The sequence below is a fragment of the Carex rostrata genome, chromosome 5 (assembly GCF_964058835.1).
Source record: "Carex rostrata chromosome 5, lpCarRost1.2, whole genome shotgun sequence".
In the NCBI taxonomy this organism is placed as follows: domain Eukaryota; kingdom Viridiplantae; phylum Streptophyta; class Magnoliopsida; order Poales; family Cyperaceae; genus Carex; species Carex rostrata.
The window spans coordinates 14595811-14667899 of NC_135922.1; the positions used below are offsets into that span (position 1 = coordinate 14595811).

Genomic DNA, 72089 nt, shown 5'->3' on the forward strand with positions numbered 1-72089 from the left:
CAAGTGATGAATAACAAATTAAAATAATAGTATTATAATTGGGTCGTCAGATATCGATGATATATAAAAACCCAGAAACACCCATGCATGCATGTTAATGTATATATGGAATTCTACGTAAAATAACAGACTAAATTTTGATATCGGGAAAGCACACTAGATCAAAATTTTGATGAGGAGCGCATTCGATGAGCATCAGACACATTGAAGCAGTTGATCTCTATGGATATTAAAGCAGCGCACACGAATATTAAAGTGGAACTCATAGATCATGAAGCTAATTAGACAGTTCTGAACAGGTATCGAACTGTCCAATGCCGATCTGATGACGCGGCCTGCTCCCACCACAGAGATATGCATGGAGCCATGGAATGCCAAGCCCCGTTCCCATTATGTATATGAAGAGTACGGCGCGAAGGTGAGATCGACTGTTCTCTGGGCACAAACTTAGCAATATCTCTTGTCTAGATTTTTTTCCTTTTCCTGCTAGTGATGTAATTAAGGATTTGATAAGTTCCTCCTTCGTATATATTAAAAGTAGTCTAGTTATTTCTCAAAAAATAATTATGCATTAAATACTTCTTATAATTAAAAATTTAGGGTATATATATATGGAGGATAACTTACTAAAATTATAGATCATTTATTTATCACTTGTCCCGTTATCAATTCAATTTGGACCTAGATAGCTTCACACAACAATTTTACTTTTAATTGTGAATGTCTCAATGACCTTTGGCTGCTAGATGCCTGAATACCTTTAAAAGACAAATTCTTAATTGAACTACTTAGGGCTGCAACTATATGGATAATCTGGTTAGCTAGGAATAGAATTTGTTTTAATAATACTGCCATACCAATTGTTTCTTCCCTAGGTTCTCAAATTATTTCATTAACATCCTTTTGGTGTAAAATTAATTTTGATGATTCTTATTTTAAATTAACCTTGATCCTTCCAATAGATACCTCTTCTCTGTCTCAGTTAGGCCTTATAATCCTCTCGGAGACCGATACATCCGAGGAGGAAGAGTACAGCTGGAATTCCGAGGAAGAACCATTTCTTGGATTAGAGGGACCATGCCTGGATGAATATCTCAGAGACATGGCAGCCATTGAAGCACTGGATGCAGCACATTCCTCAGACCCTACTGCATCCAGCTCTTCTAATGCAAGCTCCTCCACAACCTATTGAAAACTTGACTTGCTGTTTGTAATATTTTGGTTGTTCTAGATTGTTGATTCTAGCATAATCTAGTTAGTGCTTACCATATTGTATATGTAGATATTCCTCATATTGCTTCACAATTGAGGGATCCTTTAATCATCATTTAGTATATTTTGTACTGTGATGTATCACCACTGTTGTAAAACAACTAGTTTCTAATGAAACAGGTGACATTAGTCACTATTATCGAAAAAAAACTTACTAAAATTATTGAAAGTACGTATTTCTTCAAAACAAAATTAGCATCCGAGTTCTTATGTTCAAAATTCAGTTAATTCTTTTTTTTTCTTATAAATATTAAGTTAAAAATTTAACTTTCATCTTCACTTTAAAAAAAATGCCAATGCATTACAAGCGGATAGCATTTTAAATAATCTTTTGCGATCTTTTGATATGGCGCATCTCTCAGATCAAGTATATACTAATTAGTTTCAAATTAACCTACCTTCTCAATTATCAATACAAGATTTTGTAGCCAAATGAAATGGCCGGCATAAATGAGAATAAAAAAAATTATACATAAAGAAAGAGAAAAATTAAGAGATTATGATTATAATTGCTTAAAGAATACAAATAAATCTCTCCTACTTCCTGAAAACAATAAATTAACATATAATAAAATTTAGGAATTTTCTTTTTTGTAAAAAATTACATTGAAAGTGAAGGTAAATTTTTTTTACAATAATCAATATAGTAAAATAAAATGTCAACATATAATTTTCAATGAAAAAATAATTTAAATTCTGATCTGTCTTTAAAATTTTGTTTTTTAAATACTACAAATAAAGAAATGGTAAAGGAAATATCAGGATTGGGATTTTGGGCTCAACCTGGAAGAAGAAAAAAAATGATTGCTTTTGTAAATATACTAGGGCTGAGATTTGGTGTGGGCCGAGAAACACATTTCATTACACTTTAAAAGGTTTGGGCTTTACATTAGATTTCTAAAACAAAATATATGGACTTAGCTTGGACTGAAATAAAACCTTACGCAGAAAAATGAAAAGGTTGATAAAAGTTCAGGCAGCAAACAATTCTACTCTATAAAATCCATCAGCTTATAGCTAGTTCTTCCTTTATCGCCTAGGCCTGAGATAAGCACACTTCTGAGTTCTGACCAATAGGTGGCATTGTTTTTTTGCTACTGAACAATTATAAAGAAAACATTGTTTCAAGATACTGAACAATATATTAAAATTATGGAATCTTTCACGAAAAAATATTTTGGAAAGGTACATACTCCAAGCATACAATTATATATGGAATCTTTCAAGTTTTGTAATTGCTGAAATTATGGCCGTTAATGATGCTAATTATCTCCTAGCAGCATCTGCCAAGATCACTAAAAAATGATTCGGAAATAATATCTTTAATTAGATACAGTTAATTACAATTTACAAAGATATTCTTTGCACATAAATTTTGAGATATCTCTTAGTGGATGCGAATGAGCAAAACCACCACCAAATACTGTCCCCGGTACCACAGTCAGGATAGCAGAGAAGAAGAAGAAGAAGAAAACAGAGGAGTAAAGGAGAAAATTGTTCAGGCGTAAATTGCTCCAGTCCTACTGATACTGTGTCTCCTCCTATAGACAGCCCTCTCGAGCGGTTGCAAATACTCGGAAGAATATTCTGACAGAGATAAGACGGAGGTGCACACACTGAACATCACAACCATCTTGCCATTTTAGCGGCAGGTGCAATTGGCAGCTCCATCCTTGCAATCGGCTGATGAATTCCTGCCATCAGTTCCGAGAAAGACTATTTCTTCTTAATTAATACTTCATTCACATTCTCCCTGTCGGAAAGCTGATGTCGCGTTGCCTTCCTGATATACTGAATTTTCCGTTTGCTGGCTTCGGAGCCATAGTTGCTGCTATATATTACATTTTAGGAATGATTTCAAGTTTGTGATTAATTTCATTTCTCGCGTGCTATCTTACTTAACATACTCATTTTACTGAGAAGAAGAATGAAATAACATGACATTTTTTTTGAATTTTTAACATGAATAATTTAAGCGGACTGGAAGGTCAACAAAATAAAACTTGAATTTTTTTCTCTGATAAGTATATTGTAGTACATATCCTATTTATATGATTACAGAACTTACAATGAGGAAATGATTCAATAAATTAGATCAAAATAAGACGAGGTTTTAAAAAAATAGAGTACCATACAGCCATTTGATTTTTATCTGACAATTAGAAGTATAGAAAATATAAGTTACATTCAATTTGTTTTGAAAATGCAAGTTCTAACAAGAATGTTGATGTCTTTAGTAACACTGATCCAAATTTTGGAAAACAAAAATTATACAATTTAAATAAATGGAAAATGATTATACAATATTTGAGTCTCCAACTATATAATATACAATCATTCACAAAAAAATATAAAATATACAATCATTCACAAAAAAATATAAAATATACAATCATTCACAAAAAAATATAAAATATACAATCATTCACAAAATAAATATAAAATATACAATCACAAAATTATGATTCAATGAAAAATAAGCAACGTGATGCCTTGGACTTGATCTTTCAAAAAAAAAAAAATAATGAAAACCCAACAATTGAAAAATGCTGAAAATCAATCAATAAAAGAATAAAATTGTAAAGAATCATTGGAAAAATCTCACCAAATGAAGCTTTAAGCCCATTTGGCAAGCAGAGACATTAGACCTGCACCCAGAAGCAAGAAAATGTTTATAAGTAACTGTAACTTCCCGCGGTTCTGCACACACGGATTCATAAAGTCCTGAGCAAGAAGATCAACAAGTGACATGTATATCAAAATTCCTGCAGATAGAGAGTCCAAGAGCCCTTCAACAATCAATGCAGTGTGATTGTTCTCATTGTAGTTGGATGCTATGCCAATACCTATGACAATTCCCACTGGAGTTGTCAGTGAAAAAAATATCGACATTATCACGACCGACTTCAAACGAAATTTTCCCTGCAGTTGTAGAAATAAAGATTTAAGTTATTCAGCTTTATGCTTATAAGATACATAATATGTACATGCATAATGCTTTCATGAAAATTATATTTGATTACATTAGAAATACTAAGAATTATGTGATGCATTTTACACAAAGAAAACTATTATGTTATAAATGGTTTTATTTTATTATCTCAAAACTATATATGAGACTTAGGGACTACAGCTGGCATATCATCATATATAATTTGCATTGGAAAAAAAAAAAAAAAAAAAGGACCAGCAATTAGAACCTAATATGTAGTACTAGTCAATGTTTACATACCTGAGCAATGCAGGATCCAAGACCAAGACCCTCAAAAAACTGGTGAAATGTTAAAGCAGCAATAAGGGACCTTATGGTAGATGGTGTATCTGATGCACCCACAGACATTCCAATAATCACAGAATGAACTATAATTCCCAGTTCCAATACCTTCATCAAGGAAACAAGAAAAATAAACTTTAGTTGCATAATTCAAAATTGGTCTATTATTCAAGGTTCAAGTTATATTAATGATAATAATCATCTTGTTTCTAACCTTTGATATGACACGGTTACGAATGAGTTGACTATCTCCATCACCGTTGGTTGCAGCGTCAACCACCATGGCAGCACCATGAGTATGCACATGCACATGATCTGCATGCCTCCGCTCTGCATCAACGGTTGCCTCCAAATCGTTGACTGCAGATGCCGCCTTCTTAAAGTGTCGCCTGCTGAAATATCCAGTTGCGATTGTGTCCATCATTAGTGTACCTATTAATTGTGTGTTAGATTATTAATCATCACAATTTTGGGTTATAACAATTTGCTCAAATGTCACCATGTACACCAAAGGAGAAGGAAAGAGAGTAATAGTATGATAAATTATCTCTATGTACAACACAAGTTAATTAACAAGCAATTAACATTAAGATTTCATTTAATGATTATTTGTAGATATTTTTTTTATGAATTTCTTTGATTGCTCTCATTTCAAGATTTGAAAAAAACATACATGGAATTTGTGGAATATCAATAAATGTGCACAACTGAAAAGGCTACAATTTGATATGTATTATAAAGTTGCAGCATGATATAGCTGAATTCATGATTCCCATCGGACCAACTGTAATATCTATTCTGGCTTGGATTTTTAAGTTTTGATATAGATCCATTTTCAAAAAAAAAAAAAAATTGATATAGATAAAAAGGGCTGGTGCTAGTATAGTGTTTCTATTTAGCAAATAGTAGATACTAATGACCATTAAATGTAATATTAACTACATAATACTCAATTTTCCATATGACATGGATTTGTTTCTTAATGGGACCTTAAGCCATCCATTTCAGGTCTCCTTTTTTTTTTTCTTTCCGAAAGTTTCTTTCCTGAAGTATTAATTTAACACCTTGACTTTAAGAATATTTATTGTTTAGATTTATTATAAGATATAAGAATGGCATTTCAGAAAAGAAAAAAAAAATCAAACTAGTCCTGAGTTTCGTCCAAGTAATTAACCATAAAACCCCAGTTTAAATTTTTTAAGTTTTGTACTCTATACATTTACCAACAATAGCATATAGTATATAATACCTAAGGGTTATAAACCCCCCCTCCTCCTCTCTCCCCATAAATAAAAAAATAAAAAAAGACAGTAGCACATTTGAATAACAGTAAAGTCACTTTGTATGAAAAGTATCTTCATATATGCTTAAAGTTTTAATCAACAGAATCAATGAAGGACATGAATGATAGGCCCCACGTTAATTATAAGTAAATTTTTTTCATTAAATAAAAAAAAATATATGGAAAAGGAGAGACTACAAACTAAATTAATCAGAATTTGAAATCAATCAGTTTCCTATTTCATTATCATTTGAAGCACATCATGTATGTATATATATTATAATGTTACGTACCTATGGCAGCAATCATGGCTCCGAAGCCAGCAAACGGAAAATCCTTCCACGGTGATTCTGGAAGGCAAGGCGACGTCAACTTTTCGATAGCATCAGGAAGGATATGAATAAAGCCGGTGGCAAGAATGACGCCAGCAGCGAAAGCCTTGATTAAGAAAAAATAGTCTTTCTCAGGACTGATAGCAGGAAACCACCGACCAAGTGCAGGGATGGAGCAGCCGATTGTACTGGCTGCTAAAATGGCGAAGATAGCCACTATGTGCAGCTTGCGCGCCTCCATCTTGTCTATGTCGGAATCCTCTTCCGAGCATTCGCATTCGCTCGAGTGCGCAGTCAATGGGAGAAGACATAGTATCACTAGAAGTAGGAGCAATGTTACACTTGAACAACATAGTTTTGCCATTCTCTCTCTCTCTTCTTCTTCTTCTTATGTGTTTCTTAGGATTTAATATGAATTTTGCTATTGGATGTGTAATGTTGTGTTAAATGACAAAATGCTCTCAACCAACCAATTTAAATTAGGGTGGATGTTAAAGGGGCGTCTCTTGTCTAACAAGTTAGAAAGACGGACATTTGTTTGATATTAAAAACGGGGGAATTTTTCACGTGTGCCGCTCAAAAACTTCAAAAATACGTATTTTCTCGTGTAAATTTAATTATGCATTTTCCCTTTAAACTTTTAAAATTCACAGATTTATCTATTTTATTATCTTTTGTATTAAAACTCATTTTAAATTTATAAAATATCCATTTTATGCTTTATTGAAAATAAAAAAAAATTTGTAGCTTGTTTAAGAAAAATGCCGGTCATATATTTGATCGGTTTTCAAGGACAAAATAGGTATTTTAAAGAATGAAGGGTATCATGGGTGTAAAGGATATAATTGATATCTTATAAGATTAACATTTTTCTTGAAACAACTAAAATTTTATATGCTTTTAATAAATAGTGAAATAGGTATTTCAAAATTTAAATGACTTTATATATATATAAAAGACAATAAAAATGGATAAATTTGTGAGTTTTGAAAGATAAAATATGTAATTTTGAAGTTTAAAGAGAGAAATACATAATTTTTAGAATTTTGAGATTCTTGAGAGGTATACGTGAAATTAATTTCCACATTAAAAATGGATTTCGATTTCTGTTCTTTTATTAAGTCAGAATTGCAATTTAGACAAGTCAAATTGTCGACCGAAATTCTTATATCCTCAATTAAAAAATTTATAAATTATATATACAAACGTCATCGATTATTATCTTTTTTTTAATGTCCAAACTGCTGAGATTTTTAGCAGTTCTACAGTAGCAAGAGAACCGTCGAGAATCTCGACAATTCTACTGTTGCTTTTTTTTTCTTCTAAATTTAAGAAGATATATAACATATTATTAGTTACTATAATAATCAGAGTATAAAACATCAAATAAATTCTTATTTTCCAGTACTTATTTGCACTGCATAAATAAAATCATTTGTGTTGTTGTAAGCAATACTCTAATACTCTATTTGACTATTTGCAAAATATATAATTATTGAATTTAACAATTTTTTTGAGTTAAGATATATACAAGTTCATAAGATTTATAATTGCAACATGATTGTATGATTGTTCCGATGAATGCTAAGGGTTCAAAATCAATACATTCTCCTCACAAGTTTGCCAAAAGTGGTCATATGCTGAAATCAGATACTCGAACGCTGAGATATGACAGTTTGAAGATTGTTATTTGTTACGTTGTCATGGTTGTCATAAAGTTTGACCCCGAATACCTAGATTTTTTTTCAAGCTGAAAAGTTAGAAACAACCGTTAGATTCAACCGCCACAACGATTGTCACAACCATTGATGAGTCCAAAATGAACTACTTCTTTGATAAACCCTAATTTCAACTTATATTCAGACCACAAGCGTACGATCCTATCGTGTAGTATAAATTGGGGTGTCGATCCACAAGAATATTGTATTAAGTTTTAAACAATTTTTACTAGTCTATGTTATTGGATTTTTAAAAGATTTTGTAGTGATCAATGCAATCAAAGTATTATAGTTAAAATAAAGTTAAACAATAGATAAAGATCCTCTACGGTTCACATTTTCTATCTTTCTTAATCATGCAAAGTATAAGTTTTGAGATGCTCCATGTGATGTCCATTTCAGTGGCTATTTGATAATCGTCAAAATATGATATTTTTACTCTGTTTTTAGTCTAAATACACAACTTTCTCCAAAACCTGCTAAAATGACTCAAAAACACGTTTGTTGTAAATAAATCATAAAAATAACAACTTCACATTAAGTTTTCGTCATCTTCCGGATAAAAAAAATAGGGATTTACCCTATATGATTTGGCGTCATCAACCATCACAACGTTGGTCACCAAAAACATAGATTTGTTTTCCTCCCTAAAATAGAAACAAATATTAGGTTTTCTTAGAGGTATACCCAGCCGCCATACACTTTGAAAAATTGTCTTTCTCTACTGAAAAAGAGCTACCATGGTTGTTTGTTCTTAAAACTTCAATACTTTTTCAACAAGCTTAAATCTACTTCACCCTACTCTATTTTTATTAGAATTAGAGTGATTTGTGAGAGATCTTTTATTTATTCAAACACTAGAGCTTTTAGTTCTCGCTTCTTTGAGCCGTGTGACTTCTCGGAGTTTGTAAGAGCTCACTGGTTCCGTCTTGTACTCCTTTCTCATTGGATAAAGAACGACTCGTCATCTCGAAGGTCACGGAGTCCCAGAGATGTAGACATATAAAGCCAAACTCCATAACCATAACACAAATCTTGTGTTAAGTGTCTCTTAACTCTTTTATTTACTTTTACGTACACTTGATATTTTTAAGTTTTTTTATTCCACCAAAAACTACTTACGAATACACAAGATTTATTTTTATATTTGAATATCCAACCAAATAGGGTGAAAATTTTAAAAGATCTCATATACACTCCCCCCATGTTACGTTACGGAACTTTAACAATTAAATTCCGAATGATTTGAAAGCAAGAATCGAAAATCGTGCTACCAAAATAGAAGTTTAAACCTTAATTAATGCCTCTCTAAATAAGTAAGTCAAGTGTGAATCGAAACCGCGTTGAAATTTCGAGAATTTGAGACTTTATAGGCTCAGTGCGTTCGCACTGGTGGTGAGTGCGGGTGGCTGACCCGCACTGGCCTCTGTCTGCCTTAGATTGTTTTCTAAATTTCTCCTCAGTGCGTCAGCACTGGTGTGAGTGTGGATGGGTGATCCGCACTGACTCTAATTTTTCTTTTTCTCCAATTCTGACCAAGTCCTGAGTGCGGGTGACCGACCCACACTGAAATTGAGTGCGTCCGCATTAGGCTCAAACTTTTCCCTTGTTCAGTGCCGTTTTCATGAAAATTTGACTAAGTACTGAGTGCATCCGCACTGAATTGAGTGCGTCCGCACTGAACTGAGTGCGTCCGCACTGGGGTATTCTTTTATGTGTTTTCCAAGCTGCCAAAATTCTGCCAAGTGTTGAGTGCGGGTGATCGACCCGCACTGAAAATGAGTGCGTCCGCACTCGTGTATATTTCTGTGTATTTTCAACGACTGAAAATCTGTCCAAGTGTTGAGTGCGGGTGGCCGACCCGCACTGAATTGAGTGCGTCCGCACTGAAGGTGTCTTTTTAACCAACATCAGATTTCTTTCCTTTCTCTCTCTTCCCCTCCGCCCCTTTCCCCATTTTTGGTGATTTTCACCCAAGAGAGAAGAAAAAGAGTGAAAGAGTTTCCTTTCCCTCTCAAACCCCCGATTGTTGCGAGAAATCGAAGTTGGAACTGAGCAAGCGGCCGTAGATCTCTCCTAGCTCTCCTATTCGGTATTCCTTTCTCTTTCCGTTTCTCTCTAAAATCTCAGATTTCTCTATTTCTTGAGTTTTCATTTTAAACCCGAGATTTGTGTTTGAATTGCTTGTAGACTAGCTCCTTGAGCTTCTTTGATTGTTTATTTGCCGATTCTTACCCAATTTCATCTCGATTTTAGATTTCAATTTTTAGGATTTTTCGTGCCAAAACTGAAATTGGGTATAATCGTTAATTGATTAGTTTAATCCAATCAATTAGACTTGTAATCTGTAGGGTTACCTCTTGATCTTGAATTTCTAAAACATTTAACGGCTAATTTGAGGTTTTGACCAAATTAGGGTTAACCCATGGATAAATTGAAGTGTTACGGTTACCGAATTTGTGAACCAAGGTTAAACCAAGTTTATGTGTAATATAGGCGTAGGCTCGGTCGAGCAAGACTTTGCGGGACACTTCGAGACGTCTGATCCATAAGTACGCGATACGCTCGTCGTAAACAGGTACGGTATTCTTGGACTTGTTTGATATTTTATTTTCATGAATTAAATTGTTTATTCGTTTGTCATGTTGAATACCTGATTGTTACATCAGTGAATTGCATAAATCATTTGCATAGCCCAATCAAATTAAACTCGAATTATGGTGAATAAAATGATTTGCATGCTTGTATGGTTGCCATTTGTGTTGATCTATTATGATCAGATTTTGATTGAAAGTCATCACGGACTGTGTGTGTGAGCAGATTTACGAAGTTGAGCTGTATAGCTGACTTAGATCCGACGAATTTGCAAAGTTGAGCTGTATAGCTGACCTTGAGCCCTGGATCCTTATAGCGCTTTAGGTGAACGACCCTCAGTTTTCCCAGTACCAGTTGGGAGGAGGGGTGAGTGATTGTATGGATGTGTGATTTGGAGTCGTGGGTGACATGTGTAACGTCTGTGGCTCGGGGACATTTTCCTACGTTTTAATGCATTTGGACGGTCAATTGAATGTTGCAAACATTGGAATGATTCCAAAGAAGATTTTCTTTATATGACTTGAACCAGGCCTTAGTGAACGGTTAAGCCAAGCGATTACAGATGAGTATCAGATAAAGGGTCCAGCTCGGTGGAACGTCTGTAGGTGTCAGTAACCCTACAGACGAGGGTTTGATAAAGGGTCCAGCTCGAAAGAACATCTGTAGTTGTTACCAGCCCTAATGAGTCGAGTTAAGCCAAATATGTGTTGTGTTTGAAATTCATCTTGGAAATTTCGTTAATTGTGATTCATCTGGTTGAATTGTTATTGGGCATATGCATTCTTTTATTTATGAATATATATCTGTTTGAATTGCTGTTGTATGGATTTTATTTCTGAATATGGAGCTTGATTGCAAGTCCAATAATCTAACTGTGGCAAATTTCGCACTGTGAATTTATTCTTACCCCCATCCTTCGGGTTATTTTACAGGTACTGGTGCGACTGATTCCGGAGAGGCACGCAAGTAGTAGGCCTTAATAGTTTACCATCATATGACCCTAGATATGTTTTGTTGTATAGCTTTAGGGTAGACCTCATGGTTGGTATCCGAATGAGATACTTTTGGATGTATTATATTCTAACCAGACTGTGTACTCTGATTTATATTTAGAAACTTGTTTTATATTATTATTGTCTGACTGGATTGTGAATTGCCTTGTAAGCATACACGGTGGTGTATGCTTACGGCGGGGTACTGTTGCAACCCGTGACCGCGGGGTGTGACACCCCCCCTAGATGTCGTTAGTGACAACAATTTGCGGTCCAAAACATCAAATAAATTCAGAAAAATGAAAGAAAGTACAAGATGTTCAAGACAAAATGGAAGAGTTTTTCATACCTTTTGGTAGAAAGTCTTTAAATTTTTACTATGCATCAACGATGCATGTACATGAAATTTTTTTTGAATATATTTTGTATAAAGTCAAGCGGTCGAAAATATGACTGTGTACATGCAAAAAAAAATGAAGTTTTACAAATTATTTTAATGCATTCATTTCCATCAATTTTTTACCACTCGACTTTGTACTAATAAAGTCAAAAATTCAAAATTTTGCATGTATATGCATCACTCGTGAAGTAGATCAGTTTCAACAGTTTTGATTTGTCTCGTTTGAAGTCAATCAGATAAATTTTGAGAGTTATGCTCACCAAATTCTTTGGTGAGCACAACACAACCTAGTTTTGCGTGCACTATGCTCACCAAGAAGTTTTGTGAGTATAACCCCAAAATCAATTAGATTTGCTTTAAATGACAAATCAAAATCATCGAAACTGATATACTTCACGAGTGATGTGTGTACATGCAAAATTTTCGAACTCATTTAGTACATAGTCAAATGACCAAAAAATGATGAAAATGAATGTGTTAAAATGACTCATAAACGTTCATTATTTTTACCGCTTGACTTTGTACTAAATGAATTTAAAATAGTGCTTGCTAGCTTTATTCGTATAATAGTACTTATTACAATATATATTAATAGCATTAAACTATATTGTTGTTGATAGAATGGTACTAGTAGTGGGGTGTTGTTGTTGTATAATGTTATTTGTTATAGTTCCTACTATTTATCATCATTCATTAGTGATCATTTCTTAAATATAATCTCAAGAATATAGAAATAATAATTATTATTATAGTAACTAATAATTTAGAAAAACAACTAGTATAATAATAATTATGATTTTTATAGTAATTACTAATAATTATTTACATGGACGTCACATTTAAAAAAAAATGTAGCTACAACAATAGAACTGTTTAAATTCTCAGCAGTTCTCTTGCTACAGTACAATCATCCAGAATTTTAAAAAAAAATTGAAGGTTTTTGTGGAACTTTTTAATTAATGGATGATGTGAATAAAACTTTCGAAAATGTCGACATGTCTCCGGAAACTAACATGACAGCAAATTAATTAGGTTGACTAGTACTCTTAATATTTTTCTCGAGCATCTTAAATATTTATTTAACTTTGTGTGTAATAGATAGTTTATTGTGTGAAATATTTATTTTGCCAACCCAATAAATATTTGATCGGATCCTATCTGGATTCCATCACCCGAATAGAAAAATTCATCGGATCCTATCTGGATTCCAACCCAATAAGTTCATTGATTTTAAAATAAAAATTAAATGGTCATAATTTGATCCAATTAATATGAAACAATATGAAAGATCTAATTTCACTGTTCTCAAGTAATTGACCCAAGTCATGGCTCTATCACGTAAATCTATTTTAATTGACACATAACATAACAGATGCATTTGCGTAAAATGCAATTATTATTCATCACAAAATATTTATCACCAAAAAATATATTTATATACAGATAATGTTAAAAAATACATATATACTTCCATCCTGACTATATCATACATCTCGACATATCTCCAATCTCAAAGTCGTCGTACAACAAATAGATTAAGATAGAATTTTTTTCAACCCAAAAAAATATATTAAGGTGTCACAAGGATGTCGACACACTAACCAATTGTTATTATTATTTTTTTTTTTTGTAAGTACAAATTCGGAGGCGTAGACAAATTAATTAATTAATCACACTTACGTTTCATAACGGTTGGAATTGCCAGCTTTAAATTATTTTAATTAACAATTTATAAACTAAACCAATTGTTAACTCTTATTATTATTTACTGTATATCTCTCAAACACTTTGAAACTTCGTATTTTCACATCTAAAATTCATAATATCATATTTACTCTTCAGAATTTCAAAAATTCACATATTTACTCTTCTGGAGACAAATGTATGATTCATTTATGTACTTCTAACGTATATTACAATGTCACAAGTGGATAAATGAGTAGATAAATGAATCATTTGTTCTTGAAAATTGATCAATTAAAAGAACAAAATGAGTACTTTATAAATTTAAAATAAATTTTAATACAACAGACAATAAAAGGGTAAATTTGTAAGTTTTCCAAGATTAGAAGAATAAATATGATATTATGAACTTTAGAGGAAAAAATGCGTAATTTTAATGTTTTTGAAGGGTTTATATGAAATTTCCCAAAAATAAAGAGCATATCTGCATTAGCATCCCAAAAAGAATAAAGATATGAACTTAAAAGTGTATATTTCTTACCAGACAATAATTCAACGGCTGAGATTCTGCAGCATATTAGATGTCTATCCTAAAAAAAGTTATTAAAAAGATACTTTCCAAGTTGAAATCTAAGAACCATATAGTTGTTTGTACATCGTACATTTCAATGACATCGCAGTATGATATGATCTTTCTTTTGACCTTTAATGTACCCTTTTAGAGGTCAGGAGCTCACGACCAAGAGTGTTCAACCTTTTTACTTTTTTTCTTTTTTTCTTTTCCCTTTTTCTACTAAACTTCAAGCACTTCAATAAACTCTATTTTTATTTTGGAAAATAAATAAATTCATTTTACATAATCAGAAAAGATGATGAATTATTTAAACAACACTAAATGTGCGGCTCCTTTGAAAATTCTCCATGGAACTGGATATTGTTTGCGATCTTAGCAGTATTTTTAAATGCGGCCCCATAAACTCCATATGTATATGCAGTTTATTGTAGTACTTATAATATCATGCAGTCACATATATGCAGTTTTGAATATGAGATCACATATGCAGTTATGTAGAACATATACGGACATTTTAATTTCTACACAGTACACTTCATTAGTACGTATTGTTTCTGAATTAGATATTGTCATAACTTATTACTCTAAGCATAACTTTGTTGGCTTGTTAGGGAAAATGACTGTAGGTATTATTGGTAGCTCACTTTTTTTTTTATTTGAATAAATAAATTAAAAAATCAACATCCACAATTTATCTATATCAATGTATTTTTGCAAACACATGATACCGAAAAACAAAGTCAAAATGTCGTAATATTTTATATGTGCATATAGAAAATGATATAGATATAGATCAAATCCAAATTTTGTATTTTGATATTTAATTTTTAAATATTATGCTATTAACGTTTAAAAAATAAAAGCATGATATAGGGACAAAAAATAAATACATTTGAACCCTCCTCATTTCCAACGGGTATATATATTAAAAATATTTTCATTCAAACATTATTATTATATCCGTAAACATCTTTAGTTTCATAGTCGTCGTCTCGTCGGACAACAAATTAATTAAGATGATTTAAAAAAAATAATTAATAGAATATTATTACTTGTGTAACTTAAATAAATAAGAATACAAGAGTACGGAAAAAATACTTTTTATCAAATAAAAAAATACAGATAAAATATATTCTTAACTAATATAGATATAAAAATAATTCCATTCGAACTGTATTATGTCCGTAAATATCTATAGTTTCAAAGACGTCGTCTCGTTCTGTAACAAATGAATTAAGATGATTTTTTTCAAAAATAATAATAGAATATTATTACTTGTGTAACTTCAATTAATTATAAGACTACGAGAGTACTGAAAAAAATATTTTTATCAATTAAAAACAAATACAGAAAATATTTATTCTCAACATATTTAAATATAAAAATACTTTCATCCAAACTGTATTATATCTGTAAACATTTCTAGTTTCAAAGTTGTTGTCTCGTTGTACAACAAATGATTTTTCAAAAATAATAATATATTATTATTATTTGTGTAACTTCAATAAATAAGAATACGAGTTTTTTTTTAAATAATAAGAGAATATTATTACTTATGCAACTTTAATAAATAAGAATACGAGAGTATGGAAAAACTTATATTTTATCAAATAGAAAACATTACAAATAATATGTATTCTCAATGGTAGATATTAAAATACTTCCATCCAAACTGTACTATACCAGTAAACATTTTTAGTTTTAAAGTCGTCCTCTCGTCGTACAACTGATGAATTATGATGATCTTTCAAAAAAATAATAATATAATATTATTACTTGTGTAATGTCAATAAATAAGAATACGAGAGTACAGAAAAACTATTTTTTTATCAAATAAAAAATACAGATAATATCTATTTTCAACGGATATAAATAAATATACTTTTATCCGAACTGTAGTATATCTGTAAATATCTCTAGTTTCAAAGTCGCCATCTCGTCGTGCAACAAATGAATTAAGATGATTTTTCAATAAAAAAAAAAGTAGATTAAGGTGTTGAAAGATGTCGACACACTATTAGTAGAACAAATAATCATGATTATTTTTTTATAGTTACATGTAGGCGTAGAGTAAATTTATTAACCAAAAGGATTCATGACATTAGATGCAAATGCAGCTAGCTAGCATTGGGATTGCCAGCTTAATTTTGATTAACAAATAATGTTGTCTCTGGAGAAATAAATATATCAATAATATAAAAAAAATACAGATAGTGTCTATTCTCATTAGATACAAATATAGAGTTAATTTCATCCAATTTTCATGTGTATCATGTCTGTAAAATATCTCGTCTCATTGTCATCGACTTGTCATGCAACAAATAAATTTAGATAATTTTTTTAAATAGAAAAAATAACAAAAGTACAAAACTAATTACTATCAAATATTGTTACTTGCAAACTTTAACAAAAAGACTCTAAAACTGCATAAAATTATTTTTCATCAACTAAAAATACGGATAACTATTCTCAACTAATACATATATAAAAATACTTTCATCCAAACTGTAACTATCATGAACTCGTCGTGCAATAAATGTGCAATAAATGAATTAGGATGTTTTTTTAAACAAAACAAAATTGATTAAGTTGTCAAAAGAATGTCGACACCCTAATGATAAAATAAATTATCATGATTATTTTTTTTTTATAATTACACGTAGCACATAAGATACATGATATATCAATATAAGTATCTAATAACATGAAGATGCTTGCATTTGACAGATTAAAAAAAAAATGTGCTTCCCAAGACTATAAAGTATATATTTCTAACCAGTAAAAAGTTATTGGAAACATAGTTTGTAAATTATTTCATGATTTCATTCCACTGACATAGTTATTGGATGGTTTTTTATTTGGTTTAATTTGACCATTACTGGAACCTTTCGGTCCTTTACTTATCTCTTTTTGTACTGAACGTTTTGGCACCTAGATCTCAATAAAAAGTACTTTTTTGGTCAAGGAAAAAAATACAAATACTTCCCAGCCTTTTCGTTTGAGGCTGAAAAGAAAACAGAGTCGTTTTTTTATCTGTAGTATAAATAAATTAATTAAATTTATAGAATAAAAATTGGAAAAAAATCTCAAAAGTTAACAATTTTTTTAATATATAGTATAAAAATTAAATTTTCATGAGCTTGAGTTACAACTGCACCAAATACGTAATTTTTAAGAATAAAAAATTTGTTGTTTTTTTTCATGTTATAAACAAAACGCCGTGATCTTCTTAAAGATTTTATTTATTTCTGTAAAAATATTTATTTTTCTAAAAACAAAAAATGTACGTAATAAAAACACCTTTTACTTTTGTTTTTTTTGGCTCTTCTTTTATATATGGTGTGTTGTTAAAAAAATACGGATAATGCCGATTTTTTTATATATATCCAAAACTTCAATCAAATTACAAAAAATAACCGAAGTACCGTTGAAATTCGATTTTTACCCAATCCGGTTATCCAATAACCGGAATTTATAGAAATGTCCGGTTAACCACTCCCCGGACTCAAAATGCACAAATCCGGTTAATGGTTAACCGGATTTGTGCATTTTGCCTTTTTTTTTTTTTTTTTTTTTGAAAACAGAAATTTTTTATTTTTTGTATTAAAATATTAGAAATATTGAATATATTTCTTTGAAAACAGATATAATACAATATAATTTGATTTATTAGAAAGACTGCAACAAATAACCCGGATCAATATTTTTCAGATCCGATTTTTCGCGGCTGTAAGAAAAATTAATATATTTCTTTATGTGTTATTGGAAAAAAATAAAAATAATTAGATTCCGAGTTATTGATCCCGGTTCAAAAGTCACTTCTAGGTAATCCAGAAAATATTGTGACATTTCTAGTACATTTAATTAATAAAAAGTTGTATCTATTTTTGAAAAAAATCAAAAACTTTAATTTATTTAATTATTGTTTTTCAAAAAGAATTCTCAAAATAGATACAACTTTTTATTAATTAAATGTACTAGAAAGGTCACAATATTTTCTGGATTACCTAGAAGTGACTTTTGAACCGGGATCAATAACTCGGAATCTAATTATTTTTATTTTTTTCCAATAACACATAAAGAAATATATTAATTTTTCTTACAGCCGCGAAAAATCGGATCTGAAAAATATTGATCCGGGTTATTTGTTGCAGTCTTTCTAATAAATCAAATTATATTGTATTATATCTGTTTTCAAAGAAATATATTCAATATTTCTAATATTTTAATACAAAAAAAAAAAAATTTCTGTTTTCAAAAAAAAAAAAAAAAAAAAAAAAAAAAAAAGGCAAAATGCACAAATCCGGTTAACCATTAACCGGATTTGTGCATTTTGAGTCCGGGGAGTGGTTAACCGGACATTTCTATAAAATCCGGTTATTGGATAACTGGATTGGGTAAAAATCGAATTTCAACGGTGCTTCGGTTATTTTTTGTAATTTGATTGAAGTTTTGGATATATATAAAAAAATCGGCGGATAATGTCTATTTTTAACGGATATAGATATAAAAATACTTTTAACTTTATTGTATCGATCGGTAAACACCATTAGTTTCAAAGTCATCGACTCGTCGTTCAATAAATGAATTAAGATATTTTTCAATAAAAAAATAGATTAACATGTCAAAAGATGTCGACATTCTATTGGTAGAGTAAATTTATTAAACACAAATATTCTTGACATTACATAGAATTGTCAGCTTAATATTGATTAACAAATTTAAAACTAAGAGTAACATTGTATTTGAAGAAATAAATATATCAATGATAAAAAAAATTAGGATAATGTCTATTCTCATTGGATACATATATAAAGTTACTTTCATCCAAACTGCATCTCATATCCGTAAACATTAATTCCTAATCTCGTTGTCATCAACATATATACTTGCACAACAAATGAATTAAGATGATTTCTTAAACAAAAAAAAATGATAAAACTAATTACTATTTTAATATTATTACCGGAGAAATTAACTTTAAAGAATAAAAACCTGAGAGTACAAATAAAGTTAATTTTTATCAAATAAAAAATAAATACGGATAATGTTTATTCTCAACAGAGATATATATATAGAGTTGGGCTATAAATCACCGGATTTAAAGTTCAAATAACTGATCCAAACTGTTTATCTTGTTCTCCATATTAATATGTGTTTAGAGACCAAATTTTTATTTTTTGGAAATTTTTACCATTGTTTTAGATTTATTAAAAATCGCTGTTTTCAGACAAATATGGACCATAAAAAAACAACAATTTTCAATAAATCTAAAAAAATAGTAAACATTTTCCAAAAAATGTAAAATTTGACTTTGAATCCAGTGATTTATAGTCCAATGTACAAATGATGCTATACATTGCAATGCACCATAGCCCAATATATATATATAAATACTTCCATCCGAGCTGTTACTATCATCGACTCGTCGTGCAATTAATAAATGAATTAGAATGATTTTCAAACAAAACGTAATTGATTAAGGGTGTCAAAAGAATGTCGACACTCTTTTGATAAGAAAAATTATCATGATTAATTATTTTTTTTTATAATTACAGGTAAACGATAGAGCAAATTTCTTAAATACAGGATACATGACATTATATATCAATAGAAGATCTAATAAATAACATGAAGATGCATGCTTCCATTTGATAATAAACAAAAGAGCATTGTCATCCTAACCAGTAAATTGTTCTTTAGTATATTGGATGGCTATGCTAAAAGTTATTGAAGAGGACGGTTTGTCTAACTATTGAATATTTCATTCCACTTGCATCAATTTGGAATACGATACGATTTCAACCTCTCTTTTTTTGTACTGAATGTTTTAGCACCTCTCAATAAAAGTACCTTGAAAGTTTATGCTAATATGTTTTAAACTAGAGGAGGGTTCAAATGCACCCAAATTTTTGTGCATCCAAATGCACCCTATCCTTTTTCTCCGTTTTCAAAGTCCGAATAGTCAATCCAAACCGTTAGATGCGATCTATATATTAAGATGTGCTTGGAGACCAAATTTTATATTTTTTGGAATTTGTTTACTATTTATTAAGCCACTTTGAAAAATCGCTGATCCAATGGTCCAGAAAATATAAAATCAGCAATTTTCAAAGTGGCTTAATAAATAGTAAAAAAATTTCAAAAAATATTAAATTTGGTCTCCAAGCACATCTTAATATATATATCGCATCTAACGGTTCGGATTGACTATTCGGACTTTGAAAATAGAGAAAAATGATTTGAAAGATATAGTGTATTTGAATGCACAAAAATTTGGGTGCATTTGAACTCTCCTCTTTAAACTAATAGGATCTAAATAATTCAAACGATGCTTTAATGCAGAGGACATAAATTGCTGTTGCGGTAACCAAAGAAAGCAAATGGATGGATGTCGACATGTATGTCCCTCAACTTACATGTCACCTGCCTATATTTTTTTGATAAGCACGACACACTCTAGCTTTGCGTGCACTATTGCTCATCAAGAAATTTTGGTGAACATAATCTCAAAATTTATCAGATTGATTTCAAATGACAAATTAAAACCATTTAAACCGATTTACTTCAGAAGTATTGTGTGTAGATGTAAAATTTTTAAACTTTCGAATTCATTTAGTACATAGTCAAATGGCCAAAAAATGATGAAAATGAATGCATTAAAATAACTCATAAACCTTTATTATTTTAATAAAGGTTTATGAGTTATTAAAATAAAGGTTTAATTCAAACAAAAAATACCGTTTGACTTTGTATTAAATGAATTTGAAAATTTGATTTTTGCATACACACACATCACTTATGAAGTAGATCAGCTTCAACGATTTGAATTTGTTGTTTGAAAGCAATTCGATAAATTTTAGAATTATGTTCACCGGACCTTCTTGGTGAGTGTAGTGTACGCTAGCTTTACTCATATAATAATACTTATTGCAATATATACTATATATCACAGTAGTTGTTATTTGTACTGGTAGAATGGTACTTGATGGTGGTGTGTTGTTGTTATTTTGTTATTTGATAGTTCCAACTACTATTTATCATGATCTTTCATTAGTGATAATTTCTTAAGAACAATTCCCAGAATATAGAAATAATGGTAATTATTAGTAACTAATAATTTAGACAAACAACTAATATAATAATAATAATAATAATAAAATAATTATTATTATTATAGTAACTAATAATAATTGTTTGCATCTTTAAAAGAAAAATAAATTGTAGCTACAATAGAACTACTGAGATTCTCGACAATTCTCTTGCTACAGTAGAATTGTCCAAAATCTAGATGGTTGGAGCATTTAAAAGAAATTGAAGATATTTGTTGAACTTTTCAATTAAAGGATGATATGAATTGATAAATGAACTATTTGTCTTTGAAAATTGATCAATTAGAAAACTAACGTTTTACTTAAACTTGTTAGATTTTTTTAATAAAAGGCAAAATGAGTAATTTATAAATTTAAAATAAATTTTAATACAAAAGACAATAAAAGGGTAAATTTGTAAGTTTTTCACAATTAGAAAGATAAATATGATATGATGAACTTTAGAGGACAAAATACGTAATTTCAAAGTTTTGAGGGGTTTACGTGAAATTTCCCAAAAATAAAGAGCATGACTGCATGAGCATCCCAAAAAGAATAAAGAAATGAACTTAAAAGTGTATATTTCTTACCCGTAAATAAATCAACGGCTGAGATTCTGCAGCATATTGGATGTCTATCCTAACAAAAGTTATTGAAAAGATAGTTTCCAAGTTCAAATCTAAGAACCATAATTATTTGTATACCGTTTCAATGACATCGCAGTATGAAATGATCTTTCTTTTGACCTTTAATGTATCCTTTTTACTTCTTTTTTTCCCCTTTTTTATTTGTATACCCTTTTTTTCTACTAAACGTCAGCGCACCTCTCAATAAACTCTATTTTTTATTTTAGAAAATAAATAAATTCTTTTTTACATAATCAGAAAAGATGATGAATTTTTTTTTATTAACAACACTATGTGGCTCCTTTGTAAATTCTCCATGGAGCTGCATAGTTTGCGGGAAATAAATCTGCTGTAAGCCTACAAGATCACAGGATCCTTGCGATTCTAATCTCAATATATTTTGAGATTTGTGTACAAAAATTATCTCTTTTTAAGATTCCTACATTTTAATAAATAAATAGTTGGAGATGGAATCGTAGGATCCTGCGATGATCCTGTAGAATCGCAGCAGATTTTCTTCCTATTTTGCATGGTTTCCTAGCCGACATTTTTATTTTTACCCCGTTAAAAAAATATTTTAATAATAATAACCAAAGTTTAGTAACAATTTTAAAAATACCCCACCCGTGAAATTTTTCCACAGGCTGAGATTTTAATTCCAATTTTTTTTTTTATTATAAAACAGAAATTTATTTTTATTTTTTATTTTTTGTATTGAAATATTAGAAATGTTGGATATATTTCTTTGAAAATAGATGGAATACAATATAATTTGATTTATTCGAAAGATTGTAACAAATAACCCGGATCAATATTTTTCAGGCCAGATTTTTCGCGGCTGTAAGGAAAATTAATATATTTCTTTATGTGTTATTGAAAAAAAAATAAAAATGCTTAGATTCTGAGTTATTGATCCCGGTTCAAAAGTCACTTCTATGTAATCTAGAAAATATTGTGATCCTTCTAGGACATTTAATTTATAAAAAGTTGTATCTATTTTGAGAATTCTTTTTGAATAATAATTATTAAATAACTTAAAGTTTTTATTTTTTTTTTAAAATAGATACAACTTTTCATAAATTAAATGTCCTAGAAGGATCACAATATTTTCTAGATTACATAGAAGTGACTTTTGAACCAGATCAATAACTCAGAATCTAAGCATTTTTATTTTTTTCCAATAACACATAAAGAAATATATTAATTTTTCTTACAGCCGCGAAAAATCCGGCCTGAAAAATATTGATCCGGGTTATTTGTTACAGTCTTTCTAATAAATCAAATTATATTGTATTCCATCTATTTTCAAAGAAATATATCCAACATTTCTAATATTTCAATACAAAAAATAAAAACAAATTTCTGTTTTATAAAAAAAATAAAAAATTGGAATTAAAATTCCAGCCCGTGGAAAAATTCCACGGGTGGGGTATTTTTAAAATTGTTACTAAATTTTGGTTATTATTATTAAAATATTTTTTTAATTGGGTAAAAATAAAAATGTTGGGTTCCCTAGTATTCTATAATGCTACACAACTAGTCGAGTAGAACTAGGGTGCTCTTAAGCTTACCAAAGTTTTGGTGAGCTTAACTCTAAAACTCATCAAATCGATTTCAAATAACGAATCCGAACCGTTGAAACCCGCCTACCTTACGTGTGATGCATCTACATGTGAAATTTTTAAACATTCGAATTAATTTAGTATAAAGTCAAGCGGTCAAAAACGTCCAAAAAATGAATGCACTAAAATTAATTTATTAACCTTCTAATTTTGACCGCTTGACTTTATACTAAATTAATTCGAATGTTTAAAAATTTCACATGTAGATGCATCACACGTAAGGTAGGCGGGTTTCAACGGTTCAGATTCGTCGTTTGAAATCGATTTGATGAGTTTTAGAGTTAAGCTCACCAAAACTTTGATGAGCTTAAGAGCACCCTAGTTCTACTCCAACTAGTCACTTAATTTACAGTCTTTTTCAAGAATCGCTTATTAGACATGGTCACTCATAGTTATTTTCTGCGAATAAAAAATAAGTCTTGCGACGCAAAAGACATGACATAAAAAGAACCACATTAAACATGTATTTTGTTTCTATGAATCAGATTGTTTGCGATCTTAGTAGTATTTTTTTTAAATGTAGCCTCATAAATTGCATTTGTATATGTAGTTTGCTGTAGTGCTTATAATATCATGCAGTTACATATATTTAGATTTGAATATGAGATCGCATATGTAGTAATGTAGAGTATATGCGGACTTTTTAATTTCTATACAGTACACCTCATTAGTATTGTTCCTGAATTAGATATTGTCATAACTTATTACTCTAAGCATAACTTTGTTGGCTTGTTATGATCGGGAAAATGACTCTAGGTATCGATAGATCACTTTTTATTTTTATTTTTATTTTATATGAATAAATAAATTGAAAAATCAACACTCGTAATTTATCATATCCATGTACTTTTGCAAACACATGATACCGATAAAAAAAAGTCAAAATGTCGTAATATTTTATATGTGCATATAGAAAATGATATCGATATAGATCAAATCTAAATTTTTTATTTTGATATTTAATTTTTAAATATTATGCTATTGACGTTTAAAAAATGAAAGCATGATGTAGACACAAAAAATAGAGTCATTTGAACCCTCAATCCCAATGGATATAGATATTAAAAATATTTCCATTCAAACATTATTATATCAGTAAACATCTTTAGTTTCACAGTCGTCGTCTCATCGGATAACAAATGAATTAAGATGATTTTCCAAAAATAATTAATAGAATATTATTACTTGTGTAACTTTAATAAATAAGAATATGAGAGTACGGAAAAAAAATTATCAAATAAAAAATACGGATAAAATCTATTCTTAATAGATATAGATATAAAAATACTTCCATCCAAACTGTATCATGTCGTAAACATCTCTAGTTTCAAAGACGTCGTCTTGTTGTGCAACAAATGAATTAAGGTGATTTTTTCAAAAATAATAATAAAATATTATTACTTTTGTAACTTCAATTAATAAAAATATGAGTACTGAAAAAATATTTTATCAATTAAAAACAAATATGGAAAATATTTATTATCAACGGCTATAAATATAAAAATACTTTCATCCGAACTGTATTACAACTAGAAACATCTCTAGTTTCAAAGTCGTCGTCTCGTTATACAACAAATGATTTTTCAACACCTTAAAAAAATATGGATAATATCTATTTTCAACGGATATATATAAATATAATTCTATCCGAACTGTATTATATCTGTAAATATCTCTAGTTTCAAAGTTGCCGTCTCGTCGTGCAACAAATGAATTAAGATGATCTTCCAATAAAAAAAGTAAATTAAGGTGTTGAAAGATGTCGACACACTATTAGTATCATGATTATTTTTTTATAGTTACATTGAGGGGTAGAGTAAATTTATTAACCACAACGATTCATGACATTAGACGCAAATGCAGCTTGTTAGCATTGGGATTTCCAGATTAATTTTGATTAACAAATAAAAACCTAAGAATAACGTTGTCCCTGGAGAAATAAATATATCAATAATAAAAAAATACGGATAATATCTATTCTCATTAAATACAAAGATAAAATTAATTTCATTCAAACTGCATGTGTATCTTGTCCGTAAAATATCTATTGTTTCATTGTCATCGACTTGTTATGCAACAAATAAATTCAGATAATTTTTTTAAACAGAAAAAATAACAAAACTAGTTACTATCGAATATTATTACTTGCAAACTTTAACAAAAAGACTCTGAAAGTACATAAATTTATTTTTTATCAAATAAAAAATAAATACGGATAACGTCTATTCTCAACAGATACATATATAAAAATACTTCCATTCAAACTGTAACTATCATGAACTCGTCGTGCAATAAATGAATTAGAATGATTTTTCAAACAAAATAAAATTGATTAAGGTGTCTAAAGAATGTCGACCCCTAATGATAAAACAAATTATCATGATTAATTTTTTTATAATTACATGTAGGACATAAGATACATGATATATCAAATAGTATGGCTAATATAACATCAATGTCATTTCAATCTATATAACACTAACTCCAAAACTTATCAAATCAAGTTCAAATAGTGAATCCAAACCGTTCAAACTAATTTACTTTATGAGTGATGCGTTTAGATGCAGACTTTTTATATTCTCGAGTTATTTTAGTATCAAATCAAGCGGCAAAAAAATTGAAAAATGAATGTATTAAAATTAACTTGAAAACTCACACATTTGACCGCTTGACTTGATACCAAATAAACTCAAAAACTTATAAATTTTACATGTAAACGCACAACTAATGAAGTAAATCGGTTTGAATGGTTTGGATTCACCATTTGAACTCGATTTGATAAGTTTTGAAATTAGTGTTATATAGACTGAAATGACACTGATGTTATATTAGCCATAACATGAAGATGCTTGCATTTGACAGCTTGAAAAAAAATAAAACATGTGCATCCCAAGACTATAAAGTATAAAGTAAATATTCTAACCAGTAAAAAGTTATTGGAAACATAGTTTGTAAACTATTCATGATTTCATTCCACTGACATAGTTATTGGATGGTTTTTTTTATTTGGTTTTGTTTTGATCATTACTGGAACCTTTCGGTCCTTTCCTTATCGAGGTTGGGAGCCAGCCTTCTCTCTTTTTGTACTGAACATCTTGGCACCTCTCATTAAAAGTACTTTTCTGGTACTATTTTTGAAAATAAATAAATAAAATTTATAGTATAAAAATTGGAAAAACATCAAAACATAGCAAAAATTTTAATTAAATTTACAACTGCATCAAATACATAATTTTCTAAGAATAAAAGTTTTGTTGTTATTTTCATGCATGTTATAAAAAAAATGCCATCGTCTATAAATATAAAAGTACATTTATCTGAAATTTATTATATCATATCTATAAACATCATTAGTTTCAAGGTCGACTCGTTATGCAACAAATGAATTAAGATGATTTTTTAATAAAAAAAATATAGATTAACATGTCAAAGATGTCGACATTCTATTGGTAGAACAAACTATCATGATTTGTTTTTCCATATATATAGTTACACGTAGGCGTAGAGTAAATTTATTAAACACAAGTATTTCTTGACATTACATGCAAGTGCAGCTAGCTAGCATTGGGATTCTTAGCTAATTAATTTTGATTAACAAATTTAAAACTAAGAGTAACGTTGTATTTGAAGTAATAAATATATATATCAATGATAAAAAAAAATTAGGATAATGTCTATTCTCATTGGATATAGATATATATAAAGTTACTTTCATTCAAACTGTGTGTCATATCCGTAAACATTCCTAATCTCGTTGTCATCCACGCACGTACTTGTGCAACAAATGAAATGAATTAAGATGATTTCTTACACAAAAAAAATGATAAAACTAATTATTATTTGAATATTACTACTGGAAAAACTTTAAATAGTAAGAACATTAGAGTACGAATTAAGTTATTTTTCAAACAAACGGAGACATATATATAAAAATACTTTCATCCGGTTTGTAATTATCATCGACTCGTGGTGCAATAAATGAATTAGGATAATTTTCAAACAAAACAGAATTTATTAAGATGTCAAAAGAATGTCGACAACCTTTTGATAGAACAAATTATCATGATTTTTTTTTTTTTAATAATTACAGATAGCCGATAGAGGAAATTTCTTAAATACAGGATACATAACATTATATATCAATAGAATTCTAACTAATAACATGAAGATGCTTCTCCTTGACAATAAACAAATTAAAGAGCATGTGCACCTGTCACACCCCGGGACAGGGGGTCGCGCAGTTTCGTTTTAAAATGCGGTTTTGTTCATGCAGATATATATATATATATATATATATATATTGATATATGTTTATGTGGGTGGGCCTGATTCTATTAGTATGCGGGGGGTGGCAGGGGGGCGGCAGCCCCCTGCGAGCGTTGTCTGAGGTTACGAAGCACCGCTCAATAGAGCCCGGAAAATTTGATTTCAAAGAAGTCAAATGGCATAAAAATCCTTTAACCGACGGCCCAGATTAGTCAAATTATCATATGATTTGATTTAAAACAAGTTTGGTTCAAAACCGATTTAATTTGGCTAAGTTATACCCAAAACAGTATTTTTGGGAACCCATTGCGGCCCGCAATAGGGCTGTTGCGGCCCGCAACCCTTCCCAAAATTTCCAGCCTCTGCAAACTGCCTCTGACTCCATTCATTGCGGCCCGCAATGAATTTATTGCGGCCCGCAACAATTTCCAAATTTCCCAGCCTCTGAAGGGAGCCTCTGCCTCCATTCATTGCGGCCCGCAATAAAGTTATTGCGGCCCGCAATGACCTGGTTGGAAGTCAGCCTGCGAACTTCCCTCTGTCTGCTCTCATTGCGGCCTGCAATAGGGCTATTGCGGCCCGCAATAAGAGTACTGTTTTTCATTCATTTGCCCATTTTCGTGGAATTTCACCCCGTTTTCAAACCCGATCAAATCCCCGTATACTTAAACAATTACTCCCCATTCACTGGACCTTTTAATGACATTAAAAATGCAATTTCAACATTTAAATCATAACAACTATTTAAAACATACCGTTAGGGTTTTATAACATAATACGGTTCGATAATGACCTATACATCAAAATAACCGACTACGGGTTCAACTACACATTCAAAATGGACATAAAAGGGTTTGGCATAACCTATTAGCCCGGCCTAAACTCACGTGTCGAGCCCGAGTCCCACTTCACTCGCGTTTACCTGCACATATCAATTCAAAGGGAAAAATTCCCCGAGGGGAGGGGGTGAGAAAACCTGTCATCCGTTTTCTCAGTGCGGAATTTAAAGGGCTACTGGATTTGTGCGAAATCCATCACCAGAACTAAATACACTAGCAATAGGGCATCTATTTATTCATTTACCAGTAATAATAAATGCACATGTACCGGGAATAGATTCAAACGGATTTCAATTCACATCTCATCAACATCAATCAACGAATTTTCCAGAAATATTTGGTTTCACAGATATAATATATATAAGTCTGGTTATGAGGTACAGATATCAACTATCGATCACCTCCGGCTTAACAGTTCTATTTTCTGGTTTCAAGTCATACAATCTCATCAATTCATCACTTAAAATAAACACGGGCATATTCCGCGAATATGCAACAGAATATCACTTTTCTCAAAAAGAAATCACTGACACTTTCCCTGAATCACTGAACCACTGAACCACAGTTCTACCTAAAATTACATTGCACTTCCCTTACCCAACCGGTACTGGGTTCACTAGGGCCATTCTCCAGATGCGCATAAGGGTCCTGGATGAAAGTCTAGTAGCGAGCTAGACTTTCCACTATGATACACTGTTCACTTCACACAATCAATCCAAGTCATACTGTGGTTCACTCACTTATTCAAAACGACAGATCAACAATCGATAAACCGTACCAACATGAGAATCATAACAGTTATACAAATCAATTATACTAATATCACAATTAATGCAATGCGGCAACAAATGCTTTCAATCAGAGATTCAACATGCTATGCACAGTTTATTTAAATCAAGCAATCAACTTAAATATAATAATATGCACCGTTATTTAGTTCTACGAATAAACCCCAAAACAGATCCCGTGAACCCCCGCACCTGGTTACGTAGGGCACGTAGAGGGTCCGCGATCTTGCGACTCGGTAAGCTCGTCAATCCCGCTAGCCGTGCTCGTTAGGATCTATACATAGGTCAATTTATTAAATTCCGGCATTTTTACAATTTAAACCCTCAAATCAATTTTTTTGGGAAAAATCCGTAAATTGGAATTTGGTTGCACTTTGGAACACGGAATCAGTCAATTTACACTATATAAACAACAAAGGCACGGAATAATCAATTTGGTACGATTCTACGGGTTTTCACCGAAACCCTAAAAACAAGGAATCACGAAATGAGAGAGAAATAGGAAGGGGAATTACCAATGGAACGGATGGATGTGTGAGATTTGAGCTCCTCTTCCTAAATCTCCGTTTTCGCGCAATACGGTCACCGGGGTGTCTCTCTCTCACTCTCTCTCTCTCTCTCGTTCTTTCTCTCTTGGCGGAAACAAAGGAAAAGAGGAAAAGAAAAGGAAGGGGTGGGGACGCAGGAAGGGAAAGGAAGGAGGGGGAAGGAAAGAATGACAAAGGGGCCCCACTTGTAAGTGGTATTTTTGCAAAATAAACCCTCCACTTATTCGATATTGATTAAATGATTTATATAACACCTATTGCTCATCTTTCTTAACACAATTAATCGTATAATTATTGTTCACCATCCACATCACTAATTTCGTATATACGTATATATATTATTCGATTTAACCACATATTATTTTCATTAATCTGAATTTTAAAAGTTCACAGTGTTACAGCACCCTAACCACTAAATTGTTCTGTAGTATATTGGATGAATTGAAATCTGTTGCAATTTCTGGCTTGTGAATAGTATTTTTGAAATTTTTGAAATTCTGAATCCAATATATCGTTCAATTTTTCCTTTGCACACATTTCAAAACAGCTAAATTTTCTGTGCACGCATCTCGAAAAAATCTAACGACTGGATTCGAAAAAGCAGGAATTTCAGAAACACTGTTCACAGGCGAAAATTTCAGCAGATTCATTTCCATATTGGATGGCTATCCTAAAAGCAATTGAAGAAGACAGTTTGTAAACTACTGAAGATTTCATTCCACTGGCATCAATTTGGAATGTGATTATTTTTTATGAGCAGATGGAGAAAATAACATAGAACATATCTAACGGTTTTATTTTGACTTTTTGAGTTTAAAATTTTGAGTTATTAAAGTTTTAAAAAATGGAGGCATTTGAACCCTCTCATATACATATATATATATATATATATAGAGTACGGCTAACGCGCTTCCTCTAGCATATGGGCCGAAATGCTTCCGATGAAAATTTGAAATTTCAAAATCAAAAAAATCGATCTGAACCGTTCATCTTCTTCTCCATATTAATATCTGCTTGGAGACCAAATTTTACATTTTTCTGAATTTTTTTACTATTTATTAAGCTATTTTGAAAATCGCTGATCCAACGGTAGCTTCTGATTTTTACTGTTTGGTAAGCCACCGTTGGATCAGCAATTTTCAAAGTGGCTTAATAAATAGTAAAAAATTTCAGAAAAATGTAAAATTTGGTCTCCAAGCAGATATTAATATGGAGAAGAAGATGAACGGTTCAGATCGACTTTTTGGATTTTGAAATTTCAAATTTCCACCGGAAACATTTCGGCCCATATGCTAGAGGAAGCGCGTTAGCCGTACTCTATATATATATATATATATATATATATATATATATATATTTTGTACTGAATGTCTTAGCACCTCTCAATAAAAGTACCTTTAAAGTTTATGCTAATATGTTTTAAACTGATAGGATCTAAATTCAAACGATGCTTTAATGCAGAGGATATAAATTGCTGTTGTGGTAACCGAATTCGTATCCCCTCAGGTTACCCGACTGAGTAGAATTGAATCGAACGGTCCAAAAATGAATTGGCACGCATCTTAAAGCACAAATAATCCTGCCCTCCCTGTCATCCCGAATCCCAAACTGAATTGGCACGCATCTCAATTGTGTCGAGTCAGGTACCTGGGAGGATACGGATCCTAACCAAGGAGAGCAAATGGATGGATGTCGACATGTATGTCTCCACAAACTGAACTTACATATCACCTGCCTAAGAGGCTAAGACCAAGTGGAGGTATGGAAAAAAAAAATGTTTAAAATTTAAAATAGCATGTGAGCATATTTATTAAAGATAGATCTATAACATTTTGAAATTTTCAAAAAAAAAAAAAAAAAAAAAAGGATAACATGTAAAATATGTGGGATACTATTTACAATGTTAATAACAATAACTTTTTGGTCTTTTTCGTCTGAGGCTGCAAATAAAATAGAGGTAATTTAATAATAAAAAACCAATAAAAAGAAGAAGCAAAAGATGCTTGGAATGATTACTTTAGATTTAGTAGTACTAGTCAAATGAGATGCCATGTGTTAATTAATAATTTATCGCCTGAAATGGATGGATGTCGTCATGCATGTTTCCACAAAATCAATTGACACGTGTCACATGACAAAGTCTAATCTAAACTTGGACTTGTATTTTTTGATAGATAATGATGTGCAAGAGGTGAGATATAATTTAGATTTTCAATATTGATTTAAACACAAGTACGGAACTCATTACTTTCCATAGCTTTCTTTCATTTTCTAACACATCAAATATATGTAGCCTCAATTTTCTTCGCCATCTTTTTCAAGATGTTTCAATTTTTTTTTTTTAAATTATTTCTAGTTTGTTTATTGCAAAGGATTACAATTCTTAGGTGGAATTTCTCAAGTGGACCCCTCAAAAATCACAAAAATTTCGCATTTCTCTCTCTATAATTCTTAATATCATATTTATTCTTCTAAATTTCAAAAAATCACAAACGTACTCAACTTTTTTATTAAAACTCATCTTATAATACAGTACTATTTGAAAACGATTCAAATAAATAGCATCCGTAGTTTTCATTTTCATAAAAGGAGGAACAAAAAAATTATTTTCTATAGCATCTCGAAAAAAAAATAAAACAACGGGGAGATAATTTGTGTATGTAATCCCGGAGAGCCGAATGATTGCTTTCTTTAGGTCAAAATCTGGTAGGACCTACATGGAGTTTCCTACTTCCAAGGTTGTTTTGCAATAAATATATTAAATTGATTAGAAAAAAACAAATAGATCAAGGTGTTGAAAGAATGTCGACACTTTATCTTTTTGTTGGCATAGAAGTGCGTAGCCAAGCCAAAGTTTACTCTTTTCAAGTTTTTAAATTTCCTTTTTATGAATCAACCCTTCAGAAAAGTGAAAATATTAAAGACTTTCGGAACTATTTGTTTGTCAATTTGGAACACTATATCTTAAGCTTGAGCAGTGTTTTAAATAATAATAATGGTATGTGATTGTTGAACGGATAGGATACCGTCAAACGATTAATCAGAAACTATCTGTCATAATCGGAAATAATTAGTTGTTTAGTCAGAAAAATTCATCACAGTTTGATCACCGCTAACAATTAATCAGCTTAAACAGACGTTTAATTTTTACAATGCTGATCTTGAGATATATCAACAAAGAGCTAATAACATTAATAACTAATTATCTTTTTGAGAGAAAATAAAAGAATATGTATATCCGAATGTATAATTAGCCAAAATAAATCAACATAGTTTATAATCCAAAATTCACAGCTTAAGTTTCTCAGATTAGCATTGCATGTTGTCACTCAAAATTGAGCAGGTATGTAATTTGAACTTTTTTTTTTTTCTGAAAAGTATATTAGAATACTATCTTACATATATGATTATAAATTTGCAATGAGGAAATCATTCAATATAATATAAGGTCAATAATCTAGTCGTCTAGCTAGAAAGAACAAGCTGCATTCAATTTGTTTTAATTTTTTTTTTAAAATTGCAAATTCTAAAATGAATGTTGATGTTTTTGTAATAATATACTGATCCAAATTATGAAAAACAAGTTTATACAAATTATATATATCAACAAATATGACAATACATATTTTGGGCTCACTATGAATTATACAATCTTTCATCAAAAACTATAAAATATACAATCAGAAAATGATTCAATAAGAGATGCCGAAGCAGTAGAGATTCATTGTTAGAAAATAAAATAGAAGGAATTCAACAATTGAAAATGCTGAAACAATTTTCCATTGAAAAAAAATTGTGAGATTCATTGTTAAACTCTCATCTAATGAAGCTTTAAGCCCATTTGGCGAGTAGAGACATTAAACCTGCACCCAGAAGCAAAAAAATGTTTATAAGTAACTGTAACATCCCGCGGTTTTGCACGCGCGGATTCATGAAGTCCGCGGCAAGAAGATCAACAAGTGACATGTATATCAAAATTCCTGCTGATACAGAATCCAAAAGCCCTTCAACAATCAATGCAGTGTGACTGTTCTCATTGTAGCTCGATGCTATGCCGATACCTATGACAATTCCCGCTGGAGTTGTCAGTGAAAAAAAGATCGACATTATCACCACCGACTTCAAATTAAATTTTGCCTGCAATTGTAGAAATAAAGGTTTATGTTATATAGCTATATGCTTAGAAGTACATAATATGTACATGCTTTCATGAAAATTTAAAATAGAAACACTAACAATTATATCATGTTTGTTTTATGGTCTCAAAAACTATGGGACTAGGGGACAATACATGGCATGCCATCATATACTAGTTTTGCATAACTTGGGGTAAAAAAGATCAACTATCTACTATATATTAGAAAATAATATGTAGTACTAGCTAGTCAATGTTTACATACCTGAGCAATGCAGGATCCAAGACCAAGACCCTCAAAGAACTGGTGAAATGTTAAAGCACCAATAAGGGGCCTTATGGTAGATGGTGTATCTGATGCACCCACAGACATTCCAATAATCACTGAATGAACTATAATTCCCAGTTCCAATACCTTCATTAAAGAAAGAACAGAAGTAAACTTCAGTTGCATAATTCAACATTGGTACATTATTAAAAGTGCAAGTAATATTGATGATAATGATCATCTTGTTTCTAACCTTTGATATGACACGGTTACGAATGAGTTGCGCATCACCATTGGTCTCAGCATCAACCATCATGGCTGCACCATGAGCATGTCCGTGCGAAGCATGAGTATGCATATGCACATGATCTACATGCCCCTGCTCTGCCTCAACTGTTGCCTCCAAATCGTTTACTGCAGATGCCGCCTTCTTAAAGTGTTGCCTGCTGAAATATCCAGTTGCCATTGTGTCCATCATTAGTGTACCTATCAATCGTGTGTTAGATTAGTAATCATGAAAATTTCGGATTATAACAGTTTGCTCAAATGTCACCATGTACAAAGGATAAGAAAATGAGTAACTGTATGATAAATTATCTCTATACATCCATGATCTCCGGAAACAGAGATAAAAACACAACACAAGTTAACAAACAATCAATATTAAAATTGCATTAAATGTTTTTTTGTACATAATTTTGATGAGTGTCTTTGATTGCTCTCATTTTTAGATAAGAATCATATATGTAATTTGTTGAATATCAATAAATTTGCACAAATTTAACTAAAAAGTTTATAATTTGAACTTCATGCATGAAAAAGTTGCAGCATGATATAAAGGTGATTTCAATCTCAGTGGACCAACAGTACGTAATACATATTCTGGCTTAGATTTTATAAGTATTTATATTGATCAAACGGGTTTTAGTGTGGTCTTTTTACCAAATATTAGATAATAATGAGCATTAAATGCAATATTAACTACAGAACTCAATTTTCCATATGACATGCATGGACTTCTTGTTTCTTAATGGGACCTTAATTAAGCCATCCATTTCAGGTCCCTTTTTCTAAAATCATGCATATTTCAATTCCATTAAATATTGATAAAGATTTTTTCCTGAAATATTACTGTAACACCTTGACTTTAAGAATATTGATTGCTTAAATTTATCATAAATTTTAAGAATGGCATTTCAGAAATAAAAAAATTAATTTTATCCTGAGTTTTGTTGGCAATAAAACCTCAGTTTAAATTTTTAAGTTGTCCCTTTTAGATTTAGCAGCAGTAGCATATAGTATCTCTTTTTGTAAATCCATTTTTTTATGGCCATGTTCCAATACACTAAAAAAAGATTTAGATGGTTCATATTTATTCCATGGGACTGTTAAAATTTAGTTAGAAATTTTACGGTCAGAGATATTTAAGTCACTTTATATGAAAATATCTGCAATATATTTGCTTAAAGTTATAATCAACAGAATCAACGAATGAAATATAAGATTGGCCCCACGTTAATTATAAGTGGATTTTTTTTCATTTAATAAGAAAGATTAAATGGAAAAGGAGAAATTCTAAATACCAAATAATCAATATTTCAAATCAATCAGTTTCCTATGTCATTATCATTTGAGCACATCATATATGTATGCAATATCTAATTAATGTAACGTGTACCTATGGCAGCAATCATGGCTCCGAAGCCAGCAAACGGAAAATCCTGCCACGGTGATTCGGGAAGACAAGGCGACGTCAGCTTTTCGATAGCATCAGGGAGGATGTGAATAAAGCCGGTGGCGAGAATGACGCCAGCAGCGAAAGCCTTGATTAGGAAGAAGTAGTCTTTCTCGGGACTGATAGCAGGAAACCACCGGCCAAGTGCAGGGATGGAGCAGCCGATTGTACTGGCCGCTAAAATGGCGAAGATGGCCACTATGTGCAGCTTGCGCGACTCCGTCTTGTCTATGCCGGATTCCTCTTCGGAGCATTCGCATCCGCTCGAGTGAGCCGTCAATGGGAGAAGACACAGTGTCACTAGAACTAGGAGCAATGTTACACTTGACCAACACAGTCTTGCCATTGTCTCTCTTTTTCTTTTGTTGTTCTTCTTCTTCTTCTCTATTGTGCTATTGGGCAATATAATGTTGTGTTAATTAAATGAAAGATGCCAGTGCTCCCAGCCAACCAAATTGAATTTGGGTTATGTTAAAGGAGCGTCTCTAGTCTGACAACCTAGGCATCTTGTTATATATTAAAAAAAAAAGAAAAAACAAAGATTTTTGTTTTATATTTACAAAGTCAGAATTGCAATTAGCCAAGTCAAAATTAAATGTCGACATGCATGTCGCCAGACACTGACTAGAACTATTAATATTTAACTTATCTGAAATAGATTTTTTATTGAGTTTGTAAAATATATATATATGACCCCTCACCCGATCTAACTCAAAAATCGATTCAATCTGAAGTGAATTAAATTCAATAATATTCGGAAATAAAAAATTTGTCTTGTCAAATTGTCACCGCAACAGTGAAGTTGCAATTTTATTTTATTCATCTGATACGTACAGATTACAACTTCATTTTATCTTAGAATTAATATTAATTAATGATATGCTTCTGAAAAATCAAAGAGAAATAATATAGTACAGTTAAAGTCAAATTTTATCAAATAAATTAAAAAATATCGATAATGTTTATTCTCAACGATAGGAACATATATAAAAATACTTTCATCTGAGCTATATCATACATGTCAACATCTCTAATCTCAAAGTCGTTGAGATAGATTAATTTTTTCAAATAAAACAATAGATAAGGTGTCACAAGCATGTCGACACTGTTGGTAGAACAAATTAATATGATTAATTATTTTGTTAGCACAAGATCCGTAGGCGACGAGCATGCAAGTTAATTAAAAACACGTTTGATAACATTATATGCAGGTACAGGCGTACAGCATTGGGATTGACAGCTTCATTTTAATTAACAAATTCAAAAAGTAAGAACAACTCTGCATCTGGAGAAATAAATATATCAACATATCCGGCTTATAAAAGTGCATAGACATCCTGGGAGCCCATGGAAATAAATCTGCTGTGATTCTAAAGGGATCGTAGGATTCTGTTATTCTAAATCTATCTATTTATCTGTCTGGAGATTTGTACATAAAAAATAAGTGTTCTTGAAATTTATGCATTCCAAAAAGTGAAAGGCTGGATTTGGAATAACAGGGTCCTGCGATCCTTTTAGAATCATAGCAGATTTATTTCCGGAAGCCCATACCATACTCTTTGAAGTTTGGATCTCCTAAGGTAACTCAATTTTTGAATTTAGATCTAGACCGTCAGATTCGAATTGGACTATCATATTCAAGGGGCCCTATGCACTCTACTTCTGATCAGATTGGCCTGGATTCAAATTGGACATGCAGTTTGGATCTAATAAACTCAAAAATGGAGTTACTTTAGGTTTAGGGGATCCAGACTCTAACCACAGAGGCTATGTTACCCGATGCTTCATATATGGTTCTGTATCTGTATCTGATATGTATTGTATTACCGTATTAATACTTATATCATATCGTTCGATACTCATATCATGTTGAAAATTTTCGTATCGTTATATTTCGATACGGCATCCGTATCCATATCCATGCAACATAGCTATGAGGTAATAGAATAATTTTGGTTAGATCATATCAGTACCATCCAATCAGAATTCAGACCGATTTAATTCGAGACTGAATGTATGAGGTCTTTTTAATATTTGTGCGGATTCTGATCCAATGGTCTGGATTTAAAGAAATATTATGTTATCTTTAGTTGATATGGATTCCATCCTAAGAAGAAAAAAGAAGAAGATATGAACAGCATTATTTACCCGGTAAATAAATCAATGGTTGAAATTCTTTAGCAGTTTCTTTGTAAACTATTCTTTTCAATGACATCGCATTATCGCAATATGATATATATGATATTTTTTATTCCTTTTGACCGTTAATGGAACCTGATGTCACTGTGATATATATAATATTTTTTGTTTCTTTTGACCGTTAATGGAACCATTTCCTGAGATCAGGACCCGAAGAGGGGTCAACCTTCTTTCTTTTTAACTGAACGTCTAGCCTCCTCTCAGTAAACTCTTTTTTTTTTTTGGAAAAGAAATAAATATTTTTTTAAAGGATAGAAAATAGTGAAATTATTTTATGACTTGAAAAGAACCACACTTAGCCACTTAGGACCTATTTGATAACCAATACTACCCATGGTGGTTAAAATTCAGATCGAGTGAAGTAACTCAATTTTTGAGTTTTAATTAGATATGGACCGTTTGATTTAAATCTGTGATAATCCATTCGAAGTGAAGCGTACACATTCTGAGCAACGAATCCGAATTCCGAGACAATCTCAAGTGACAGATTTGAATCGGACGGTTCCAATCCAAAATTCAAAAGTTTGATTACTTTAAGGAATCGCGATCTGGACCCCTCAAAAACTTCAATATTACGTATTTTTTCCTCTAAATTTCATAATATTGTATTTACCCTTCTAAACATTTATCCATTTTATTATCTTTTCTATTAAAACTGATTTTAAATTTATATAATGTCAATGCTGCCCTTCTCTTTCTCCTTCCCATATTTTTCCCTACAACGTCTTAGTTATGTACAAATTTGAAATGGACAGAAATAGTACATAATTTGAACACGTGATGATCAATTTCTATTTTAGCCTATATCTTCTTTGCACAACACTATACCATCGCCTTTTACAATCTTACCACATGCATGCTTAGCCATCTTTGAATTCTATTATATTTTAATGGTACTGAACAAATTAAACTCAAGAGGGATTGAGATGACAATTTCTGAGTCTGAATTCATATTACCGTTAACATATATAGCTTTTCAAAGCATCAATATATTTTGCTTCCTGTCAGGACCTCTTGTATAATCTTCCATTATTTTGGAATTTTAATGTACCGGGTTATTAAGTTTGAGGTATGTGAACTAATTACATTTATAAATTTCATTATTTCTAATGAAGGTGAGAGCTGTAATGAAAGAGAAGAAGGAAAAGGAGAAGGGCATAACTGACATTTTATAAATTTCCAATGAGTTCTAATAGAAATGGATAAATTGGTGAGTTACTGAAATTTAGAGGGATAAATATATAATTTTAAAGTTTTTTGTGGGGTATACACATGAAATTCCCCCGTTTCTATTACCATTTTCATTCTCTATAATATAACTTGTAAGGAAAAAGTTTTCCTCTTGGACCTCCGTTTATTTTCCCCAAATGCTGAGCTTACTTAGCTTGCTCTTTTTTTTTCTTTTTTTTTTTTGAACAACTTGCAAACACAAACTGGTACTATGAATATTTGAGTCTAATACAAAACGGCCATTTTTATTAATATCCCTAAAAATAATTGAAATTTTAAAAATAACCCTGTTCCCCATGTTTTTTAAAAAATGTCCTGACCGCCTGGGCCCAGGGCGGCCCAAAAACCCAGTGAGGCGCCACGGGCTGTGGCGGCCCATACCACAAGTGAGGCGCCACAGGGACTGGCGCCCCATATCCCATGTGAAGCGCCCCAGGGACGGGCACCCCACTGCCCAAGTTTTTTTACCCGTGAGCTCCCTTCTTCCCCCTCCTCTCTGCCTTCATTTCACGCGAAAAAACCCGAAAAAAAAAGAGAAAAAGAGAAGAAGGAAGCCCTGCCGGCCGACCCCTCGCTGCCTCGTGCCTCGATTCGCTTCTCTCTCGATCGAACAAGTGAGTTCTCTTTTTTTGATTCGATTAGGATTTAGGGTTTGAGTTAATGTGATTAAATGGTGTAATGTGATTCGGTTTGGTTCGATTCGATGTTTAGGATTAAACGTGAGTAATTAGTTGAATTGATTGAATTGGTCGAATTGGTTCGATTGGATGCTTGAATTGTGGCAATGACATGAATTGGTTCGGTTGGTCGAATTGGTTCGGTTGGTCGAATTGGTTCGATTGGATGCTCAAATTGGTTCTATTGGATGCTTGAATTGGTCGAATTGGTTCGATTGGATGCTTGAATTAGATGGTTGAATTGCTTGATTGCTTTAATTGGATGCTTGAATTGCTTGAATTGGTTCAATTGCTTGAATTTAAGATTATGATTTATGATAAAATTGCTTGAATGTCATATGGTTCAATTTAGGGTTTATAGTTGTGAATTGTGAATTTTTTTAAAATTTAGGGTTTATAATTAAATTTAGGGTTTATGTTTGTGAATTGTGAATTACTTAAAAATTTAGGGTTTACGGTTCAATTTAGGGTTATAATTTATGGTTCAAATGGTTGAACTGTTTAAGAATTTAGTTGTTGGGTTTATGATTTAAAAATATGCATATTTATTTTTTGAAAATTATTTTTGTGATAGTTCATGAAAAACATGTATATATGAATACAAAAGATTTGAAGTAAAACTAATTATTTTGAAGTATATCAATATTTGTTTAAAAATGATATATATATATATTTTTTATTGTAAGTAAATTGCATGTATATCTCATTTTTTTTAATTTTAAAATTTAGGTCTGCAAATATTTTAAAATTAATTTTGTTTTTTGTAAAGTTCATTTGTTTACAAAAAAAAATGCATGTACATGCAAAATTAATTTTGTAAACAAATTGCATATACACCCAAAAAATAAACCCAGAATTGTACATGCATTTTTTTTTTGTAAAGTTTATTTATTTTCAACAAAATTAATTTTTGTAAAAAAAAAAAATGCATATGCATGCAATTTACTTACATGCAAAGTGTAAATTAATTGTATATACATGCAAATGCATATGCATGCAACAAAATTAATTGTATATGCATGAACATCATATACATGCAATTTATTTACATACAATTATTTTGGGATTATATACATGCAATTCTTATTAAAAATATATATATATATATATAAATTGTATGTTTGCATGTATATGATTTTCAATAAATCTAAAAAAAGTAAACCCAGAATTGTATGTAAATTGCATGTATATGCATTTTTTTTGTTTAAAAATTAATTTTGTTTTTTTGTAAAGTTTATTTGTTTACAAAAAAATGCATGTACATGCAAAATTAATTTTGTAAACAAATTGCATATACACCCAAAAAGTAAACCCAGAATTGTATATGCTTTTTTTTGTAAAGTTTATTTATTTTCAACAAAATTAATTTTTGTAAACAAAAAAAATGCATATACATGCAATTTACTTACAATTATGGGTTTACTTTTTTTAGATTTATTGAAAATGATATACATGCAATTTATTTACATGCAATTATTTTGGGATTATATACATTCAATTCTTATTAAAAAAATTTTATATAAATTGTATGTTTTGATTAATATTTTTTGGCAAATGTAGTATGCCTAGAGTTAGACGGTGGGGAGTACGAGCTGAGCCTGCAGAGGGTGCAGATGCTGTGGATCCGAGTGGAGCTGGCACGTCCTCGGTGGATCCGAGTGGAGCTGGCACGTCCTCGGTGGATCCGACTGGAAAGGGCCCGTCGTCGTATGATGATACGACTGGCAGGGTTTTGAGGATCCGACTGGAGCGAATCCGTCGTCTCAAGCCGATTTTTCAGATGGTGTGCATGATCCTGACACATTTAGTCCTCTTCTATGGACCCATCATGTTAAGCACCGCGTCTCATTGGCACCTCTTGAGGTACGTGATTTTTATACTTAAAAAAATGACATTTTGTTGAGTTACTAAAAAAATGGCACGATTTGAGTATGACAAATTGATAATAAATACAGGATGATGTCATGCTTACGGTGAGGCACCGCAGGTCTGAGATTCCGTTCGTTCCCCATAAAGAAATGCAGCGATACATCTTGAACCTCGGGTTGTACCAGCTTGCCACCATGCCGCAGAGTAAGATCGATGTGTCTCTGATGCATGGTCTAGCGGAGAGATGGCGACCTGAGACTTATACATTTCATCTCCCGGTCGGGGAGATGACAGTCACCCTTGGTGATGTGAGCGCCTTATGGGGTTTACGTATCGATGGCGACCCCATAGGTGGCATTTCAGACCATCCAGAGCTGCAGAGGATGATACCGGAGTTGTTAGGGTGTGATCCGAAGACTCTACAGAAGAAATATAAGAAGAAGAAAGGGGAGGAGGAGGAGTTTCGTTATTCCGGGTACTGCATTTCTCTAAAGGCACTCTGGTCTCACTTCTTCCAGAATCAGATAGATCTTGATACTGATGACATTGACGCGGTCAGGAGGTACTATTACACTCTTTAAATTAACTTAGTAGTTGCTCAACAGTCTCAATTATTTACATTGATTATTTTATATTGCAGGTATACTAGAGCATATGTACTGGATTTGTGCGGTGCTGTCATGTTCGAGGATTCCAGCGGTGACGCGGTTCCGATGATGTATCTCTCCCTGCTGAGGGACCTGGAGAAAGAATCGAGATGGAACTGGGGTGGAGCTGTCCTCGCCCACTTATACAGAGGCCTCTGTCATGCTTGTCTGGTAAGTCTGTATTAATATACGTTGTTATTGAAGGTTGGATAAGAAGCACCCAGTTTTTATTTGAAGTTAAATTTTCAGGTCAAGAATAAACAGCTTTTTGGACCACTTCTTCTGCTTCAGCATTGGTCGTGGTCACATCTGCCCATAAATCGGCCAGTCATACCATTGCCGCATCCCGATTGGGGAGGCCCTGACCCAGCAAGATGCCCCGCATACGCCACCATATGGGGCAGTCATCACGATCATGAAGAGAGGGGCAGGGGGATTTCTTATGTCCGGGGTCAGCTCCAGATGCTCCGAGATGGGAATATCGATTGGTTTCCGTATCGTGCATGGTATCAGCGTAGATGGTTGAGCCCGCTAACATTAGAGCAGACACATCTATGGTATTATCGAGGACCGGTCGTCTGTTTCTGGATAGTGGAGTACCATTACCCCGATCGGATATCCCGACAGTTTGGCTTGGATGCTTTCATCCCGGAGCACCCGTTGATGGGCAAGGATGCTACCGACAAGTTCCACAAGTATCATCTACTTAATTTCATTATCACTTTAATATATTCACTGTTTCTCTCCTTTCTAATTAATTGCACTTGCAGAACGGCGGACACTAAGTCTAAAGTCGACTGGAGCCAGCATTTCGTCATGCAGTACAACTGGGCTCGACAGCCTGAGCAACACTTATGGAGCCCGCCATCTACTGATTCATTGGGTGCTGGTCCCGGGGATCTGAGATATGCCGTATGTTGGGGTTCACGCGGTGCTAACCGGAAACCCGTTTAGACTTAAGTTGCGGAATGACCGTAGAACAAAAAATTTCTACGGCCAACTTAAGCTCAGGATTAAACGGGGTATGTCAGGAAACTTTCCAAGGCGGTCCACCTTTAGTATTCCTTTGGCATCAAAACCCAATTTAATCCTTTTACAGATCTACTCCATGATTGATTTCTAAAACTTTAATCTACTTACCAATTAAATAGATTAATATAACACATTTATACCTTGTTTCCAAATCACAGTTGGAATGCAGACCGAGCGAGTAGAGCCTCACCAGGGAAGGAATCGACTCGGAACGGAGCATCAGACGTCTGATGCCTCTATCGGTTATCCACCAGGACTAACCGGAGAGCGGTTTGTTTCTTCTGCCAAAAATACCGTAAACCGCGGAATTATGCAAAAACACTATTCACGGGGAAAAGACGAAAACCCGTAAACACGAATTCTCGGTTGCTCAGTTTCATCAATATGCAAAACTGACATACCGCTAAATTCGATAAAACACTATTCATCAATCCCGTAAATATACTCCACAACAACCCGCAAGATTATACGTCAAGTACGTATAACTTTCTTTTCTCAACCGAAACACTATTTGGGAGAGAAACCGAGAAAGAGAGAAAATACTGATCCGTTTCGACACGAAACCGGTACGAATGAATTAGTTAATTTCTCTCTACCCCTCCACCCCTATTTATAGTGTTTAGGGTCGGTTGCAAAAGACCAAAATGCCCTCCAAGTTCGGCCTATTTACAAGGTATGCCATTGACACCTCATCCTTTTATATGTGAAATGACCAAAATACCCCTTCCACACCCTTCCACACTCTTCTCCATGTTTCTACACATGCAAGGTGGCATAGGTGTGAAATGACCATTTTGCCCTTGTGGATAGGATTGATGACATGTCATCTGGATAGGATCAATGACATGTCATGCGGATAAGGACGAATCTGAAAAGACCCGAATGCCCTCGGCCCGAACACAAATAATATTCGTATAATTATTCTGAACAATTATATATATATTTTTCTTGCGGTTTGTTGTTTCGGTAATTTATACAACGTGTCCTGCACATTTATAAATTAACCGGTAAACTTTTATACAACGTGTCACAGACGTTTATAAATTAACCAATGTTTTTGCTTGTTATTTTTACATAACATTTATAATTTAATTATAACACGTATAATTAATTATAACCATCTTACTATTGATCATAACCAATTTATAATCAATCACAATAAGATTCTCCGATTAACTCCTATATGGTGTGACCCAATAGGATCTGTGTTATGTTGGTAAATAGAGTTAAAACTATTTTAACTTCTATAATCATGGGTGGCATATGGCAACACATCATGACCATCCAATTACACAGATGATGCTGTACTGTACAATATCACGATCCAGTAAACAATTTATTTGTGTCTGTTCTTCTGTCTCATAGCTATCAGATCAGTTTCAAGGTAGATGTGTGTCATCCTTGCTAACTGAATCTTTTCTTGATCTTGAGCAGATTATCAAATATAATTACTCTTGTAATTATACCGCTAGCAGATAATCTAACTCTATCAAGGGGCCCAGTGATGCTATAGCTCGTATAGAGATACGAGGGACAAATAGTATTCTTGGTAAACTATCACTTCCTCAGCTAAGCTATACATATGGAAAAGCTACCGTTATGACTGCTTTTTACGGACAGTGGTGGATAACAATCACACATACATATTTCTCAGTGGGAACGATAAATACCTCATACTGTAGAACGTGACACTGAATGAAAACATAAATGACACGAACACAATTATATTTAATGTTTCATTCGGGGTCTGTCAAATACCATGTTCCTAGAACATGTATCTATGTGATTAAAATGACATCTCGTGTCAGGTGGTTTGTAAAACTTAACCATCTTTTAATCCACATACTAACCTTATCGCGGTAATTAGTGTTCCTGCTAATTACCTTGGTCAGTGACTTTTTAAGAGTATATATCATCTATATTATGGAGTTTGATAAGCCACAATGATATATGTTGAAACATAGGGTTTGTTGTGTAAATTAAACCGAGTTTTGTTGAAATTAGAATTTAATTAGGTTATAAATGTTTAAAAGTTCAAGTTACTGCCCTAGTTGTGTTTATTTTGTAGGCAATCAAGTGCTTGGAGCTTAACGAAGGAAGACGAGCTATCTGGAGCAAGAAAGCACAAATCTGGCGAATTTTCACTTTTATTGCGGGCCGCAAGTCAGAGCCGATTTGCAGAACAGAAAAATTTGTATTATTATTGCGGCCCGCAATGGAAGTTATTGCGGCCCGCAATAAACAGTTCCAGAAGCGATTTTTGCTATAATTAGTTGTTTTTAATTCTGGATGGAAGATAACTGTTTTAGGGACGAATTTTAGACATTAGAAAGAGAGAAAAGCACAGGAGAATAAGGAGAAAGAGGAGAGACAAAAGAAGGGAGAAGAAGATAGCGAATTCTTCGAGCGGTTACATTGATTTCTTTCTCTTAGAACTCTTTTACTTGTTTATTTTCTTGTGTGCTGCAGCCATGGTTGGCTAAGGTTATTTCTAGGGTTGATTAGGGTTAGAACTTGAAACTTATGTCATGGATTAGTTGATTTTATATTATATTTACTTGTTCCTTGGTATGATCTTTTCTTTATATTACTTGTTTGTGATGACTTAAGCGAAATTGCATGAAACCCTAGGATTCGGTATTTACAATTGAGAAATTGAATATTTAGTCCTGACCATAAAGAAAAGAGTATTTGATAGGCTAAATACCGAGAGGCGACGCTCATCTTATACGGGCTTAACCCGATAGGTTAGAAAATTGTACCAAGTACCGAGAGGTGACGAATAACTTTCTATACCAATTGGGACAGTTAAAGACTTAATAACTTTGGGTTAGTGTAACCAAGTACCGAGAGGTGACATTTATACTAATTTAAAGACGGTATTAACATAGAAATATCACTTTATACCGATAACATTAAACTGTGCCTTCATATTTATAAGAACAACCTTAATAAATCAATTAATCGTGACATTAGTGGATAGGAACCCTAATAGACCCTAATTTCTCATTCTTGCTTTAAAACCACATTTAGACCTAGAATTTAGTTAATTCAATTTGATCAGCAACAAACCGAACCATCATAGAAAACAAACAAATTCCTTTATTTCCTTTTACTAAATTAAATTAGTTAGGTTAGGTTTAATATTCCGAATTGTCCCTGTGGAGACGATCCCTAAATACTACTTGACAAGGTTGTACACTTGCAACCGAATTGAGGGTAAATTAGGATTTATTACTTGTGTGGTAGTAAAAATCACATCAAGTTTTTGGCGCCGTTGCCGGGGACAACGGTGAATATTATTTCGGACCTAAGTAATTTAGTTAGTAATTGTTTTTAATTTTCTTTTATTTCCTTTCTCTTTTGATTTAGGTTGAAATCTGGCAGAGGAACCTCCTACTCCGGACGCCACAGATTTGGTAGAGTGGTTTTCGAGGAGAGGATCAACTCATCTTTTTTACCAGAGAAGAAACAAGCACCCGACAAGGGGACCTTTCTTTCCCTTGAATCCACGCCGGTTAGACATGTCGTCCGGCAATGATGATGCTAGGTTTCAAAACCTCCAAAGAGAAAGGGATCGGATGGCAAATGAACTTCAACGGTTGAGGGCAGCTAACCAAGAGAGAGAGAATCTTGAAGCAGCCGATGCCAACCGCCCTTTGAGAGACTTCACCGCGCCTAGGGCTGAGGAAATCCATCTTGGGTACACTGCACCTACTATCAATGCTGAGGAATACCAAATTCCTCCTGCATGGGTTAGCATGGTGCAGCGTAATCTCTTCCATGGCCTGCCTCACGAAGATGCCACACAACACTTAGCCAATTTCGAAGAAATCTGCAGTACAATTAAGGTACAAACTGTTTCTCCTGATGATCTTAAAGTGATGGCTTTCACTTTTTCTCTTGCAGACAAGGCTAAGGGTTGGATAAGGGGACAACGGCCCGAGAACATGAACACTTGGCCTAAGGTGGCGAATGCTTTCCTCAACAAGTTCTTTCCACCATCCAAAACTAACTCCTTGCGCCATCAAATCCACAATTTCCGACAAAGAGGAGATGAAACCATGAGCGAAGCGTGGGAGAGGTTCCAAGAGCTGCAGAGGTGCTGCCCTCACCATGGCATTGAAGGATGGAACCTGCTGCAAATCTTCTACAACAATCTTCTGCCACAAGACAAGGGTATGCTAGACGCAGCCGCTGGAGGTAGTCTCATGAACAAAGGGGCTGTAGATGGATACAAGTTGGTTGATGACATGGCTCTCAACCAAAGTCAATGGCACAACCCTAGGGAGACCCCGGTTATCCTGCAACGGGGATTGAAGGAGGTGAACTCGAATTCAAGCATGGCCGCAGAAATTGCCGCTTTAAATCGCAAGATTGATCAAATGAGCGTAAAATCGGTAAATTATCCTTCTTCTCTTCCTTGTTCAATTTGTGGTGGGACTGATCATTTAGCACTAAATTGTGGTATAGGTAATGAGGTTAGTCATGAGGAAGTGAATGCCATAAACCAAGGCAATTTCAAACCAAATAACAATCCTTACTCCAATACTTACAACCCCGGTTGGAGGAATCACCCAAACTTTTCGTGGAGACAAAATGACCAAAATACCCAAGGTAACTCAAACTTTAATAGACCAAATCAAGGTTATGGTAACCAAGGGTATGGTTCTAATGCACCACCAAAGTCCAATCTCGAATTAATGATGGAGACTTTCATGGTAAGTCAAAATCAAAAATTCGATGAATTGACCAAAAAGGTAGACATGTTGGCAACCCAAAACAAAATGCTTGAAAACCAAGTTGCACAACAAGCTACACAATCTTCCCGCCAACCGGGTTCCCTTCCACCAAAACCTGAGAACAATCCCAGGGATGTCAAGGCGGTTAGACACATGCTTCGCAGCGGTGCACAATATGAGGATCCACCCATGCCAAAGCATGCCTATGAGCAGCCGCAAAGTGAAGAGACAAGAACCAATGATGAGCACATCTCCACACACGAGGACTCCGCCTCAAAGGAAGTTACACCAATTGGACCAAGCGACCCTGCTATTCAAGCGAATCCATCTCAAGATGAGCCACCAAAGGTAAGTGCACAGGTACCTCTCTACATACCCCCTCATAAATTTGCACCTTTTCCTGGTAGGCTTAAGAATGAGAGAACTGATAGGCAGTTTGCTAAATTCCTTGAATTGTTGAAACAATTGCATGTAAACCTACCATTGACTGAGGTAATGACCCAAATGCCGGTTTACACCAAATTTTTCAAGGATATCCTTTCAAATAGGCGTAAACTTGAAGAAGTCCAAATGGTGTCCCTAGATTCAAATGGTAGTGCCATGGTAATGAATGAATTGCCCAAAAAGTTGGATGATCCGGGTAAATTTTTCATACCATGTTCGATAGAAATGTCCAATTCAAACGAGCACTATGTGATCTAGGGGCTAGTGTAAGTCTTATGCCAAAGTCGGTTTATGATAGGTTGGGTGTAGGGGAACTTAAGCCAACTAGAATTTCTCTCCAATTGGCCGACCAATCGGTCAAGTTACCCCTAGGGGTGGTAGAGGACTTGCCAATTCAAATTGGTAAATTCTTTGTACCAATCGACTTTGTTGTGGTAGACATGGATGAGGATATCCATACGCCACTTTTGTTGGGTAGACCATTTCTCAATACGGCAAAAGCTGTGATTTATGTTCATGATGGAATTATTACAATGAACATTGGTGAAGAAAAATTAACATTTGACATCAAACGATCAATGAAATATCCATCTAATGATCAAAGTGTTTGTAGTGTTGAGATTCTTGACAGGTTGATAGATGAGGAACTCATAAACAGCTTGGAGAAGGGTTCCTTTGAATGTTGGATGGATCAGGAGTGCGAAAAATCTGACCAAAAGAATTCTGTGGACCTTATTGCGGCCCGCAATAAAATTTATTGCGGCCCGCAACCAATCCAGACAGAGACTTTGCAAATTCCAGAAGTTATTGCGGCCCGCAATAACCTTATTGCGGCCCGCAATAACCCTTCCCAGATTGACAAAAAGCCTATTCTGAGCCCAATTCTTCAGGTTTCAACTACCGAAACTCTCCCCAACTTTGCCGAACCCTCGAAGGACGCACCCAAGGTTGAACTTAAGCCATTACCTTCAACCCTTCGATACGAATACCTCGGTCCAAACCAAACCTACCCCGTTATTGTCAACGCATCCCTAAACCAAGACCAAACCTCACAACTTCTACAAATCTTGAGGATGCACCGAAAGGCCATTGGATACACCATTGATGACCTCAAAGGAATCAACCCTTCCATCTGCATGCACCGCATTCTCATGGAGGAAGGACACAAGCCGACCATTGAAGGGCAGCGGAGATTGAACCCGAACCTTAGCGAGGTGGTGCGAAAGGAGATTCAGAAACTTCTTGATGCCGGCATCATCTATTCAATCTCCGACAGCAAATGGGTGAGCCCAATGCATGTGGTGCCAAAGAAGGGAGGGACAACCGTGATAGAAGGGGAGAATGGCGAACCGATTGCAACAAGACTCGTGACGGGATGGCGCATGTGCATTGATTATCGAAAGCTCAACACTGGCATGCGCAAGGATCATTTCCCTCTTCCTTTCATTGATCAATTGCTTGAACGGTTAGCTAAGCACTCTTTCTTTTGTTATCTTGATGGTTATAGTGGATTCTTTCAAATACCAATTCACCCTGATGACCAAGAAAAGACCACTTTCACTTGTCCATACGGTACCTTTGCATACCGTAGGATGCCCTTTGGTTTGTGCAATGCACCTGCAACATTTCAAAGGGGCTATGATGGGTATATTTTCTGACCTAATTGAGAAGTCTATGGAAGTTTTCATGGATGACTTCTCGGTTTATGGTACCACTTTTGATAAATGTTTGTTAAACCTATCTAAAGTCCTACAAAGATGTGAAGAGGTAAACCTTGTTTTGAATTGGGAGAAATGTCATTTTATGGTACAAGAGGGTGTTGTTTTAGGTCATGTGATTTCTGCTAAGGGTTTAGAGGTTGACCGTGCAAAGATTAAGGTAATTGAAAAATTACCTCCACCAACAAATGTTAAAGGGGTTAGAAGTATTTTAGGACACGCTGGGTTTTATAGAAGGTTCATCAAGGACTTTTCTAAAATTGCCAAGCCCTTGACCAATCTTTTGTTAAAAGATGCTCCATTTGATTTTACCCAAGAGTGTCTAGATGCTTTTAATAAGTTAAAGGAAGCATTGATCTCCGCTCCCATCCTGCAACCACCAAATTGGAACGAATCTTTCGAGATTATGTGTGATGCGAGCGATTACGCCATCGGAGCGGTGTTAGGGCAACAAATTGACAAAAAGCCGTGCGCCATCTACTATGCAAGCAAAGTTCTAGATGAGACTCAAGTCAACTACACCACTACCGAAAAGGAGCTACTCGCGGTGGTCTTCGCCATCAACAAGTTTAGACCTTACCTAGTTGGTTCCAAGGTGATAGTCTACACGGATCATGCCGCGGTTCGCTATCTCCTCACGAAAAAGGATGCCAAACCTCGTCTCATTCGTTGGATTCTCTTACTCCAAGAGTTCGACCTGGAGATTAGAGACAAGAAGGGTACCGAGAACCTTGTAGCTGACCACCTTTCGCGCATCAAACCTGAACCAAATGAAGACTTACCCATTGATGACTCTTTTGCCGATGAGCAGCTCTACCAAGTGGGTAAAATCGAATACCCATGGTTCGCGGATATTGCAAATTATCTTGCATGCGGAGTTCTACCACCCTATCTCACATACCAACAACGGAAGAAATTCTTTGCGGATACCAAGCACTACTTTTGGGATGACCCATATCTCTTCAAGCTTGGTGTTGATGGGATTCATAGGCGTTGCATTCCGCAGGATGAGGTTCAATCAATTCTTCACCACTGTCATTCATCACCATATGGAGGACATGCCTCAACCAATAAGACCGCCGCCAAGGTCCTGCAAGCAGGTTTCTTTTGGCCAACTCTTTTTAAGGATACAAGGCAATTTGTTGTCTCTTGTGACAAATGCCAAAGGTTGGGAGGCATCACCAAGCGACATGAGATGCCTCAACAAAGCATCCTCGAGGTCGAATTGTTCGATGTGTGGGGGATTGATTTCATGGGGCCATTTCCGAGTTCATGCAACAACAAATACATCCTTGTAGCAGTGGATTATGTCTCCAAATGGGTAGAAGCAATACCAAGCCCAGGGGCCGATTCAAAGACCGTCAAACGCCTCTTCCAAAAGATAATCTTCCCAAGATTTGGTGTTCCACGGGTGGTGATTAGTGATGGAGGCTCACACTTCATAAATCGCTCCTTTGAAAGTTTAATGGAAAAGTATGGAGTTAAACACAAGGTGGCAACTCCGTACCACCCGCAAACAAGTGGCCAAGTTGAAGTGTCAAACCGAGAGATAAAGCACATCCTACAAACTGCTGTAGGATTGTCCCGAAAAGACTGGAGTCTGAGGTTAGATGATGCACTTTGGGCATACCGCACGGCCTACAAGACACCAATTGGCATGACCCCTTTTAAGCTTGTCTATGGTAAGCCATGCCATTTGCCAGTCGAATTGGAGCATAGGGCATTCTGGGCTATCAAGTCCCTCAATTTCGACATGCACCAAGCCGGTCAAAAACGCATCCTCGACTTGCATGAACTTGAGGAGATCCGTCTCAACGCGTATGAGAATGCCAAAATCTACAAGGAGAAGACAAAACAATGGCATGACAAGCACATCATACGAAGGGAGTTTAAAATCGGTGATTATGTTTTATTGTTCAATTCACGTTTTAAACTCTTTGCAGGCAAACTCAAGTCCAAATGGAGTGGCCCATTTCAGGTGAAACGCGTGTTTGAACATGGGGCGGTAGAAATCTGGAGCGAACGAACTGGCGCATTTAAAGTAAATGGCCAGCGGCTCAAGGTGTACAATCATGGAGAACCGGTTGAAGGGAAGATTAACATCTCCCTTACCGATGCACAAATGAACTAAAAGAGGAGAATGGTCGAGCTCGAGACCCTAAAAGAGCGCTTCTTGGGAGGCAACCCAAGCACTTTACCTTTTTGCAATTTTAAATTTCGTATTTTTAAATTTTATTTGCATTTAGATAGGTTAATTTAGGTTTTTCAGAAGATTTCAGGCTCCTTTGCGGGCCGCAACCAAGCAGTCAGAGACTTCCGAAGGTTAAGTCTTAATTTTGAGTTAATTGCGGTCCGCAATTCCAGTTATTGCGGGCCGCAATCAAGCAGTCAGAGAGTCAAAAAAAAAAAAAAAAAAAAAGAGTCCATTGCGGCCCGCAATGACAGTTATTGCGGCCCGCAATGGAGGCCGAACAGACGCGAATTTGTGATAAAAGGGGGGGCCTTTCCGCAAATCTCTCTCTCTCTCTCTGACCCCTTCCCCCACTTCTTTCTCTCTCCCGATCTCCCATTCTCTTCTCTTTACTCTCTCTCTCTACCTTTTTCTCTCTACACCTCCCCATCTCTACTCTCTCTCTCAATCTCTTTCTCTCTCCCGATCTCTCTCCCTCTCCATCTCTTTCCATCTCATCTCTACATCTCTCTTTTTCTCTCTCTCTCTCTAACCCTATCTCTCTCTCACTACAAAATCCAACCAGCCGCCACTTCTTTCCGCCTCTCCACCGCGAGTATTGCGGCCCGCAACACCAACTCATTGCGGCCCGCAAGACAGCAGCCAGCAAAACGCCGTTTCACGCACACCCATTGCGGCCCGCAATCCCATTTATTGCGGTCCGCAACGAAGAAGACAGAGGCCTCCAGCATTCAACATACCTTATTGCGGCCCGCAAAGAGACTTATTGCGGCCCGCAATAAAGCTCACAGAAGGCATTACAAGGCTGATTTTTCCAGAATTTGGCGGGTCGACTCGGCGTTTGGATTTCTCAGTTGCATCTACACTTCACATTGGTTTGATTGCACACATTTGGTTGTATCTCTAACTCTATTTAATTTCAATTGCTTGAATTGAACCAAATTGGTAATTGAATTGATTGTGAATTGTAATTGAATTGAACCAAATTGGTCACCAATCATGCCACCAAAACCAAGGGGCAAGGGTAAGGCAATAGCAGAGGATGAGTTCATCCCCTCGAAACGGTCCAAACAATATCGAAGAGGGGACGGTACCAATAGTGGGTCTAATGATATTGAAATGTCTGACCAACCTGACTGGACCACTCTACCTCAAGATCAGTGGCCTGAAAACAAAGACACTGATTATGGTCTTAGATTTGTGCATCCAAAAGCACGAGAAAACTTTCAAATTCTTAAGACCAAAAAAGTTGTCCAGCCCAAGTATGTTCACATACCTACCCTTCAGCAGTTGGGCATTCTAGATGAGGTTCATCTCCTCATGTCTTCCCTTGGTATCTGGGACTACTGTACCAAACCATTTCCTGCGTACCGCACCCTGACCTATGAATTCCTGTCTACTCTGCACATGGAAAATGACACTCTATTGCAGTATTATTTGGATGGTGCAGAGTACCAGATTACGATTGAGGAACTCAGCAACCTCCTGGGGTTTCCTCTCCGGGCTGATGCCGTGACGGTGCCAGATTGGGAGCCGGACTCCAGCTTCTACGAATTCTCCTGCCAGCTGATTGGTGGTCCGAGGCGGACATACAAGGCGAGTCAGATCAGCCACCCGGTGTTTCGCTACATCCAGCGTGCTCTCTCCTTCACCATCTTTGCACGCGGAGAGACAGTGGGCACCTTGGGCGAGTGCGAGTCGTATTTCATCTACGCCATGATCCATGCCCTAACCAATCCCGAGAAATTACCCCACGTTGGCAGCTTCTTCATCGACAATCTCCTGAACGTGAGGACAAATGCCACTCCGGGCGGTATGATCTCCTGCGGGGGCTTTGTGACCCGTCTTGCCATCTACCATGGGGTCATTCCTGCAGAAGGGCCAGTTTTCAAAGTCCTTGCCCATCAACTCCAAAAGCAGACCGAGTTCATAGATATGGCATATCTTCAGACGGCTGGCATCTTCACTCGCGTCGGCAACTCTTTCTTCTTCCTCTCTAGCGGTCGGCAGATTCCCATGCCTCTCCGGATACCGGTTGATAGGACAGATCCCTCCACTTGGATTCTGCCCCTCGATATGGCTCAACCACCTGCCGCACAAGCCGCTGTTGATCCATTTGGGATCCCTGGACCTGAGCAGCCTCAGCCTCCTCCATTTTGGGCTTCCGGTGCTGACCAAGTGACCCCGCAGCAAATGTACGAGTTGATGCAGACCATGAACACCAACATCAATAAGCTGCGTGACTATGTGGATGAGCGGTTCAACTCTGTTGATCGCCAGATTGCTGATCTTCGTACTCACATAGGAGGGCAGTTCACTCAGCATCAGACCTACATGACGGGTCAGTTCAGCACTTCTCACTCTGACATGACTCGGCTCACCGATCAGATGGGGCGCATGCATGTCCAGTACACGGATCTTGCAGGTACGGTGGATGAGATAGCTGAGCAGCAGCATGCCACTTACTATAGGACGGACCGCATCTACGGGCATATGTCTGACTCTGGCTTTGTTTCCGCTGACCCGATACCGCGGCGCCGCAGACCTACACGTCCAGCACCATCAGCGACTGGTACATCTTCTTCTCAGGGGACTGCGCAGCCACCTCCACCAGCATGATTACTTTGTGAGTTTCTTTATTTCCTTTTTTTTTTTTACCTTTCATTAGCTTGTTTATTGCACCGGGTCGGTGCCAATGTTTAGGCTTGGGGGGGTAAAATTGTAGGAATTGTATCTTAGGTTTACCTTAGGTTTAAGTTAATGGTAGGTTCTGTGCTATTTAGGGGTTAAAATAATTAAATTTGAATGTTTTGAGAAAATGTCACAATCTAAGTGGGGATTTCAATGGTATAACCACATGGCGCAAGTTGACATAATAATTAGTGAATTTATGTTTTATGACACTTTAGTACCTGTGATCTTAAATTAGAACCTCTCTACATGTTGAAAATCAAGTCTCAGACGCGCAATGCCAAGAGTTACCGAAAGGCTTGGTGCCCGTAGGAAACTTTGCGCGAGATTCAGAAATTCTTTTCTAATTGGACTTAATTGAACAAAGGTGTAGGCTGAAAAAAAGTGAGCTATGTTGGATTGAAGTCCTTAGGACAGATACATCCGCATATTAAAAATAAAAAAATATATAAAAAAAAAATAAAATAAAACAAAAAATATGAAAAAATATATATATAATAATAAAATAAAAATGAGTGGAAAAATGAGTGAGCCAAAAACAGACGGATGCACAAGTAAAAAAAAAAAAAAAAAGTCAAAGCATCAGGCACAGTCTACACCCCTAACAAAAATTAAATTTTTAAAAGGATTTTCTGGAATTGGTTGTCACTTGTAGAACGGGGGGAGAAAAATTTAGGATTAACTAATTCTGAAGTGTCATATAGATATAAACTTGCTTAATTAAAATCAAAACGTGCGTTTGTGAGGTGAAGAAGATCATTGAAAGAAACCCGCATAATTGTTTGACATACTCATGCTTTGAATTGAATTGTTTGAACCCTAAATTGCTTTGACTGACCAATTTTATTTTTAAGTCTTTAGGATAGTTTAGATAACTTGGTTTGAAATACATAAACAAAACCCGGGAATCCCTGTGAGGGTTTAGACTTGCTTGGGACAAGCAAAGACTAGGCTTGGGGGAATTTGATAAGCCACAATGATATATGTTGAAACATAGGGTTTGTTGTGTAAATTAAACCGAGTTTTGTTGAAATTAGAATTTAATTAGGTTATAAATGTTTAAAAGTTCAAGTTACTGCCCTAGTTGTGTTTATTTTGTAGGCAATCAAGTGCTTGGAGCTTAACGAAGGAAGACGAGCTATCTGGAGCAAGAAAGCACAAATCTGGCGAATTTTCACTTTTATTGCGGGCCGCAATTATTTTATTGCGGGCCGCAAGTCAGAGCCGATTTGCAGAACAGAAAAATTTGTATTATTATTGCGGCCCGCAATGGAAGTTATTGCGGCCCGCAATAAACAGTTCCAGAAGCGATTTTTGCTATAATTAGTTGTTTTTAATTCTGGATGGAAGATAACTGTTTTAGGGACGAATTTTAGACATTAGAAAGAGAGAAAAGCACAGGAGAATAAGGAGAAAGAGGAGAGACAAAAGAAGGGAGAAGAAGATAGCGAATTCTTCGAGCGGTTACATTGATTTCTTTCTCTTAGAACTATTTTACTTGTTTATTTTCTTGTGTGCTGCAGCCATGGTTGGCTAAGGTTATTTCTAGGGTTGATTAGGGTTAGAACTTGAAACTTATGTCATGGATTAGTTGATTTTATATTATATTTACTTGTTCCTTGGTATGATCTTTTCTTTATATTACTTGTTTGTGATGACTTAAGCGAAATTGCATGAAACCCTAGGATTCGGTATTTACAATTGAGAAATTGAATATTTAGTCCTGACCATAAAGAAAAGAGTATTTGATAGGCTAAATACCGAGAGGCGACGCTCATCTTATACGGGCTTAACCCGATAGGTTAGAAAATTGTACCAAGTACCGAGAGGTGACGAATAACTTTCTATACCAATTGGGACAGTTAAAGACTTAATAACTTTGGGTTAGTGTAACCAAGTACCGAGAGGTGACATTTATACTAATTTAAAGACGGTATTAACATAGAAATATCACTTTATACCGATAACATTAAACTGTGCCTTCATATTTATAAGAACAACCTTAATAAATCAATTAATCGTGACATTAGTGGATAGGAACCCTAATAGACCCTAATTTCTCATTCTTGCTTTAAAACCACATTTAGACCTAGAATTTAGTTAATTCAATTTGATCAGCAACAAACCGAACCATCATAGAAAACAAACAAATTCCTTTATTTCCTTTTACTAAATTAAATTAGTTAGGTTAGGTTTAATATTCCGAATTGTCCCTGTGGAGACGATCCCTAAATACTACTTGACAAGGTTGTACACTTGCAACCGAATTGAGGGTAAATTAGGATTTATTACTTGTGTAGTAGTAAAAATCACATCAGAGTTTCACAATTTCAGTCATGAACTCGAAATGATCCATAAATTCAATAATACTCAAGGCAACAAAATGATATATAAATCATCCAATTCATGAACAAAGCTTTATGATAATTTATCGTATTATTGACTTCTAGATTATTACAAACTAACACCGTATGGTACCAGAGATGGGGCATGCCGTCAGTCTACCTGACGGGCCATTATGGCGAGACCCTTCGACGTAGACTGATGGATTCATCCAGCAATTACATGCCCTGGGGTCCGATCAATGCTCGCGCGGTAAGTACAACCGAAACATACTTTAATTTAAAATTGCAAATTTAATTACTTACTGTTGCGTGATGCTGGGGAGAACATCAATTGGCGAGAGATAAAGTCTGCACCGCGAAATCCGGACTACAACCAGAGGCCATCTACGGTCACGATATGCCGCAATTTGGGAGAACATCAATTGGCTGGTGGAAGTTCACCTCAGACTGCAGATGGCTTTGTCTCTGCATTATTTGGCGCACCTCCTCCTTCCACGTATCCTGCAAGCTGGGAGCAAGATCCATGGGAGTTGCGTACACAACCCGCCAATGCAGAGTCAACTGCTGGATTTGATCCATGGGCAGCCAGGACAGGTACGCAGCACATGTATACGGGGGACGAGGATGAGGATATGGGAGACGATGAGGAGGATCTGGGAGAGGAGGCATTACAAGATGTGAGTCCGCAGAGGCGCGTGCAGCCGCACAGGCATGACAAGGGCATAGCGGCTCCTAGGTTGTCTCTATCCGGAAGGAGACGAAGATGATGATTGTAGAGTTTCTGTTTATTGTGATATATTTCTGACTGTAGTATTTTGACTTTGGGACTGCTGTATTATACGTTTCTGATTATGTTGGCGCGCCTTATGTTCACATTATGTTTTTTTATTTTATATTCATGTTGGTATTATGTTATTTGCACTTTACATTTACTTATTACAACAAAGTTTAATAATTACATTGAAACTAAGAAACTATATTGAAACCGTAATTTTTCTTTGCGACCCACACTCCCAGCAGACCGCCTGTGATAGGGGCGGTTTGCTGGGGTCCTGACCGCCTGGGCCACGGGCGGTCCACTAGAGATGTCTATTTATTCGTTTTTTCTCTCTCTCTTCTCACTCCAACATCAGTCTACCTCTCACTTCAAAGGCAGCGAGAAGGGAGAGAGAACTGAAGGCGATTTCGGGCGATTTTCTGGGCGACTACAACTACAGGTATTTGAAATATTTTTTTAATTATTTTTTCTAAAAATTACATATTTTTTAATTATTTTCTAATTAGCCGTGGATTATTGTACAGTTAGTCTTTAATTACGCACATAATTAGCTTTCCTAATCAATTGCTGTCATTTGAAACCCTAGTTATAATGGCACCCAAAGTTGGAAAAAATAGAGAAAGAACTGAAACTGAACGCGAAGCAAAAAGAGTACTTATTAATAATTTTTGGACGGCTGAAGCCTACGCGGTGAGGAATGTGGAAATAATGTTTTCACCCAAAAATAATGAAGAATTTCTTAGCACTCTTGATCCATCAATTAGAAAAATGCTGATGGAAGGCTGGGTGGACAGGGTCCCTCCACCTAGATGGGGACAGTGCTGCTTATGTGAGCTGAAGGGAGATATGGTGGATATGTTCTTTTGTTATAAATATGGCAAAGTTGTTCACCCCAATTGCATGGATCCGTATGCAGATCCGCTGAATGACGCTCGTCTCACTACGTGAGAGTGTCCTGCGTGCGTCCATCGGGCTGAGGAAAAGAAGGGAGCAAGCTCCTCAGCTCGTAAGGCTTAGACCCCAATTGTATGTTGTTGTACTATTTTATATTTGAACTGTGACGGTTTGTATAATTGCTATGTTTGAACTGGTTGTTGCTTTATGAATTTTATGTTACCCTATTCTGTGAACTCGACTATGGTACTATATTATTTAGTAATGTATCTGGATTTTATGAATTTTAAATTTCTGGTATTTATGTTGAATATGGGCTGCATTCTTTTTGAATATGCTAGAAATAAGTACAGTTCTAAAATAGTTTAACATAGTTTAACAGTACAATCAATTAGCGCAATTAAAGTTCGTCACATGGTTCAAACCAAATAAATCAATTCGCATAAGCAAAATGACTAATTATTACAATTAAAAAATAATGACTAATTATTATAATTAAAAAAAATACCTATTCACTGAGTTCCTCGCCTCGAGAGAAGTTCTGAAATCGTGAATTGGCGGCAGGGGTTACACATATGGGGCGCCAGGGGGTGGGGCGCCTCACAGGGCATATGGGGCGCCAGGGGGTGTGGCGCCTCACTTGGCCTGTAGGCCGCCCCAGAGTCTGGCGGTCAGGGCATCTATACAAAAATTTTTTTGACAGGGGCATATTTAAAATTTTAATTTTTTTTAGGGATATTAATAAAAATGGCCGAATACAAAAGCTTGGTCTTTAGTTATGATGTTGGAATTTTTTCTCTGTTTTTTTTTTGCAAACAACTGAAGCATAATTAAACGAAAAAAATCAAATTAATTAAATACATTTAATAAATACATGATATTAATTAAATGGAAAAATCAAATAGGAAATGATTATTAATTAATTAAATATATTTAATAATACAAAAAATTAATTAATTAAACACAAATAATTAAACTATCAAAACTTAATTCTACTTTATTAAGCTAATTTTAATTTGATATTAACAACAAGCATAATTTGAAATAGTCCTTACAACAAAAACACTTCATATAATTTGAATTTAGCATTACATATTCTACAAAAAATGTTAAAAAAAAAATCAACTTCCTAACAAATTTTTCATATATTTGTTACACCTATATGCTAAATTTTTCCATAGGTAAAAATTGAATTAGACCTTGTTAATTTACAAATTGATATTTTTATTCTCATATTAAAATCCGATTTTTTATTTATATCAAAAAAAATATATAAATTTAAAAAACTAACCAAACCTCTTATTTATTTCGAAAACTATCCAAACCAAAATTTTTTTTTCCGGTTTCAATACCAATTTTCGGATTTTTTTTTTCCGGAAATTAGATATTAAATCTAGAATAAATTTTTCTGAATTTAGGATTTTTTTTTTAGAAATTTTTTTTTTTCAGATTTTTTTTTCATTTCTCAGTTTTTATAATTTATTTATTTTTTGTATTGAAGTATTACAAATATTTAATATATTTTTTTTAAAATAGATGTAATACTATATAATTTGATTTATTCGAAAGACTGCTAAAAATAATCTGGATCAACATTTTTCATGCTGGATTTTTTACGGCCGTAAGAAAAATTAATATTATATAATATAATATATGTATATGTATATATAATATGAGGAGGGATCAAGTTACAACACTTGAAAGTTACAACAAAGTTACAACATCATTTTTTTTCATTTTCAAAGTCCAAATCGTCGATCCAAACCGTTAGATATTCAATCTATATTAAAATATGCTTACAGACCAAATTTTACATTTTTTGAAATTTTTTTGCTATTTATTAAGATGGGTACAAAATTGCTGTTTTTTAATGGTGCAGAATTTTAATAAAAACAGCGATTTTGTACCCATCTTAATAAATAGAAAAAAAATTTCAAAAAATGTAAAATTTGGTCTGCAAGCACATTTTAATATAGATTGAATATCTAACGGTTTGGATCGACGATTTGAACTTTGAAAATGAAAAAAAATGATGTTGTAACTTTGTTGTAACTTTCAAGTGTTGTAACTTGATCCCTCCTCATATAATATAATATATATGTTAAAATTTTTATTCGACCCAAACCGTTCAACAAAATTTTTTATTTGATCCGAACCGTTCAAAAAACAGTGATTTTCTACCCATCTTAAAAAATAGTAAAAAAATTTCAAAAATTATAAAATTTCATCCCTAACCATATTTTAGTATGGATATCATGTTGAACGGTTCGGATCGACAATTTAGACTTTGAATATAAAGAAAATGAAGATATAAAATATGAGGTATGATGAGGTATAAAAAAAGGAGGCATTGGAACCCTCGTTTAGTGCCTAAAATGAAAAAAATATGAGGTATGATGGGTACAAAAATTCAATGGTCTGAATATAGCGATTTTGTTAAATACTTAATAAATAGTAAAAAATATTCAAAAAAATATAAAATTTGATATGCAAGCACATTTTAACATATATATTATATTATATATACATATATTATATTAGATATACATATGTAGAGTAAAGCTAGCGTGTGACATGCTCACCAAGAAAGTTTGGTGAGCATAACTCCAAAAGTATATCGGATCGACGTCAAATGCCAAATCCAAACCGTTGAAATCCATGTACTTCATGAGTGATGCATATATATGCAAACTTTTGAAAGTTTCGAGTTTATTTGCTACACGGTCAAGTGGTCAAAGAAATAAACATTTTATTATAAGTTATTTTATATATTCAATTTTTATTATTTCTTTGACCACTTGACCGTGTAGCAAATAAACTCGAAACTTTCAAAATTTTGCATGTATATGCATCACTCATGAAGTACATGGATTTCAACGGTTTGGATTTGGCATTTGACGTCGATCCGATATACTTTTGGAGTTATGCTCACCAAACTTTCTTGGTGAGCATGTCACACGCTAGCTTTACTCTACATATATATACATATATTATATTATATATACATATACATATATTATATTATATTTTTTTTTTTATGGCCATACAAAATTCGGCATGAAAAATGTTGATCCGCATTATTTGTAGCAGTCTTTCGAATAAATCAAATTATATAGTATTCCATCTATTTTAAAAAAAATATATTAAATATTTGTAGTACTTCAATACAAAAAATAAATAAATTATAAAAACTGAAAAATGAAAAAAAAATCTGAAAATTTTTTTTTTCGGAAAAAAAAAATTTCCTAAAAAAAAAAAATCCTAAATCTGGAAAAAATTGTTCCGGATTTAATATCCAATTTCCGGAAATTGGTATTGAAACCGGAAATTTTTTTTCCGGTTTGGATAATTTTCGAAATAAACAAGAGATTTGGTTAGTTTTTTAAATTTATATATTTTTTTGGATATAAATAAAAAAATTGGAAAAAAATTCCATTACTGTAAAAATTCCCGTTACCGAAAATATTCAAAACATGTTCCCACTACTACATACATAACAATATTGCATGGTTAAAAATGCTAATGACACGGATCTACAACCGTGTACTTACGACCGCATAAATATGAAACTGCTGATAATTTATACACAGTTATAGATCTGTGTATGTTTCTCCAAAAAATGGGTTTGGAAGCTTTTTTCGAAAAATATTCACACATTTTTTTAATTAAATCCTTGTGTGTTACTTTTCACAAAAGATTTTATAAATTAAAACCGTGTTATTATATATACCTATCACACATGGATTTTAAATTGAAACCGTGCAATTCTTAATTTTTTTTTTAAATACAATTTATAATGGACATCAAAAACAATGTATTTATCAGTATAAACTATAAACTGTATTTTAAATGAGGAGGGTTCCAATGCCTCATTTTTTTCATATCTCATCATACCTCATATTTTATATTTTCGTTTTCAAAGTCTAAATTGTCGATCCGAACCGTTCAACTAAATATTTATACTAAAATATGCATGGAGATAAAATTTTATATTTTTTGGAATTTGTTTGCTATTTTTTAAGATAGGTACAAAATCACTGTTTTTGAACCGTCCAAAAAACAGTGATTTTCTACCCATCTTAAAAAATAGCAACAAAATTCCAAAAAATATAAAATTTCATCCCTAACCATATTTTAGTATGGATATTATGTTGAACGGTTCGGATCGATAATTTAGACTTTGAATATGAAGAAAATGAAGATATAAAATATGAGGTATGATGAGGTATAAAAAAAATGAGGCATTGGAACCCTCCTCATTTTAAATTATGTGTGATTCTTATTTTTTAAAATACAGTTTAAACACAACACACATCAAAAGTACTAGAATTATCAATATAAACAATATTTAATTATTTATAATTACGTTGCATAAATAAAGTATAAACTCATTACAACTATTTTACAAACTAAATGAATCAAATTACAATATTAAATAGTTAGAATGACTTGATATTCAATTTTTACTAAAAAGGAAAAGAAACATATAAGTGTCTTATATGGTTATATAAAGTTATTGAAAACATAGTTTGTAAACTATTCATTCCACTAGCATAAGTACAAATAAGATATATATATTTTTCCTGTTGATTGATAATGGAACCTTTCGGTAAGATTCAACATTTTTTTTTGTTCTCGACGTTTTGGCACCTCTCAATAAAAGTACCTTTTTGGTCAGGAAAGAGAAAGTTTTTTAGTCTTTTCGTTTGAACTGGGGCTGGAAAAAAAACACAGCCGATTTATTTGAGAATTTTTATTCATAGAAAAATTATAAAATAAAATATGAAAATAGATAGAAAGAAGTAATTTCCGATTTTCAATTCCGATTTTTAACGCATAGAAAGATTGTAATAAATTTTTCTAATTAACATTTTGGACCAGTAAAATTTTTTCCAATCCCAAGATATTTATTTATATGATTGCTTTGAATTTTTTGTAGATCGGACTAACTTTGGGCCTTCATATTTCTTGCCTTAGTTGTCATAGAAGATTCCAGACAAATTTATTAAAAAAATATTTTGAATCACTAGAATTTTTACCGATTCAAACATTGAGTCAGTAAAAGTTCTACTGATCATACTATAAATAAAACATTTTCAATTGTTTTATTTTTAATATGTTTAATAATAATTAGCGGGTTTCAGACAGTTTGATGGATAGACGGATTTCAGACACATCACTCGTAAAGCAGGTGGATTTCAATAATTGGGATTCATTATTTAGTAATTTTGTACTTGATATATTGTTGCGTAAGACAAGCTTAGTCAAAAGAGATGCCGTGTGTTAATTAAAGGTATATGATAATAAAACAAAAGATGCTTGGATTTATTACTTTGGATTTAGTAGTTTTGTACTTGGTATATTAGTGTTTGGTAAAAACTCCCACAGGCTCAATCTGGATCGCTTTGCCTGTGCCTGTGCTACGGGTATGCACGGGTACACGGGCACGGATATTAAATGGGTCAGATTCGATTTTTTGGAAAAAAAATCCGTGCTTACTCGGACTCCCATACCCGTTAACCTGTACCTGTGAGTCCGTGTCCGTAAACCCGTGCCCATGCCTGCGAACTCGTGACAATTTTTTTTTTTTAAATTTAAATTTTAAACCAAAATTCTCCCCATTTCTCCTATTCCCTACCCCATTTATTAGTTTTCAAAGAAAAAAAACAGAAAAAAATACGAAAAAAAGACCCGGATCCGGACTGCCCGACCCCCCTACCCGGACCGTCCTGCCCTCGAACCAGTGACGGGCACGGGTATTAAACGGGCAGGGCAGGATTTTTGAAAAAAAAAACTCATGATGCCCGGCACACCCGTTGTACCCGTGTGCCCATGACGCCCGTGACCGTGTCTACTCGTGTCCGTGCCCGGACCGTTTACCAAACACTATGGGGTCGTTCGGTAACAAAGGATTAAAAGTGAAGGATTAAGAGCTTAAGGAGTGCTAAGGAACCGATGTTCGGTTGTCTTAATTTGTGGATTTTGCTAAGGAAACTAAAGGAAGGGGTATAAATGTCTTAAAGTCCGGGTAGAGAATTAAGATCTGAGGAAAAGGAAGCTAAATGAGGTGTTTTTAATCCGCGCTAAAGAACCGGTGTTCGGTAAGATTAAGTGGTTAAAAAAGCTAAAGAAAGCGGATTAAACCTTAAAAAGACTTAATTCTTTGTTGCCGAACGGTCATATTGTATATTGTTGCGTAAGATAGGCTTAGTCAAACGAGATGTTGTGTTAATTAAAGGTTGCGCCTCGTTGTCGTAACCAAGGAAAGCAGATGGATGGATGTCGACATGCATGGAATCCGTATCCTCTCTATTAAACTATTAACTCAAAGTAACTTTGAGTTAATAGATCTCTTCCGTTCGATCTTGTCGTAACCATGGAAAGCATATGGATGGATCGATGTCGACATGCATGGAATCCGATCCTCTCTATTAAACTATTAACTCAAACTTTGAGTTAATAGATCTCTTCCGTTCGATCAAGATCCGGATCAATCCGGTTTAAAGTGAAATGCATTGGTTCCTTTAATATTTGTGTCAATATAGATCGAACAGTTCAGATTTATTCTACATTAACTCAAAGTTTCTGTTAATACAGTGAACGAGTTCACATACATAGGTAGGAAAATTCTCTTAACAAAATTAAGAACGAAACTATAAAATTTGAATAGAAAGGCTTGCCTTTGGATGGAGAGAGAATAGCACTAATTCGAGAATAATACTATTCTTTTAAGCTATTCAATATTTGGATGAAGCAAGAATAACACTAATTCACTAGTCTTTGTTTGCCTTATATATTATGGGTTAGCTCACTATTTTACTAACCTAATCAAAATTTTGGTTAGCTACTATTTTCAAAACTTGAGATTAGCTCTATTCTTGCTCTATTTCTTGTTGCATCCAAACATAAATATTTATTATGTGAAAAGACATAAAAGTGTAGTAGATGGAAATTGAAACCAACATCTGAAACTCTAACCACTAAGATTATAAAGACACATTTATCATTTTATGAGGAGACTAAACTATATAAAAATTAAAAAAAAATTAATTGGTGCTCCATATATAGCATTATGTTTTTATTTTGAAAATTCAAACAACTGATCCGAACTGCTCAACATGATCTCCATATTGAAATGTGCTTGGCACCAAATTTTACATTTTTTTTGGGTTTTTTTTTTACTATTTATTAAGTAATTTTGAAAATCGCTGATCCGATGGTCCAGAAATTTTTACTGTTCACAGCAAAACAACATTTTCAAAATTAATTAATAAATAGTAAAAAAATTCCAAAAAATATAAAATTTGGTCTCCAAGCACATTTCAATATGGAGATCACATCTAACGGTTCAGATAGATCGTTTGGACTTTTGAAATGAAAATACGGCGTAGAGTACAAACGCGTTTATGGCTCACCGTAGCTCATCTCATATATATATATATATATATATATATATATATTTTAAATAATGAGAGTGATTTACCAACCTCTGACATACACATATTTATATTTGCTGATGTGCATGTACAGTAAAAATTGAACTATAAGTTGTATTAAATTTTGAAAAAACACATGCAACCCATACTATTGTGACTATATATTAAGATCTGAATGGACAGACGGAATGACATTGTTAATAGAATTTTCCTAATGGAAGAGATTTAGTCTCTCCCCAAACTCACTAACACTAGAAATTCACCAATTTTTTTTGGGTGTATCATCTTTAAAATATTAATAAACATAACTGACATTGGTCACTATTAGCTGCTGCTCACAGAGGGCAGAGGTAATTGATATCTGCACTGCGTCTCTTTTTTATTTTTTTTTGTAACTTGAATTTTCATGTTTTTGTTTGTGCGTTAATTTATTCTATAATATTGTTCAATTCACTTTGTTTGTTGAACGTAGTTTTATTCTATGTCATTTGTTGTACAGTTATTGATTATAGTCTTCAGGTGCTAGTTTTTGCAAATTTTGTCATCATTGATTTCATAATTAATGAAATTTACAAACAAAACTTTCAATTTCTCTCCGAAGAAAAGTACTTGAGATGATATTTCACTCTTTTGGCATGGTAAAGAATGATTCTCAGATAAATTTGACATAATGCAAGGTTGTTGTGCAATCTGGTGCAATGGTGACTGGGGTTTTTGTTGGTTGTTTTTGAGTCTCTAAACTGTTCTATTGTGTTCTTATGTGTTGATGTTTTTTTTGTCTTCTTATTGCTTTCCTTAGATCAAATTTTGGTAAGACCATGGCATACATGGAGTTTCATACTTCGAGGTTGTTTTGCAATAAATTAATTAAAGTGATTTTTCAAGGAAAAAAAACAAATATATTTAGGTGTTGAAAGGATGTCGTCATTTTGTTTGTACTTAAAAATTGGCCGACAAGTCTGACATGAAGAGGAAATTGTCAACACTAGATCGATTTGATTGAAGACTTTCGGAACATAGATTCATCAACTCATTAATTTTAACCAATCAAAACTATTAACCAATAATAAAAGAAGTATTAACTTAAGAGACTTCTCTAGAATCATTATTTTATCTAGTGACAAAAAACAACATATTCTGAATGAGAGGTCGTAATTAAATTTGAAATATTAATGATAATTTTTTTATGAACATTTAATGAAAATTAAAAATGCTAAATCTTCATCTTCTATCATAATAATAAAATAAGATTTTACTTTTTAGAGAGGATAAAAAATAAATTGAAGGATTATTTGTCATCCGGAAACCAAAGACTCGAAGCATATTGTACAGGAGGGCTATTGCGGCCACTTATAAAGTTCTTTATCTTTTAGAAACAATATCATTGTTAAAATGGCTATCGTTCATTTATTAAATTTATCCAAAACATGACAAGGCAAATAATTTATGAGCATAGACATACATAAATTTAAATTATTTCATGCCAATCAAGTCTGGACTAGTTTTTTATTTTATTTTATTTAATTTTATTTAAGTTTCGCAGCTTCTGCGAAGTCGTGGATTAGTGCATTTCTTTTTACAAATAAATTACACCAAGTTTTAATTAGGGATAGATAACATTATTTGAGAGCTACTATATCATATGCAATGATCAACATAAAATTAATGGCACGTCTCATCAAGAAATATCATTTGTTATTTAAACCAATAACAATGAATTTTATAAAAGCAAGTTACATAAATCAAATCAATTTTTTTTTTATTAAAGTGGGGCCACCGATTTTATTACTAAAACCACAAAGGTCAAGGATACTAGTACCAACTCTATGGTACCCGCTAGCTACTTTTAGTACATAAAAACCCTACATAACACCACAAAAACATCAGCACATAAGAACACAATATATAGAACAAGGGACTCAAAAACAACCAATAAAAACCCCAGTCACCATTGCACCAGATTGATTTTCATCCCTCGTTTTGGGGGAAATAAATCTGCTGTTATTCCAATCCGAGTCGTTGATCTTTATTGAGATTTGGACACGAAAAACATTTTCTTTAAAATTCGTGTATGAAAAACTTTAAACGGTTGGAATATCAATAACGAGGTCCTGTGATCCCTTTAGAATATCAGCATATTTATATATCCCATTTTGAAATAAAATATTAAAAACTTTACTAAAGAATTGAAACATTTTCAAGGAGTTGACCTTAATAAATGAACATTAAGTTTTTGTTATTAAGATCATTTTTGGTTTTAAGAAAAACAGTCTTGCCATTATGACAGAAGCAATATTATCATATTAAATCATTTAAACCATCAAAAACTGTCGTTTTTACTGGATGGTCCCAAGCTGGTACATGACCCTATGAGCTCTTAATTTGCATTGGCAAATTTGCGTTGTGCACATTAAAAAGAGGAGGTGAACGCGTCTGTCATATTGCAAAACTGTCTGCTTGCGTAGTTGCCACCAATGATCTCATCAAAAGACATGAGAGGATATGTTCATGGCTGTCAAGATCATTTTTTTGGTATTAAGACAAACAGTCTTGCTATTATGACAGAAGCAACTCAGCTCCTCTCTGATTTCGCTGCTTAATTTCATGATCTCTCCGTTCTCTCTTTGGGCTCCTCTCTGATTGAGATTTTTGGGGGTGTTGGTCTTGATACAAATGATTTGATTGCTTGTATCAACATCGATGTCAATACAGAGAACAGAGAAGGGGAGGGAGAAAGGTGGAGTCTAATCAATGGAGAAGATGAAAGAACGAGATAGAGATATATATAATAAAACCAAACCATTTGGATTTGATCGAATGCTTTAGACTCCTTATATACAATTTCATAGCGAGTCAGATATAATGACACTACAATTTCGTGTGTGGGAGAGTGGTCAAAATTTATTTGTTGCTGACTTGCTGTCCTTCTGGAATCAATTACATGTGCAGTGGATTTATTATCTTTTCTAGCTTTCTCACAGACATATAATTATAGTTTTCTGTGATGTAGTTATTAATTCATGTTATATGCATAATACATGGATTTTTTTTTATATCAATATGTATTAGTTGCCATGTCTGAGTCAAGGGCAGAATTGTCCTACTACTTTCTAACAATAAATGTCGTTTATATATACATACATATTATGGGTGTCAATGATATCTTTTTAACCGTTTACCCGATCCGAACTGTATTCGGTAAGGCAGGTATGTGTAAGGTTTTTTTTGTTAGCTTATTAGGTATGTGTATGAGTAAGAATTTGTTTTTGTTATTAGCTAAACGGGTAAGGCTACGGATAAAGGCTATTTTGTATCCGTTACCCTATAGGTAATTATATAAAATATAATAATGTTTGAGTAATAATTAGTGAGTACTTTTGTTAAGAAAAATATTAAATATATTACTTTTATTTGCACGTCTTGTTCTTTAATTAAATAATTAAATTTGTTGGAAGATATATTCTTGTTTTTTTTTAATTCTCTTGTTTTATAAAAAATACAATTTAGTTGTAATTGATTGCATATTTATTTTTATTTTTTATTAGTAATGTCATTGCATATGTGCGAAATAAATGAGTTTTGTTGTTCTATTCGTAAAATATAATAAAACTAATTATTATACTAGTATTATTCGTTATTCACCCGCTACCGTTTCGTTATCCAATAAGGTCAATTCTTAATGGGTAAGAGTAGGGTATGGATAAGGTCATTCTTAGTGGGTATGGGTATGAAACTGTTTCCACCCTACCCGTATCGTAACCATTGACACCCCTAATACATATCTTCCTGAGTATCAAAAATTGAAAAGTAACAAAACTGGCAATCAATTCATTAATTATTAGGTATGTATGAATATTAAGGAAATAAGAAGTTCATAAGCACACAAAAATAATGTCCACCACTATTTTTGAAAGATGAGCGTTGAAATGCTTTTAATTTTGTTACACTATTTTTGTGTTTCGGATAATCATGGCCCTAAAAAATTAAGGGAAAAAATGAGAATTAAAATGCTTTAATTTTGTTTGCCTCCATCATAGCTCCACATTTTAATATTCTAATAACAAAAAATTTTAAATTTATATGTCAAGATAAGGGTAGACTGGTAAAATTTTAAATTTATATGTCAACAAATTAGATTTAACATTTTTAGACTTAATCCAAATATTAGCTTAAGCTAGACTTTGTGACCCAACAGTTCTAGGATTAGTATTTATTCCTTCAAATCACAATTTGTTCCAGCTAGCTATAACCAAACTGTCCAAATGACATCTCCTCTTATCAATTCCAACAAAATCATATTTTTTTAAAGGGATTGAGGCATCTGTAATCAAACTTCTTCTATCGTACGTGGCATCATTAAATTGAAAATTATTAAATTCTACTATACAAATCCATATTGTTCTAAATAAAGGACATATGCAAACAAATGGTATGTTGTCTCTGATAAACCACAAAATAAACATGAATCAAGAATTTATTTTGATTCACCAACCACCAAAAAAATCCTAACTTAATAAAGAATTTTTTATTAACAAATTGTAGTAAATTCTACATTAGTAATAGCCCCATATTCCATCCATTTATATAAAAATTGCAGTGGAAACTTGATATTGGAGGTCCATCTCCACAATAATAAATCTAATATATTATCAACTAATTTTACTTTATATAACTGCACCACAAGTTGTTACCATTAAAGTCTAAAAGTTGCAGTCAACTACCACCTAAATTCTCAATTTATTGACCCACCTACTAGAACTGCTGCAACTATTTTTGACTTTCTAAGTTTATATATAGCAAAAAGATTAGGAAATAAACTACATAAACCACAATCACTTGTTCATCAGTCAATTCAAAAATCAAACAATATATCCACTACCTACAGTTTTTTGAAAGCCTACTTTAATCATAGGCCTATGTTTTGACACCCCTGCCTAAAAAGCTGACATCCTCCTTTGGTATCCTTGTGCTTCATACTTGAACACTTTAAAATCATCATCCATCTACCATTGACTGAAGAACTGAACGATCACTAAATCTATACCAACATTTGCATAATAAAGAAACATTCATTGTCCCTAAATTTTTTTACTAATATATATGTTTTCTCAAATTGATTTTAAAATTCCAGAAAATAAATAAAATGAAAGTAGTGC

The 72089-nt window shown here is 33.5% G+C and overlaps 1 protein-coding gene across 3 annotated transcripts; it reads right to left on the bottom strand.

Moving 5' to 3' along the window:
* Window positions 1–3819: 3819 nt before the first annotated feature.
* LOC144554513 (zinc transporter 5-like) lies at window positions 3820–36610 on the bottom strand. 3 transcript variants are annotated; one of them, XM_078302830.1, is made up of 4 exons: window positions 35984–36515; window positions 4761–4978; window positions 4505–4654; window positions 3820–4194 (listed from the first exon to the last, which is right to left on the bottom strand). In XM_078302830.1, the coding sequence occupies exons 1-4, from the start codon at window positions 36384–36386 to the stop codon at window positions 3889–3891; spliced, it is 1077 nt and encodes a 358-aa protein (XP_078158956.1). In that variant the 5' UTR covers window positions 36387–36515; the 3' UTR covers window positions 3820–3888. The 3 variants fall into 3 exon arrangements, with proteins under 3 accessions (XP_078158956.1, XP_078158955.1, XP_078158954.1); XM_078302829.1 differs by lacking the exon at window positions 35984–36515 and adding an exon at window positions 6122–6565; XM_078302828.1 differs by lacking the exons at window positions 3820–4194; window positions 4505–4654; window positions 4761–4978 and adding exons at window positions 33441–34039; window positions 34303–34452; window positions 34559–34791 and having other exon boundaries at window positions 35984–36610.
* Between the last annotated feature and the right edge of the window lie 35479 nt (window positions 36611–72089).

Coding starts and splice junctions, on each gene's coding strand:
- LOC144554513 (XM_078302828.1), bottom strand. CDS start 36,386: ATGGCAAGACTGTGTTGGTCAAGTGTAACATTGCTCCTAGTTCTAGTG. Junction 34,792..35,983: donor AGCCATGATTGCTGCCATAG/GTACACGTTACA, acceptor CACGATTGATAG/GTACACTAATGATGGACACA. Junction 34,040..34,302: donor TTGGATCCTGCATTGCTCAG/GTATGTAAACAT, acceptor CTACAATTGCAG/GCAAAATTTAATTTGAAGTC.